General features: G+C 42.3%; 2 protein-coding genes across 2 annotated transcripts in view; both read left to right on the top strand.

Annotated features, from left to right (window-relative positions):
- slco4a1 (solute carrier organic anion transporter family, member 4A1) overlaps positions 1–3,088 on the top strand; it is a 9,355-nt gene extending 6,267 nt beyond the window's left edge. The window contains exons 7-11 of the mRNA XM_034537681.1: positions 135–297; positions 1,367–1,542; positions 1,846–1,910; positions 2,032–2,180; positions 2,918–3,088. Of these exons, the coding sequence (XP_034393572.1) occupies positions 135–297; positions 1,367–1,542; positions 1,846–1,910; positions 2,032–2,180; positions 2,918–3,088 (724 nt within the window). The remainder of the gene's footprint in view (positions 1–134; positions 298–1,366; positions 1,543–1,845; positions 1,911–2,031; positions 2,181–2,917) is intronic.
- Positions 3,089–32,817: 29,729 nt separating this feature from the next.
- ntsr1 (neurotensin receptor 1 (high affinity)) lies at positions 32,818–62,214 on the top strand. Its single transcript, XM_034537717.1, has 4 exons — positions 32,818–33,459; positions 50,215–50,416; positions 57,860–57,944; positions 61,959–62,214. The coding sequence occupies exons 1-4, from the start codon at positions 32,818–32,820 to the stop codon at positions 62,212–62,214; spliced, it is 1,185 nt and encodes a 394-aa protein (XP_034393608.1).
- The last annotated feature ends 9,875 nt before the right edge of the window (positions 62,215–72,089 follow it).

Below are 72,089 nucleotides of genomic sequence, written 5' to 3'. Positions count from 1 at the left end.
CAGTGGCGACTTAGGAGAGTACTTGTGATCAGAGAGTATGAGGTAACTAATGACTAATGACCTTTGTGACTAATGACCTCCTTCTTTGCCGTGGCCCCCCCACACACACACCTTTCCCTCCCGTCCGCTTGCAGCTCTTCTTTAGAGGAGAACCTGACGGTGGGCTGCAACGCCGGCTGCAGCTGTGTCACAGAGCTGTACAACCCGGTGTGTGGGGCAGACGGAGTGATGTACTACTCCCCCTGCCACGCCGGCTGCAGCTCCATCAACCACACGGAGCGCTCCACAGGCAAACAGGTAGTGCACCCGACGCTGCCCCCCCCCCTCAAGAGATTTGCTCTTAGTCACTTGTTCAGTAGTCGATTAGTCTTTTTTTAATGCGTTCTTCATGCTCAGTGACTTGTATCCAATAAACTTATGTGCACATCTCTGGTTATCCCGAGATTTGATTGGGTACGTCTGTAACTACATGGGACAGCATTTGAAGCCATTTACATTATCAGTGTTAGTAAAATTAACTGAAAATGCTCAATTATGCAGCAGAGGCACTCATTTTCATTACAGGCTCTAAAGCCATTCAATGAACAATAAAATGGACTTCAAACAAAGCAACTGCTTTTTCCAAATGATAAAAAGACTTTATCGTAAAAGGACAATAGCATTTTGTTACACCTACGATGTATCGCATAACAATGTCATTATTCCTTTCAATATTTATTTAAAATTATCTTAACCATTACACAGTTTACAATGCACACTTAACCTACTCAACCAAACCCAAAGCAGTTTAGTTGAACAGTTGAATAGCTCTGAATTAAGAAAATATGATTGTATATATATTCTTTTAATGTCCTTTAGAATTTCTGCATGATATTGCATATTGTTCTTGCATATAGTCAAACACTTTATGATTTTAACACTGGGTATGTAATCCTCTTAGGGCCCAAAAGGCCAAACATGAGACAATCTGGTGGAAACATAGAGTGAAAGAATATAAAAGAATACATGTAATGCAGTATCTTCAATGGTCGACATATTTAAGGGTATCTGCTCATTGGTTCTCAACCTTTTTTCAGTGATGTACCCCCCAACTAGCGCAAAGCATTTTTGGTTGAAAGAAAAGTGTAATACAATGTGTCTGATTCAATATACAATATATACAATTCAGTTTATGAATAAACACTTATATTTTATTGAATATTTATTAAATAACTATTTTTAAAGGATTTTTAAATTGATTCTAATTTTAAATATGTAAAAAAAAAAAAATCTCACGTACCCCCATTTGAGAACCACTGCTCTACACATCAATACAGATCAATACGGGAGGTCAGGTGGAACTGTTGACCACGGTGTGTGTTTCCAGGTGTACTCTGGATGCAGCTGCGTGGTGGGGAATGTGACCTGGGGCGAGGAGGGCTTCGCTCTAACGGGGAAGTGTGGCAGCTCCTGCCACCACATGCCAGCCTTCCTCTCCCTCCTCTTCGTCGTCATCTCCTTCACCTTCCTCTGTAGCATCCCGGCCCTCACTGCCACACTCAGGTGACTGACGCCCCGTGTACCTACTTGTTGCGGTGTGTTTCCATTACACCTACACAGCTGCTATAACTGCCTTGAAAAAAACAAACATTAAAGCACATATTATTTGGGGGGAGTTATGCTCATTGGCAAAGCAGCTGTATTATCTAGTACCTCCGTGGCCCACTAGATGGCCCTCTGAACAGATCACTCTCTACTGTCTGGGAAAACTGCAGATAAAACAAATGCAGCAAAGGATCCGCTTGCATCGTCATGAAGTTTGAGATCCGTTCTGCCCGCATGTCTGACCGTGTGTGTGTTGTGTAGGTGTGTGCCAGACAGCCAGAGATCCTTTGGACTCGGCATCCAGTGGATTGTGGTGCGCACACTTGGTAGGCACACGCTGTATTCTGTTCAAATTCTTTGCCTTTCAACCTGTGAATCACGATCATTCGTAGACGTCAATGTAGACGTTTGCATCTCGTCCAATCTTTGTCGGCGTTTCCCCCGCAGGAGGTATTCCAGGGCCCATCGCGTTCGGCTCGGTGATTGACATCTCCTGCTTGCTGTGGCAGGATAAGTGTGGTGAGCAGGGCTCCTGCTACCTCTATCATAACTCAGCCATGAGCCAGTACACACTGGTAGCCGGCATCATCTATAAGGTAATACTAACACAGTCTTGCTGCAGTCTCACTTTCATTCAATGTCTTTGTTGAAAACGTTTGCTTTGTGAGGTAAGACCTCTCTGCTTCACTGGAAGAGATATATATATATATATATATATATATATATATATATATATATATATATATAGACAGTTAGGGCCTATTTGATGTGCATGTTTAAATGTAATTAGTTTAGTGTTGCATAATACCAGAAAGCAGGGAGTGATGGCTAGCTTGGCTCTTACCAACACCTCAATGTCTTACAAATCAACACATTATGCTTTGTTTATTCAATATGGAAACAGAAATGTCGAAATGGCAAATTTTGGGATTAAAAATGTCTTTGAGACTAATCGCCATGAGCCGGTCACAGAACCAGACGCTCTGGTTTTCACACTTCAGTTTGTGTACAAATGACACAAATGGCACACGACGTGTTACGCTACTGAATGGGTTAACTTTGCTACAGTCGCTACGCTTTATGCTAAGCTAACGGCCTGAGGGCTCTGGCTTCAAGCACAGACATGAGACTGATATCGATCTTCTGGTCAAACTCCTGGCGAGAAAATAAATACACGTATTTCCTAAATTGTTAAATTAATCCTTTGATATGAAGAAGTGAAGAGTCCTCTGTAGGCCTTTTTGTGAAATATTTTCTCTGCACCATTTATCTGCATTTGTTTGTTTTTTTAACTCTCCCTCCTCACAACTATCACCTGTCCTCATTTCTTTAGGTGGTGGGGACAATCTTTTTCCTGTTGGCCAGCATCCTGTACCAGCCTCCTCCTGAGTCGCCTCAAAGTAGCTGTGAGAGCACCGACCACGGAGGAGTGGACGTGAGCGACCTGCCCGTCAAAGACCTGCCCGAAGACGGCGTCATCGTCAACCTGCACGCCAGGTTATGACGTCAGAGACGCCCCTGATCGCTGAGTCTCTGGTCTGACTGTGTGCGTGTGCGTGCGTGTGGTTGCTGCTTAGCGCGGCGCGTGAACGCGTGTTTTGGGTGGTGCTTCCTTTATACCGACAGCCTTCTCACAGCCATAATGACACCACCCCCAACAGACACATGCACATAGACAAGATTGATACAGACACACATACCACAAACAGGATGCCTTCATGATGCATGCACAGACACACACACACACACACACACACACACACACACACACACACACACACACACACACACACACCTTTCTATAGTACGCAACGACTTCTTACATGCTGCTCTCTGGGAAGAAAACATGTGAATGTGAACATGTGACCACGCGTGTGCGTCCCCGAGTGTGTGATTGACGGGGCGGTGCCACACAAGCTTTGCTACAGATCTCTCAATACTGTGTCCAATCAGTTTTAGAATGTAAGTCTGAGGACATTTGTTTGTTTCACATTTTATGTCATTTTCCTTTAAAAGGACAATGAAACAGCTGAGACCTTTGTGGTATAAATATATATATATATATATATATATATATATATATATATATATATATATATATGTTATGCCATCTGTATGAAGCATTTATGATGTGGAGGGGGAAAGAAAAGGTATTTATATCCATCTTCTTTTTCTGTTCTTCTGCCATTACTGGAAGATAATAACGCAGCTTTCACTTTCCACCAACGATGATGAAATGATATACTGTATCTGCAGGCCAGTAATAATGAAGCCACACCATTTCATGACATATTTCAAGCCAAGAGTATCTGAAGGCACTTATATTAATATGATGTCAATATAGTCTAATAGTCATAGTACAGCAGCACAAATCTATTTTCAATTAGAAAAGTGCACATGTATTGTTGCTGTACATGTACAAGAAGATCCGTATGACCACTAATTGTCTTGCATTTAATAGTAGAAAAGAGAAGAAATGAAATGCTGAAAATTGTATATAGAAACAGAGCGTTGATGCTTCTCTTCCACAGCAATTCGCATAGCTGCACTTTAAAAAAGATTTTTTTTAAACTCCCAAAAGATCTGAGATGCTTGGAAAGTACAAGTTGTCCCAATGAAGGCCGGGTCACATCAGCTTTTAAAGTGTCAAAAGCTGGCTACTAAATTATGAATTACCTGTGGATCACTTAGTTCACATTGAGTCCAGTTCAACTCTGACCCCTGAATTTGCGCCATGCCGCCGCAGAGCTGCCCTCTAAAGGAGGAAGCTATCGTAGCGCGTTAGCTAGCCGTAGTTTATTCATGTATTCGTACGTGCATTTTGAAGTCGTAAAGGATGTGCTAAACGGGATATCAAAACGCTTTTGTGGAATATGTTCTAATGAAGCATGGATTTAAGTCACGTGACTTATCAGCTGCTTAAGCCGTCGGCGTGCGTCAAGTCGTCTTCAGCGCCGGACAGCATGAAACATGCCGGAAACTAGCCGACATTAAAGAACATTTCAAACTTGCCCGATTGAAACTAATTCCTGAAGATCGTTTTTCTTTTTTGAAGTCGTACACGGGTTAGGTGGTCATGGCGACTTCTTTTGGTCAGTTTCGCAACCTCTTCTTCTTCTTCTTCTTCTACTACTCTGTTCACGGGTCGATCACAGCCATGCGTGAAACGTAGCCCCATGGCGCCAACTTCTGATGAAACTGCGCTTTGAGAGTTTATTCTCTCCAACCCAGTTGATGGAAGGGCGCATAATTCACTCAAAAGTAGCTCGACAATAAAACGGAAACACAACCTGTGTTGGACTCAACTTTTACAGAGAGACGACAGGTTGACGAAGACTTGAGTCCACCGATCACAGCGGTTCCATGGGGGTTTAGCGGCCATTTTTAATGCTGATGTGCCCGTGCTTTAGAGAAGGGTATTATGGGAACCAGCTTGTAAGTTGGAGCTGCCAAGGGCAACGCACAATCGGCATGCCATGCAGTATAACAAATCAGCACTTATTTGGACCTAATTATCACAGTACTGTAAGTACACAAATGTGCCAAAGCAGCCTTGCAACTCTTGCGTTTTTTTTTCTTTCTTTCTACTATTGATCTTATTTATGCAAATAATTTATTCATAATATTTCTGCACCTATACTTTGTTTTTCTTCTGTCTGTTTTGCATTCACTGTGGGGTGATGAAAGGAATGCTGCCCTGGCTCTGCTGACCATAAGAACTCCTCCTCTTGTCCTTTTTGTTCCTGTGATAGTGAAACGCGACCTCCTGTATGTTGCCTGTGTTGTTGTTGTCGTGTCCCGTCGCTGTAAGAATTGACCTCAACACCCTCCGGCTGATGTTGACGAGTTTGATCCATGTGAATGTATAAACGCAGTCCTCCTAGTTGTGCTTCTCAATCAATCCCGAGCTTTGACAAACCACTCTGTGAAGTGATTTCTATTCTTTTCTATTTTGTTTTTGGTACTGTATGTTTTCTTTCTTTCTTTTTTAAAGCAGTGTACTTGAAATCAATGATCTTTTTATGGAATGATTCAAAGATGTCAAGTGTTTTCTAAATACAATATCTGAACGGCGGATTACTTTTTGTGTGTCAAATCTTTTTTGTTGTTGTTGTTATGAGTGTGTGTGTGTGTGTGTGTGTGTGTGTGTGTGTGTGTCAGATCTTCCTGCAGAACGAAGGACAAAGAACATATACTATACTTATAACACTAACAGGGAAAAACAAACAATATAAGAAAGAAAAGAACACAGAATAAAACTGTGCTATTGTTCAAACCCGCAAAATGTTTTCACAATTTTCACTTATACCTCAAATCAAACATCCCAGCAAGCAGATCCAGAAGTATCTGAGGTAAGACAGAGAAGAGTTGAATCTCACTCAATTGTCCCTCCAGGCTCCCTTACAGTCAAGATGGTGGTGAAGATTTAAAAAAGGGAGTTATTCATATCATAAGGAGTTGTTCATAAAATATGGAATTAAATGGTAAATGGACCGTACTTGTATAGTACGGTCCATTTACAGTTTTATTCTATCGACCACTCAAAACGGGCTTTAACACAACTTCACTGATGGGAGGGGCTACCATGTAAAATGCCACCTGCCCATTGTGTTTTTACACAATCTGGTAGTCTCATAATCCCAAACTAATTTCATTTATTTGACGGTTTATTTCTTTTAAGTATTTCATATATATATATATATATATATATACACACACACACAGTCAGGAGAATAATATACTGTACATTATAAGCTTTGGGATGATAAAATTCTCTCTCTCAAAACTAAATCATTACAAATAAAGTTCTTTAAGAAGATGAATTACAGCTATAATTTAACAATGGAATTTAATGGTAGGCCTGAGAGTGAGAACCATAGGAAGTAAGAGAGAAAGATAAAATACAAAAAATAGCTCAGCTCAGTTTCATGTGTTGTTTTGCCTCCGACTGCATATATTGAGTTTTGGTCCTGTAGGGTGTGAAATTAATCTTGAATTATCTCTCTCTAGTATTTATCTCTCAGTGGCAACCCTCATACTCTAGATGGAGCCAAACCACCACGTACAGTACCTCTGATCATGGAGGAACCACACAGCCATTGTAGTGATTCATAGTACTTATATCCTTACTGATCCTAATGTAAAAAATAATGTGCCTTATTTATGAAATGTCTTCTCATTAGATTGATATTACTTAAGTCCATTCAGCCCAATTGGTGTAATTGTCCAATCCACTGGGGTGTAGTTGGTCACAATGTTTCAGCTATAGGACTATCATGTATAACAACATGTTTGCTGTACCTCTTGCCATCATCGCCACCCATTTCCCCTCAAAATAATAATAAATAATAATAAACTTCAATCTACTTCCCTAGTCTGTTCATTTTCAGAGAGCCTTGTTTGGTCTTAAAAAAGTCTACGCAGCAATTCCAGCTTTGTGTGATCTAGAAAATTGAATTCTATGTAATTCATATTTTGAGATATTATTATTATTATTATCATCACAAAATAACTTTTCAACAAAGAGTGCTTCACAAACAAAAGCAAATTAAGTAAATTATTCCCTCTGAAATGAGCAATTCCACATCTCAACAGCTCTGCTCATCATCTCCTCCAGGCGTGTGCTCCCCCCCCCCCCCCCCCCCCCCCCCCCCCCCCGTGACCTCCAGCACTGCGAGTGACCCCCACCCATCCGTCGTGCACCCTCTTCGGTCTCCTGCCATCTGTGAGAAGATACCGGAGCCTCCCAGGTCGCTCCTTTAGACTGGATAGCAACGTTATACATATTCTCTGTGACTAGCTGTGACTGGACTGTTACCGACTCATTACAAGCCTATATGCAATATTTATGTTAAAAAACTTTGTTGTGCTTGCATATAACCCGTAGTAGGAGCGAAACCGCATTGCAATCCTCTGTACGTCCTACATAAATGCAGAATTGACATTTAAATTGACTTTTTAAATTGACATTTAAAAGAAACATTCTGACGGCCGCGTAGTTCCATGGGATAATTATAGCCAGTGGGAGTGACCTTTTAGCTTACAATTAATGTGTATCATTTAGTCCAATCTGAAATATTGAATCATGAATGGGGAGTTATGAGCAGGAACAAATGGAAAGAGATCAGCACCACTCGGCTGGAAAGCGATCAGCACCACCAACAGGCGGACAGCAAACTGGATCGGCCTGTTGGCAGAATGAAAGTTAGTTAGGAATTAAAGTGAAGGACAGGCTTATGGATATTCAGCAAAGGAAAGTCTGAATCCTTTGCCATGACACTTCAGCGAAGTGTCATGGCCACTCAAATACCTGGGAGTGTAAATACTCCCCTTATATGCATCTCACACACACTCAGAACTCCATTATTCCTCTGGCATATAGTGTTTGACCTTTCATGAGCCATCCCACACACTTTAAATTAAACGTGAGCTTGTATACATTATGACCAACATAGCAGGGCCAGACCACAACACACACAGTCACAAAGTCAAAGTGCAACACACACACACACACACACACACACACACATTGCAGCATTAGTAGCAGTTTATATATAGTAGCCGAAGAGAGCACTGCAACACATTTTAAGTATGACTAATTGATATCAGTGCAAAAAATTATAAAAGCCCACATGAATGGACTCCGGCGAGCGATTGAGCAGAGTGCGGTTTACGAGTGCGTCTCCTCTCCCAGACATACAGGGCCAAACAGAGTTCTAACATTCATACTAATAATGGCCCCAGAGCTCTTTTTAGCACTGTAGACGTCTTTTGAATCCTTTAAGATGTAGTCTGTGTGAACCCATAAATGAGAAACTCAGCGAGATGCAAATAAATAAATAATGGTGGCTCCTAATTCTTTTATCAATGTCCTAAGCCCCTAACTGTGCTGTTTAATTTCAGGTTTTAGGTATCCTTGAAACACTCTGCAAGCCCCACAGATATAATGCTTCCTACATTTCTCTGAAGTACTGGATGTGACTGCCCCTCGGTCACACTCATTAAAGGACAGTTCTCTGTCCTCTGGCCGCGTCCCACAATATTTGAAGGCTGCCTGTGTGCAACTATTCATTATTAATCCTGCCTCGAGCCAACAGAATCCAGAGGCCACAGGCGCGTTGCAAAGCTTCTTGAGAAGACCGCCTCCGTACAACTCCTGGAAGTGTTGTTTCTTTCCCATTTTGTCTCAAGTGCTTAAAGAAGATCCGCTGATCACAAAGAAAACAACACCGGAGTCATTTTCAGACCAGTCATTTTCCCCACTGCTCTGGACTTTCGGGTGCCCCCACCTGGCAAATCCCACTTTAAGCCTGGAACAAGAGGAACAACTATTCTCAGAGACGTGACTGGAACAACGAACTGGCCAAGAGTGGGAGCAAAGCCTGGATTAGACTGGGGATTGATGAGATGATTGTAGCCGGGTGTGTGATGAGCTGATTGCAGGACGGTATGATTTTAGGGTCCAGGTGAGCTGAAATTACTCAATTCAAATGTTGGGATTGCATCTCTTTGTAGTGTTTCCCTTTGTGTTTGTTGTGTTCATTTCGAGTCTCTTCCCGGTTGGTATGAGGGACATCTTGGAGGTAAAGAAGGTTCCCGACTCTCCAGTCGGCAGACCGATGCACACTGGAGTGGAGAAAGGTGCCGCCCATCGTCGGGAGGTCATCAAACGGCACACAGCTGGAGCACTGAATGAGATCGGAAAAGCGTTTGCACGGCTGGCCAACAGCCCCGAGTTCTCCAGGAGTGTGGGTACCATTAATGGCCGCCATGTGCAGCACAGTGTCTCAGGCCCATCGAGGATGCCGGGGGGGACATTAGTGTTCCACCGCGTCAAGTCAGGACGGAAAGGTTTGAAAAGGAGAAGTAAAGCGTGCCATCTTGGTTGGGACTGCAAAGCAGTAACTCAACCCACACAACTTGATGACTTTATCTTGTGGATCCCAAAAAAGTGTTAGACACACACACACACACACACACACACACACACACACACACACACACACAAAGTGTTGAGCTCTGCTCCAGATCAAATGTGTGCTCCGTCAGACACTGTCCTCGGGTGTTTTTTTTGAGAGCTGCTTCCATCCATCCTCGATCCTCCACGTCGGAAGGACAAAGGAAAATATTTTCTTGTGCTTAATTTGATTAACTTTAATTTCTGAGAATATTCCTCAGCAAGTATAGCTGCAAGCGGCAGTGGCAGGATCCAGGCAGATTGCCAGCTTTCGGATCCTCATTTCTAATTGACAAGAATCAAAATGAAGTCTTTGCTAAAGAAAGGGCTGAGCTTAAAGAGGTTTTAAATAGGTGCACAATATTTTTCAACTTTGTAGAGAATGCCTCTGGATACGATTTATGATGGATAGCCTCGAGGTGAAAAGCCCTGATTTTACACATGGAAGTTGTTTACATATCTTGGGAAGTACTACTGCATATGCAAAACAACAATTTAAAAAGAAGTGCAACGCTAGATCGGTGCAGTGCTTAAACCTTTCTGAGCCACACCGGCCATCTTTGTAGTGTAGTCTCCACTTGGTTTGAGCTTTAGATGATCGGTTTATATGCAAATGTGTGTTTGCTACATGCAAGGTTGATTATCTTTGGATCACTGTTTTTTGAAAATGACACATCATTTGCAACCCAATTCACAAAAGCTCTTATTGATAAATTGTCAGAGGAACGGGGAAAAGTTCTTTATTATTCACATTATATTATTTTGAATGGGTAAAACAGCCATTTCCAAGAGATTCAGATTTGTTGAATCACAACTTTGCTTAATATGCGTTATTTTATTGAAAACAAATACATATGTCGAATACTTGATACTTAAATGTTGAAGACCAAACGGACATATTTGTGACCGGCAGTGACTCCTTTCAGGTTCGAGTTTATAGTCATCAGGAGTGCAGAAGCATGGATTACTATATTCTGAGGATCCACGGGACACAGCTTGTGACCTTTAAAATGCTCTCTCCACTCTACGTCACTGAGCTTCCTGGAATTGACTAAATGAACATCACGCTGTGTTGAAGAGGACTTGAAACTAGAGGTTGAGACCATAAACTCATGTCTACAATGTTTACTGATGGAATAAATCAATTTTCTCATATACTTCTATACAACCAGAGGAGTTGCCCCCTGGTGGTCAGTAGAGAGAATGCAAGTTTAAGGTTTTTTCGCATTGGCGGTATTGGAGATTGCCGCCCGAGAGTAACTTCCCCATGGACATTACACATATCTGATTCTTAGGGGGCCTTTAAATCCTAATCTGCAAAGCTCACCTAAAAGGCCTCAGCCTCTCTTCTTACAGAGAGACATAGAGGTGAAATCTGATTGGACAAAAGTTCTCCTTAGAGCAAGCTGCAGGCTGGAAGCAGAGCAACAGAGGAAGACAGGAGCTGTGCAATGACAAAATAAGCCAATGGAGAAAAAGTAGTATAATACATTAAATTATAAAATAGCTATAACTTTGTGATTCTGTTTAGGCCAGCAGAGAAGGCTTAGCTGGCCCTGAAGGCCCGCCACTGCTGTGACCTCATGCCCATTCTCGTTAACTCCTTAGGAATGAGTTACGGATGACAATTAGAAGGGCTGCGGCAGTCATCCCCCTCTGGAGACTTTTGCAGAATATAAGTTTCTGGGCACATTCTTAACCTGATAAACTTCTCAACACAAAGGAGATCTGCAGGGACCAGCTCACGTTGGGGTCAACAAGGTCACTGTAACAACACTTTACTGAACCTGCAAGGAGATCGTAATGACATTCTCCTTCACCTGCTGGTTCCACTCCACCAGCCTGCAGAGAGGAAACCACCTGCAGGGCACAGTCAAAGCCCGCCATAGTGTTCGAGTGGCTTCACGCACTGACCACCTCTGCCCCACACAGTGACTTGCACACAATTATGTGGACGAAATACTAAATGATTTTGTGGGTTATCGACAAATGACGATATCATTATTATTATAGGAATGCTGGATGAGACCAGCCTGAGGTTGCGTGAATCACGGTTGACCAAATACATTTTGAAAATATCACAGATCAGATCTTTAAAAGCGCAAAGAGAAAGATGCTGTCAAATTTCCGCTCACGAATAATGTGTGATCAGGCTGATACACAGACATCAGACAGGGGTCTGGAAGGGGGCGGATGGAAGACGACACGATGTTGCCATCCTCAGAAGATCTGCCAGAGAAAAGACACGCACGCGCTGCAGGACACGGCATCCTTTTTTCCCTCTAAAACTGAAAGGAAAACTTCAAAGTCACGGAAAACTTCAAAGACAGAAAAAGGTCCTTTCTTTCACGCCGCTGAAGACCACGCTGAACTGTACCTCCTCACATCCCATTCACACCTTTTCTGGGGAAGCGTTGTAGACACTGTTGGTTCTGGTCTCCACTGCAGGAATGAATGGAGGAATAAAGTCGGCCATCTTGGTTTGGCCTACAGCGCATCCGTGTTGGTTGATTTATAAAGAGAGGCGCTACTAAACCGCACACCTTGATTGGTTGATTCCTTTATTCACAGTGCAAAACGTCAGAAAATAGGACCTGGTTCTGAAAAGAAAAGTGCCGCTGAATATTCACGAAGTGTGCGACGGTCATATTTTTGCAAATTATTTTTTCTTGAGCTGGTGCTATAAACTAGAAAGCAGTTGGGTTTTGTGGTTACTGGAGGAAGAAACACAAGTATTAGTTTACAACAAATAAATGATGTAAATATCAAACATTAATATTGAATAGTATTTAGTGAACTTTTGAGAAGCGATATACAGTGCACATCAATGAGGCAGGACTGGGTCACATTACTGAATACACGTATAGTATTTTATTGTTATTTACTTTTGTATATAGTAGAACATATTCTGCTTTTAGAATTGGTCAAATCAATTCACTCTTGCCAGCATCAACCGATATTTCTAAGACGTTATCAATAATGTAATGATTAAGCAATCCTTGACAATGCAGTTGTAATCTGGGCTGCTAGCTATTTATTAGAAATCTGATTACAATGGAAACAGGTACTACCCGACCATGCTCACAATCTATATATCATATGGTCCAACAGCAACAATCTCAACAACCCAAATAAGTGTCAAATAAAAAATAAAAAAAACATTGTACGTTTCCGTGAACATAATGTGCTTCCATATTCAAATTGTGCACCTCTGTGGATATACAGCGACTGATGATAATTAAAGTGAATTCACTGGGTGAAAAGACGTTTATCGTAGTATAATTACTTTTACTTTGTGTAAGAATCTCTTGCATTACGCTTTCAGTTGTTTAATGAAGGAATGCAAATAAGCAGAAATATTAATACCGACTGAACCACAGAACAATGACCACGTAGCACCGACTCCAAAGACTCTTTTACATGTTGGTTGTTTTATCTTCCAACGAGTGCATTAGACCGTGGGATTGTTTTGGAGCTCTGTCTTTATTAAAAGATAAGACAGAATATAGAGGGTGTGGGAACATTCAGTAATCATAATTAATCAGATATCTTCATGCCTCAGAGCAATAGTTAAAGAGTTACTATTACTATTCACCTAAATTGTTTTTCCGAGCACCAGTCCTGACGTTACAAGAAAATCAAATGGCATCGAAGGGACAGTATTATATGATATTCATGCGTTTTGGATGTTGCTCAAACATAAGAAAAAAAATGAGAAAAAAAGGGGTGAATCCAAGAAATCAACGGTTTATAACAAAATGAGAGAAAAAAAAGGAAAGTTGCTTATGTATCACTTCCTGCATGAGGTCCATTATCTTATATTCAATGTTGTTTCTCAGTATTGCCTTTGCTTTTCTCAATATGTCTGATTCCCACACAGAAGGACAAACACCATCTTAAATCTTTATGTTTTGTGGAACATATTGGGGCCCATTCCTGCCGATTCCTTGAAATGAATTCATTATTTGTGTTGCTATTCATTCAACAACAATCGAGCTACCATTTCTCATTCGGACATTTTATGACACAATCAAAACAAATTCAACGTGTGTTTTTGTTTTTACTTTAATTACTATATCCTTCCAAACGTATATATCGACCGACGTCCAGGAGGTTTACTTCTGATCTCGCTTGATCCATTTCAGCTTCTGTTTTTTCCTCCCGTACCGGTGAATCTGTCTCTGCTGCATCACTGGGGCCCGCCAGCTGCAGTTCCTGAGATTACCCAATCACTAGCTCTGCGAGGGCTCTCGGTGCCTCCACCAGGCCAGCCTCGGATGGAGACGGACCTACGACACAAGGACCGCTGGAGCTGATGAAAGAATAATGACACCCCTCAAGCATCCTTTCAGTGGCCGGTTGATTGTTAGTATTGACTGTTGGCTCACGTATTTGGACTTCAGCGAGTCTCTTCTTATTTCCAGTATATAAATAAAGATTTCCATTATTCTGAGGCAGCAAAGTATTTAAATACAGAGAGGATCAATGAATACGAGGAGAATCACGGTTGTTATTTTCCGGTGTATAATTAAGTTCTCCTTTTGACTGTCAACAGTTCCCGCTGCTCGCTTAATCAGGAAGACATCATTGGCAATAAAAGAATGCTTATTTTACGAATTGACTTTATTTGTTGTGAGCGGCGTCTTGATCAACTGCAACTGTGTCCCTCGCTGAGCCTTTCAGGGATCGGTGTATGTGAGGTACATCACAACGGGGCCCATGCTTGTATTGAATCACAGGCTCGACAGACATGCATTAGTGGAGCGATGTGAGAGCGGAGGAGCTGCCACATAAACACTCTCTCAGGCCCAACTCGTCAAATGCAGATGTTTGCATATAGCGTCATCTCTGAGTAAACTTCCATACTCTCTCCGTGACGGCATGGGAGCGGGCACTTGAAGAAATACACTGTTGCTTAACCCGTCCAGAAGTCCAGGTTATTGCACAAATCCATGATATCCGTGATATTATCGATTCCTACGAAAGATGCTCAGTCACCCTGTAACCTTGCTCACGTGTTTGGTTGTGCCCAAAACTGAGTGCTGGGACAATTTATTTGACGGTTTTCTCTGATATATTAGAGCTACGGATGGAACTGTCCAAAATTGGCCAATAAGCATTTCTAAATCAAGGCAATCCTGTTTTGGTGAAACAAGCTAATTTAGTCCATAGCTCAGTGGAGAATCAATACAATTTATCAGATCAATAAAGGATCAAGTTCTCGGTGCAAGCTTCTTTTTCACTGGCAAGCTCTTATTTCCTTCTTTAGGAATGTAACTTCTCTCTCTCTCCTTTGACTAGTTGGTTAATATCACCAAGCCTAGCAATCACTTAGAGAGCGAATAGCGCTTAAGATCTTGGAACAGCAAAAAAGAAAAATGGGAGCAAATATAACTTTGAGATCCGGAGATCCATAAGATCCCTTTGTTGTTTGACTGTAGTTGCTCCATCCGTCCCACAAATAATGTAAACTGTTCTGAAGTCAGTGTAAACCATTACAAATTCTGAATGCTATTCTTGTAATTTGTTATAGTAATTTATAGGTGTTTTTTTTAGATAAAAACCTACAATTCAATTTATAAGGAAATTAAAGTTTGTATTTTTGTATATATAAAACAAATCTCGTCATTAGTAGTTTTAATGATGTACTAAGAGCTGCCAAGAGGTTGTATCAACAGGTCATAATTATCTCTAATATCTAAACATCCGAGGGCCAAGCGGCAATATTGACAAGTTGGGAGTTAGAACCGGTTTGCCACATAATGGCCACTTCAAGGGTTCAGTGCCTTGCTCAAAGGCACCTCTGAATTGCCGAGGAGGTGAACTGGCCAGTGTGGGTCCTTCGTTTCCCAAGCTGAGTCCCTACTGATTGAGCTACATGCCGTCTTATCAGTGTTACGCAACACATGAATACACCGTGGCGGTAATGAGCCTGTTGATGGATTTAATCATCTACCGCTTCTACAACACACACACACTCAACCGGAAAGGTCCATGTAATAATGCATGGCACACATTCAAATATGAGTTTTGACTCGAGCTGGTTAACGTCATTATGCTCCTCTCAGGGGAATTATGTGACAAATTTAAGCACCGAGGGAACAACTGAAACCTTAACCTCATTAACACAGACTGTGGGGAAACAAGCTGCTCCAGACATGCATGGATGGCTATAATGATGTAAAAAGGGACACGGCTCCTCACGCTGAGCCAACAGACTTAATGGCTCAATAGATATGGATGGACTGATCAAACAAACACAGGACTTTCACCCAGGACACTACGCTTGTGTCCTGTGTGAAACCAGAAGTCCACCGTTGACTTATTTACATTGACTACTACCATACATACTACTATTTGAACCAAAACCTCACCAATTGATTGTGTTGCGTTAACATAACCAAGTAAACAACGTTGACTGAGTGTTTAGAACTGCATCCATTTGACGTTTTACATTGACTACTTTAAAAAAGAACTATAACTTATGTATGGAACTTCTCCTCCTTCCAGGAAAAGGCTCTCCCACCCACGACCTGACTATTAATTTCAACAACTCAGTGCTGGTTCCGACTCCGACTGCCAGGAACCTCGGAGTGACGCTCGACAGTCAACTCTCCCTGACTGCCAACATTACCACAACAACACACTCCTGTAGGTACATGCTGTACAACATCAGGAGAATCCGACCCCTTCTCACTCAGAAGGCGGCCCAGGTTCTGGTCCAGGCTCTGGTCATCTCACGGCTAGACTACTGCAACTCCCTCCTGGCAGGTCTACCTGCTAATGCCATTCGACCTCTACAGCTCATCCAGAATGCAGCTGCTCGACTGGTCTTCAACCGACCGAAATGTACCCACACTACTCCGCTCCTCCGCGACCTTCACTGGTTACCGGTGGCCGCCCGCATCCACTTCAAAACATTGGTACTTGCGTACCGTGCTGCGAACAGATCGGGTCCGGTCTACATCCAGGACATGGTCAAACCGTACACCCCACCTCGTTCACTTCGCTCGGCTTCTGCCAATCGGCTTGTAGTTCCGTCACTACGAGCTAAACACTCGATGAAGTCACGACTGTTTGCTGTGCTGGCTCCTCATTGGTGGAACGAGCTCCCCATTGACATCAGGACAGCAGAAAGTCTCTACACCTTCCGTCGCAAACTAAAAACACATCTTTTTCGACTATACCTTGAATAGGTAGCACTTAAATGCCGTAGTAGCACTTAAATGTCCCTTACCGATAGCACTTTAGTAGCACTTAAATGGCACTTACGGATAGTACTTTGTAGTTTAACTTTATTGAAGAAATTGTACTTGCTTGATTCTTGTTGTTCTGAGTTTGGACTCATGGTTTAATGCACTTATTGTAAGTCGCTTTGGATAAAAGCGTCAGCTAAATGACATGTAATGTAATGAAATGATAGAGTCTATCTTTTTATATTTTTATATCAGATAGACGTAACCCGGATCTAACTTATTTTAGCCGGTGATCCCTATGACATACACGTGAGTGAGTGGTCTGTAGCCTGCCACATATACACAGCGACAATATCTGAGTGCACACACACACAACTAGAATAGAATGCAGAGCAAATCCGAGTGCAAGCACAAGCTATTTGAGTACAGGGTATTAAGGGAAAGAATTACACAATATGAATGTGAAATCATCGGTCATTGCTATCACATTGAAATACCACACTGTTGAATAAGAAAATAACGCATATTTGTTTAGTTTAAAAAGTTATGACGACCAATACTTATATTACACCAATGCAATTCATTTTGTCTTTAATGTTATGATAAACCATTGTTTTCACTGTTCAAATAAAGGGGTACACAGTGTTTTGCCTGCTGAGGTTTTGAATGTTGTGCTCAGTATGTGTGCTAAGCGCTGAAATAATTGTCCATTCTAATGGAAACGCATATTGCGCGGCAATAGACTCGTACATGCGAGTGTGCAAAAAAATGGTCACCCTATATTAGACGGAATGGCCATGACATTTGTACGGATGTTCATGGCGTCTCGAGGATGAATCCTAAATACTTTGGTGATCCTCTGACATTTCAACTAGCGCCACCAGCTAGTGCTAACTTTGGTTTAACCGATAGAATATGTCTACTTTGGTACAGACATTGATGATCCCAACAGGATGAATTGTAAGGCGAGGAATCCCCGAAGTGAACTCAAAAAGCCACTTCAATACTTTGGTGACCTGCAAAACTAACGAGATTCCACTCGGCTTTAGATGTGCATTCTGTTGATTGCAAATGTTAGCGCGCAAAAGATCATTTCTGCATTAAACAGTAATCTGGAAGTGAGGACACAGACAGCACTGGTGATTGACTGGTAAACATGTCTGCACCACATTACACCAGCATGGTTGTAAAGACACTGGGGCCCCGATTGTTTTCATATAAAAAGAGTGAATATAATAGAGTTTTATGATGAGTTTATAGGTGATTTCTTTCTTTCTTGCTGATGGTCATCTTCTTGTAGCTACTTATACTTTAATAGTTTCTTATTATCTCCTCTGCAGTTTAAATTATTCTTCATGAGTCAACATCACAACACATTTTGTGTTTGTTTGTTAGTTGCATAATCATTGCAAAGCCATTTTTTCTAAGTGTCTAAGTCTTATTTTTCTCAGTGTTGCGTGATACAGTAGAGAAATAAAATATAAATATGCATTGCAACCATTCAGTTAGGAGTCCTCTTACTTACCTTACTAATAAGTAAGTTATCGTAGTAAAAGGCAGAAGCTCTGAAATTGCTTGTTGTCGAGCAGAATGGGCAATATGAATGAAGTAGAGGGTCAAATTAATCTGTGGTCAGGATAAACATATGAAACCCATTTGTTGGAGGGTAAAACTAAAATGAAATTACAACAGTGAGTGCAGTGCCATTACTCACATCGTCCACTGTGTTAACCTTTAATAAGAATCACATGCAAACAACACCTCTACACATATCAATATTGATATTGTACACTTGCTTATTTGTATAGCACAAAGCAACACATATATTTAGGCAAAACCTCAGTAAGCAGACAGAGAAATAATCTTTTATGCCCTCAAACTCTAACGAAATCACATATAATAAAATACATCTATTTTAATCATAATATGAGTATCTATGGTGGTAAGATATGTATATGACAGGTTCATAAAACAAGTGTGATTCACACACTGTCCCTGTAGACATTATATGTAGATATTAACAAATCACCCTTGACTACAAACCTTCTCCAGTGCATTCGATCCCACCTTAAAAAGGTGCGAGATAAGACACCTGGAGCACTTCAATTGCCTCTCAACAGCTCTCAACATGGCGCGCTCAGGGCTTTGGGTGCTAACAGCTGAACAACGGTGGAAGTGCCGACAGAACGAACAGTGTTAACCTGAGGGCGGAACCACAGGGTGGGGCACGCTCACGTGCACTAAAAGCACAAGCGGCCGTCTCGGCGATGTCGACAAAGCAAGGTGAAGCTCAGATTACAGCAGTCAGACATTACTCCACTATACATTCACATGGCTAATAGTTATTTTTTCCGCTATGTCAATGTTCAGAATGCTAAACACGGCTCCTTTAAATCCTTACAACTGGTCCCTCTCTAACAATTTCACAGCATCCTTGAATCAATAGCCCACAACTTCGAGGTGTTTCCTGTGCACCACAAGGGCAATCTGACACACACACACACACACACACACACACACACTGAGCCGCTCCAAAGCAGCTGGGGCTCTCTCAACAGTATTTATCCTCTCTTTAGAAGAATTGACCCACCATACAGTCCCTGGTTAATCATTAATGTCGCAGTGGAACCTTTCAAAAATGTTAAAATGTCAAGTGGATGTCTCTGACGTCTTTAGTGAAGGAAAATCAGCATTCATTTCACGTAAAGAAAAAGGGCCCATGGTGCACGTGTGCTGGACTGTTCTCAGATTAATCTTGATTGAGTGACTAATAGGCGGGCCGCGGTTTGGGTCCGGTGTCTGGACCCAGACTTAAAACCGCTCCATAATTAAGAATTATTACAATTTGTCGCAGCGCTTTTTATTTTAACCGTCGCAGCTTTTCTTGCCTTTACGACGCTCATTAAGCGGTCTCGTAATCACACCGACCAATTACACGCGTTGTGAATCATCTCACGCGACTCTACTCGGCCAATCAAATGTGTGTATTCCGATAAGTATCGCCCTCGTCTGGGGTGAGAGGAACCGACAGTCGGAGAGAACGAGTGTCAGAGGTTCTTTCACACGCGCTCTCCACAAAGAGAAAAGTGGCCAGAACCTTCGACCAAGAATGGACAGACTCTTAATAAATGATCATTCTTCCCAAAGGCCGTTTAAAACCAGTGTGTCTCATGTGTTCAGAGAACGTGGGCATTATTAAAAGCGGTAGTGTGAAGCGCCGCTACGAGACAAAGCACAACTCTTTTGAGCCAATGTATCCAGTCACATCCGAAATGAAGGCGCAGAAACATAAATAAGCCCAATATGATCAGAATTACATAGATTAAGTCCCTGCACACAAAGTCCTCTTTTTAGGAAGATAAGAATATAATAAAGAAAAGAATAATGATCAGAACACATTAATTCACTGTCCAAAAATGATGTTAACAGAGAGGAGAAGAGAGCTGATACAAGACGGTTTAATAACCACAGATAAAGTCCCTGCATACAAGGTCTTCATTTTGGAAGACAAGAATATAATAAAGAAAAGAATAACACCTGAATTAACTGAATTCAAAGCTACAAGACGATTCAGTTCAGTTCATTTTCTTGAATGAAGTTCTGTATTCTTTTTTAATTTTTTAATTTATCCCGTCTCTTTTTTACTTGAAATAAGGGAAGAGAGTGCGTATTATTTATAATTCCTTCAGTTCAATTGGAAATCTGACAATAAATATTGTTGAAATATTGTTCAATTTAACTTTCTATATTCAAAATGAGTTGTTGAATATACAAACAGACGTGCTCGGCTACTTCAATGTCTATGGGACTAAATCATAGCGCAAGTTAGACCCGACTGTGATGTTTGCGTGAGGAGGAGGGCAGACATTGGCTCCCCATTGGCTGCAATGTGACGTACCTCCTCCACGACTTGCCTCCAGGACCCCGAGGAGGGCTAGAAGGATGTTGGCCCTTTCACCCAGGACACAAACTGTACTTTGAGTGCCTTCCCTCTGTCAGGACCAAAACCTCACGCTACAAAGACAGTTCCTTCCCGTCAGGCTAATAAACAAAAGCCCGGGTTCGGACGTTTCCCAGGACAATTACAATTCATGAAATTGGTCCATCATCAATTTGTTGTCCCCATTCGTCACCGGGACACCAAAAACATCGGAAAATAGTGTCCGGGTTGAAAAATACTCCAGAAAGGTATCTGTTTTAGGACATTTGAGGTCAACCTCGCTTCTCCATAGAGCGGCGCTGCTCGCGGCTTCAGTCCTCCATCAGTGGCGAAGCAGGAGGCATTCAGCAGCACTCAGAGCCACTTATGGCTTTTATACAATTACATTCTGCCTGCTACCACAATCATTTTACATTTCTGATACCGAAGAAAATAAAGAAATTTAAAGAAACTTTTTCTTCATTTTCAAATAATTGGAATTAGGAATAAGGATCAGGACTGTCTATGCTGACGTTGCGAGTTCGTGCCATGATGGACATACATTGTCATATTCATGTAATGTATTTATGTAACTTTGTAAATGCTGTTCATTCTGTACACTTGACATCTGTTGCTTCTGTCCATCCGGGGAGAGGGATCCTCCTCTGTTGCTCTCCTGAAGGTTTCTTCCCTTTTTTCCCTGTCAAAGGTTATTTTTGGGGAGTTTTTCCTGATCCGATGTGAGGTCAAAGGTCAGGGATGTCGTATGTGTACAGATTGTAAAGCCCTCTGAGGAAAATTTGTAATTTGTGATATTGGGCTATACAAAATAAACTGAATTGAATTGAATTGAATGTCCGTGGACTTGCCCTCCTCGGGTCTTTGCTGTTTCCCTCGTGTCTTTGCTGATTTTCTGTATGGAGTATTTTCTTGGATTTTTTGTATAGATTATTTTCTGTTGGACCATCAAGTGGATTACCTTTTTTCCCTTCCCCTGGAGAACAGGAGTTTTTGGTTTGTCGGGTTTGATGTTCAATCACTCGTGGATTAAGGGGACACTTTGAGTTTTTTTTGTGTTTCCTTTGTGCTCTAATAAACTACGCCGTGTGTTCGGCTAAGACTAGAACCTTCCTGTTGTCGTGCGCTTGGGGTCAGAGACAAACCGTAACACACCAGCTATTATGGGACGTGTTTTCCTGGCAGTTACAGGAGGCCTGGAGGTCTCAGACTGGAGGCATTCACCCAACTGGCTTTTGTGCAACTGTTGCATGCATAATGAATAACTAGGGTCAGATATCATCTCCATTGACCAAAACAACTTTCCCCTTTGAATGCAGAAAGGATATCACCTCCCTCCTCATTAACATAATGCAAAACAGCATATGGCTGAATCTCCATGGCACCGTAAATACTGAACCCACTACTGTGCATGGCACGCAGATTCTAATGGCATGTGAATTATGTGGTTTTTAGCAGAGTAGTCTTTATAGAAAGATGAATTCAAATCATTTAAACTCATAAGCAGCAGGTCGCTGCGGTTCAATCCGGCTCTGTAAATGCCTCCCTTCATTCGTTCTTGGACAAAAGACACTTTTTTTAAATAACTGAAAGCACACAGAAAGATGAATATGAGGAGTTGTTTTGTGGCATTACCTTTTAGGATTCGCAAAAGTAAAAGGAAAATGTTTCTCCTCGTGATCCTGGCTTATGAATAACATTAAATAAATCCTGTATGACAGAGTGAAGCTTTGTTTGTGGCTTCTAATACCTTGGGTTGGCATTAAGGTAGCACATCGTTCTAAAACCAGCAAGAGTATAGTTTGATCTAAAAATATTATAATTTGTACTGATCCAAATGAGGAGAAAAACATATGCGCTGCACCATCTTTGGTCAGACGTTTTTCTGCGGCCACTTTGAGCACTTTCCATTTGGACATCTCTGAACCTTCAGGACTGTTTTGTCACTTGTATTAAAAGGCAGCCAATCGTATACATCCTTTCATTTGGTGCGCGTGGTAAACAAAACCCTGTCAATCAATAGATAGTAGCCCAAAAAGAGCATAAAAAGCAAAAGGGCCGATGCTAGGAAGTCCCTGCAGCAGCGGTTTGGTGATATGTTGTCAAGATATTTCCACAAACACAACCCACATGCAGCGCTGCCTGGATTGTTGTCATGTTGCACATGCGCTGGCTATAATGAGCTCTCACATCACGGCCTTTGAAATTAGATGACATAATCCACGTCCTCTGGAACGACAGCATCTTATGAACCGATGCCTTCTCAAGGCAGGAGGACATTATTTGTCTGTGCCTGAAATTAAAAAAAAAAAAAACGACAAATTTAATTACGGTGAGGGAGCCTTCATTGGTTTATCTTGGTGACAATGATAACCACATGGTTATGGAACTATTGTAGTCCTACCTCCTCCTTACATGGGCTTAGTAATCTCTAATAACGTCACCTGATACGATCACGTGGATATAAACAGGCTCTCCTTGTTTGTTGGACAGTCTCTTCTATTAACGTTAAGCGTTCTGAATTATAGTTTATGGTTTCATTAAAAGTGAGTCAATATTTCAAACTAACAATAATAAAAAAAAATTTAAAAAAGGAATAGTTGACAAGTCATAAAACTCAACTCAAAAACTCCTTCCTGAATAAAAAGGTTTTTAGGCCAGTCTTAAAAGAGTCCAGTGTCTGTGTTGCCCTCAGGTGGTCAGGGAGATGTTCCATAAGCGGGGCGCTGCTGAGCAGAAGGCCGGTCGCCCATGGGGCGGAGCTTGGTGTTGGGGACCCGGAGGAGCGAGCGGTTTGTAGATCTGAGGGTGTGGGTAGAGGTTTGGGGAGTAATGAGTTCTTGTAGGCAGGGAGGTGCATGTCCATGTATGCATTTATGGGTGAGGAGTAGGACTTTGTAGTCAATCCGGGTTGAGACGGGGAGCCAGTGGAGAGACTCTCATCAGGATCCTGGCAGCGCTGTTTTGAATGTATTGTAGTTTCTGGATGTTCTTGCCAGTGATCCCAGTGAAGAGTGAATTACAGTAGTCCAGTCTAGAGGAGATGAATGCGTGGACGAGCTTCTCTGCATCTGACAGGGTTAAAGTGGGGCGGAGTTTGGAGATGTTTTTGAGATGATAAAAGGAGGTTTTGCACAGGTGTTTTATATGGTCATTAAAGGTCAGGTGAGGATCAAACCTAACTCCCAGATTAGTGACTGTGGAGGAGAGGGGTATGACCTGACCGTCGAAGGTGAGGTGACTTATGGAGGATGACTGAACCTGTGGAGTGCCAACAAGGAGGGCTTCAGTTTTGCTACTGTTTAGCTGGAGAAAGTTGTTGCTCATCCATGTCTTTATCTCCCCAAGACAGGCGGTGAGACATGAAACGGCTGCAGAGGGGCTTGGGGCAGTTTTTATGTAAAGCTGCGTGTCGTCAGCATAACAGTGGAAGGACATCCTATGTCTGCTGATGACATGACCGAGGGGGAGCATGTAAATAATGAGGAGGATGGGGCCGAGGACCGACCCTTGCAATTGTCATCCCACTTTCACAAGATTGGAATTGAAAACCAAGTGGTTATCTTTCAAAAGGCTGAAGAGCAGACAGGAACACCACCCGGCAGGTAAAAGAGGACAAAGAGAACGTTGCGTTTTCCCAAGAAGATTGGAGGTAAATGGGAAGCCGCTGTACTCAAGGAAAACATTTCATGAGGCTATGTTTTTCATCACGGAGAATCATACAGGACAACCGAGAACAGAGAAGAGAAATGAATTGAGGAACCAGCACACGGTTTTGTGTTAGTCTTCGCCGCGGAAAGATCGGCAAGACATCTCGGGCCGTTTAGTATTTTTAACATATTTATTTTCAGAACATACTTGTACTTGTACACTAAAAAGATGATAAAAAAGAAGAAGAAAATAAACACTTTTAAAAAACATTTTTTTATAGATGGTTTAACTGGTCTGGCCCAACAGAAAACCAGTTTGACCGCCCTGGTGGAGCTAGTGAGTGACGAGGGAAGTGAGAACAGGTGAGAACAGGTGGCGAGGTGAGAGCAGGACTAATGAAGCACAGGTGCAACTGATCGGGGCAGACCATCACTCACAGAAACAGGAAGTAAAAGCACACGACACATGAGGAAAGAGCGTCAAAAAACACGGACTAAACATAAGGAACTGATTTTATTTGTTGGCCACGACATGCCATGTCCCTAACCCTAACCCTACCCCCCTTTGAGATCCACAACGGCTCTTCAGAAACATTCGGTGACATCATGGAGACTCACCTGTTTGATTTCCACACAAATTGAGGAAAAGAGAAGCACCTGAACACCAAATAAAGTTTATACCTCCCCCACTTTGTTGATGGACCCGACTGCAGTTGGAAAGAAACTGTTGTGGTTAACCATCTCCACTGTCTTTAGAGCGTTGAGCTACAGGTTGTTTTGACTGCACCAGGTCACCAGATGGTCGGTCTCCCACCTGCAGGCGGACTCAGCCAAGGAACTTATCGTTTGTTACACACACATTAACTATACATATTTTGCCATAAATGCTGTTTTTAATACTATAGTATACAGAAGTGATTCCCAAAGTAAGTGTACAATGTCTTAGTTATACTGTACATTTTATTTAAACTTAAAAAATGGCAATTTTTACATTCAAGGGGAGTTTCTAAGAATGTTGATATGAAACATGTCATTCCCGTGGTCTGAAGGTCAACTCATTTCCACATTCACCCCAAAAAACTAGAGTGCTAAAACAAAAAAGATTTGACTGTGAAGAATATATGGGAAGATGTGTTTTCCACTACGAAGGTGGAGCTTTGTTAATACTTCAATAAAAGAAGCAGAACTTATACTGCGGGGAGTACGAGGAAGCACCAAAACTATCAGGGGACTCTTATTGTGAAGAATTTATGGGAAATGACATTTGGTTGTCCACCATTTTAAAGATACTCCTTTGAACACCAAATAAATCTGATCTCTATCTGATGATGCAGGTTTGCGAAGTCTCGCTGAAATGTGATTGGATGAGTGCCCACAGCCAGATGTGTGGCTGTGTTGACTGTAGGCACAGGCTGCTTTAGCTTAAGGCCTACATTCTCACAATGACAATGCTAACGTGCAAATGGATAGCAGGTTAATATTATTGTGTCAACATGCTTTAATTAAATTAGGAACAAAATCAAAGTAAAGTTGAAGCTCATAATGATTTCATTAGTTGAGATGTTTTTTCATCATAAACCAAAGTGTTGTAAAAATGAAATGTAAAATGTGAAAACCTCATGGTTGGGCTAAAAGATGAATAGGGCGATCACCAAAGTCATCATAGCCCGAGGAACAAGAATATACAAAAATGCATGGAAATCCAACTAGAAAAGGAAAAACGAGAGTTCTGTCATCGGCTGTATTAATGAAGACCTGGTCAACCAGATTTAACTTGGGTTTTCTGCAAATTATTGAACTTTTCACAATAAAATGAAGAATATGAAGAATAATATAATGTTATTTCTGAAAGGTTGACTCGGAGAGCCCTGCATAAGAGTTCCAATGTGTCTGGACTGTTGGTCCAGGCACAAATGGCAAATAAAAATCTTGAATCGTGAATCTTGAATCTTGAAAAAAGAAAGAAAAATAAGCTGAAAACGACAATATCGCAGAGGAAGAGTGTAAAAGGTGAGGTTTAAAATTACATTATTTCGGCTCATTTTAAGAATTCCAATCTGTTGATACCCTAAAAAAAAAAAAGCTTTTTGTTTGATGCCAACCAAAAAGTCCTCACGTGAAGTTGTCCGACCAGAAAAGAAGCTTCATCGGCTTTCACATGACGAGTGTGGTGTTTGATATCCTGCCTCAAGTTGAGATGTGTGTGTGTTTTTATTGTGCATGTTTGGTTTAAAGGTCAGATTACAAACCACAAACCACAAAGTAGAGCTGATTAATGTCAGAGCTTTGGCTCAGATTTAAGGGGCGTGTCGTGTGTTTGTGATGTTGTGTGACATGCTCTCTAACCTCCGGGTACTTCCTGTGCTTGAGGTACTCGTTAATGGAGGGGTGGAAGGACTTGGCGTCGCCCTCGTTGAGACTGTAGATCTTCTCTTCGGCTCGATCTTCACGTTATTCTCAGTGAGGATGAACCTTGCCGGTGGCCTGAAGAGCAAGAACAGAATTTATTGAAATGATTGGCTACCTCAGTGTTTTTTTCTTCATGTTTATTGTAATACAATTTATAAATCAGGTAGTAAATGATGTATGAACCAATCTTTCAGTAAAACACATTTAGAATATGGATAGAAATTAAACTGGAAAGTTTGGTTTTGGAGAAACTCACAAACTCTCACACAGGTGCACACACACTCACAAACACACACACACACCGACTCTCTCACTCCCTTTGTTCAGACACTTTGCATGTGAGAATGTCCACATGCTCCTGGCTCAGGCTCTTTTCTTGGAGGCCATGTTTCATTCTGCAGAAAACCGCCGCTCAGGTGGTGATGAGGTGGTGAGGACACATAGGTAAGTCTTGGCTAGCCTGGCCAACATGGGATATCTGTCATTGTTAGCCTTCCACCACAGCAATGGGTGTTCATCCTTGGCAAGGCTCTTTTCTCCAAAGTATGTGAGGACTTCGTTCCTCACTTGGGTGTGGACATCCTCAGCTTCGCCTGCTCTATCCTCTTCTTCACCATCAGAACCAAGGAGCGAGTCAAGTAGAGTGGCTAGAGGTGTTGATTCAGTAGCTGTAGTATCGGTGGAGCTGCCAACCATCTTCCTTCTCTCTTCAAGTGCCATTTTTTGCATTTTAGTTTGAACATGTAGGACTTCATCAGGTGAAAGACACTTCAGTTTCCTAAACCTTGGGTCAAGGACCATCTCAAGAATCACAGTTTCAACAGCCCCTTCACAAGTGGAGGTATGGCAGATATAGTTGCATATTTATGAACACAGGGACACATTCAAAAGGCTTGAGGACTGTTGAAAGCTCTGCCAGCAGGCTCCACTGGCCTGGTTTCAGATCCAGGTACCTTTTGCCTCTGTGTGACAGAGCTGTCGGACAGTGTTGCTGTCATAGGCCACCTCTGCTCCATGTGATATTTCAGTTTTTCTTTTTGAATAAATTTGCAAACATTTCTACATTTCAGTTTTTTCTGTCAAGATGGGGTGCTGAGTGTACATTAATGAGAAATAAAATGAACTTTTTTTGATTTTAGCAAATGGCTGCAATGAAACAAAGAGTGAAACATTTAAAGGGGTCTGAATACTTTCCGTACCCACTGTACTTGTTGTTTTAGTTAGTAGTTGTGTAAAGTTAAGTATGTCAAAGAGCAGATACAGACAAGACATACACTCAAGTTCACTTGAAGCTTATTCATTACATTATTACCATCATTGTAGTAAATGCAAGTTAAGTTCATTTATACACCACATTTAAACACAGCTTAAGATGACCAAGTGCTATAAAAGAACTTTAAAATGAAATTTAAAAAGTACAACGCACTCAAATATATTTGTCAACAATAACCGATATGGCACAAAGCACAGAATATATACATAACAGATTGAAAAGTTAATTGGCCAAAAAAAGGTGAGTGAATAAACACGTGCCTTTAGTCTTGCAAACTATACCACACCTGCTTTACTTCTGTTATTAACGAGCCAACGCTAACTTGTCAAGCTGGATAGCGTTGCTCTGCGCTCAACTTTTTTTATACTCTAATATCTCCGCGACTTATTGAATGGCGTAATAGTCGCGCGACACGAACAAATTGTTGCAGCCCTAATTAGCATATTAAATAGTTGTGTAGATATATTGAAGAAATTCACCGTAACATTCGGTACATACCATCAGTCTGATCTTCCATCCCTTGGACGACAGATGCAACATCACCCTTCTTCCTGGCAGCAACAGCTTTCAGCTTTGGCATGATGCTGATCCTCCCACCGCCATAAGTGCAGGTACCCCCTTCCTTCATACATGTTACTGAACTCTCCCCTTCCTTTATACATGTTACTGAACTACCTTCATACAAGGCAAGGTAAGGCAAGGCAAGTTTATTTATAGCACAATTCGTACACAAGGCAATTCAAAGTGCTTTATAGCTACATAAAATTACAAAAAGACAAATAAAATCATTCCATAAAAACATTTAAATAATCATTAATTAATTGTATTAAATGGACGAGTGCAGATAAAATACTTTCAGTTGTCAAATAGAACTGTTTTCAGCCTGGATTTAAACATTATCAGAGGCCTGTCTCACATCTTCTGGAAGACTGTTCCAGATTTTAGCATAAAAGTGAAACGCCGCCTCCCCGTGTTTAGTCCTGACTCTGGACCAGCAGGAGACCACTTCCTGAGCTTCTCAGAGCCCGAGATGGTTCATATGGCTCTAACATGTCACACATGTACGTTGGTGCTAGACCATGAAGACATTTGTACACAAGCAGAGCTGTTTTAAAGTCTATTCTCTGAGCAACAGGAAGCCAGTGCAAAGACCTGAGCACTGGACTAATATGGTGGTATTTCCTGGTTCTAGTCAGGACTCGAGCAGCAGCGTTCTGGATGTTCTGCAGCTGTCTTACAGCTCGTTTAGAGCCCAGTGAGCAGGCCGTTACAGGGGTCTAACCTGCTGGAGACAAACGCATGGATTAGTCTCTCCAAGTCTGGTTTGGACACTATTCCTTTGATTTTGGCAATGTTTTTTAGATGGTAAAAAGCTGTTGATGTTATTGATTTAATGTGGCTGTTAAAGTTAATTTCTGAGTCCAATATTACGCCTAGATTTCTAACCTGATTTTTAGGTTTTAGAGAGAGTCTCAAGGTGACTGATAACACTTTCTCTTTGTTTCTGTGGGCCACAGACAATGATTTCAGTTTCGTCTGAGTTTAGCTGGAGAAAATTGTTTTGCATCCACACACTGATGTGTTCGATGCAGTGACAAAGTTAATCTACAGGCCCATATTCACCTGCCGTCAGTGACACGTATACCTGAGTGTCATCTGCATAGTTGTGGTAGGACACATTATAGCTGCTTATTAGCTGGCCTAATGGAAGCATGTACAGATTGAATAATAGGGGTCCTAGGATTGACCCCTGGGGAACCCCACAGGTCAAAGCCATTTGGTCTGAGACACAGTTACCAATTTCAACAAAATACGTCCTGTCCTCGAGATAGGACTTGAACCAGTTTAGAGCAGTACCAGAGATTCCCACCCAGTTTTCTAACCTCTGTAATAAGATCCCACGGCCAACTGTGTCAAAGGCAGCGCTCAGGTCCAGCAGAACTAAGACTGAGACTTTGCCTGCGTCTGTGTTCAGGCGGATATCAATTGTCACCTTGATCAGAGCTGTCTCAGTGCTGTGGTGGGGCCTAAAACCTGATTGGAAAGTATCAAAAGCATTGTTAGACAAACATATTACTGAACTCTCCCCTTCCTTCATACATGCTACTGAACTCTCCCTTTCCTTCATACATGTTACTGAACTCTCCCTGTATTACTCCAATAGCGAGCTTATTGCCATATTACCCCACTAGAGTTTATAGTGACATATTACCCAATATTACTCCACTAGAGAGCTTAGAGTACCATATTACCCCATCTTACTCCACTAGAGAGCTTATAGTACTATATTACCCCACGAGAGCGTATAGTACTATATTAGAGCTTATAGTTCTGACTGAATCAGGTTTAGGATGCACTGAGCGCTTCTCTCCTCTTCTCTCTCTCCTTCTGGATGCATTCACATCTCTTTATTGCACATCACTAATTCTACTTCTTCCCCAGAGTCTTTGTGCCTTCTCGCCTCTCAGGTTTCCATTGGTCGTGGCTGTGTCTGGAGCCGGTCCTGGCTCCTGGGCCCTGCCCCATGTCTCCTTGCCCCTGCTTCCTGCCTCCTGCCTCCTGCCCTTGGCCCTGGCCGAGCCTCCTGTTTCATGGGTCGAGCCGCCTTCCTCCTGGGCCCTGCCTCCTGCCTCCTTGGCCCTGCCCCCTGCCATGGCCCTGCTGATGCCCCGCCTCTCTACCGCTAAATCTTTTTTGAACATTTTACACAAACATACAACCACATTCAGTATTTAGCATGTAAGCCATTTTGTTGTTTTTGTTGTATCTAGGTGAGACCTATTTAGGACATGGACAACATAAGGGAAACCATTAGTAAAAAAAACTAACTAAAGATACAGTATGTTCTATACGTCCACTTATTCCTATTGCTACTGACCGGCCCAACGTTGACCATGTGACAGTAGTTAGAAGCAGTGCTAAGTGTTGTATTCCTCTGTGACATGCTGTCAGCAGAACACATTGAACACAGACAGAAACATTCGGCCCCGGCGGCGGAAACATGGAGATATTTCCTATTGAAGAAGAAGAAAGGGCATCACCTCACAGTCGGAAGAATATCACCAGCAGGTTGTTGATGCCGAGCAGAAGAAAAAAAACAACAACAGTATGATACTGCAGCACAACAACACACCAATGCTTTAATGTGTTACAGTAGGCGTGTGCGGCATGCAACGCACGTGATTAATAACGAGCTCCACGTGCCCACTACAAGAGTTGAAAGCATGAAAGAACATTAACTTTCATTGTGAGCGTGTGTGTGTGTCTGTGTTCTTGCTCGGCTATCTATGTCAGAACCCAAGTTTTAGTCCTTCAGAGTGAGGCCATTATTTTGGCTGGTCCTCACTTTGGGACAGACCTTCAAACGACACTTTGTGGTTCTAAGGTTCAGGATGAAAGCAGGTTTAGATGAGGGTTGGGCCTTTTGTTGTGATGGTTGAGGTTAGATTAAGGAAATGCATTGTGTCGTCCTCACGAAGACACAAGTACAAGATGGCACGATCTTAACTGCAGCCTCCAACACAATGACACTAAACAGTGGGAACTCTCCAGCTGTTGCCTTAAATTATTTCCTTCTACTTCCTCGGGGACAGCTGCTCCGACGCCACCGCCCTCGACATCGCCAGCCAGAGCGTGGAGTGCTACATGGCCATGTGCCACCCGTTCAAAGCCAAAAAGCTCATCAGCGCCATGTGGCCGGCGTCCTTTGCGCTCGCCGCACCGATCATCACGGGCCATGTGAGAACATATGCACCGCACACACCGCGAGAACATATACACCGCACACACCGCGAGAACATATGCACCGCCATCGTCTCTCCGGTCACCAATAAGACCGGGCAACAGGTGGGTGTCTTGTTGCTGGTCTGTTTTTCTTCAATTCAAGCTTCAATTACATGACGCCTATTTCTGTTAAATAAAAAATTATGAAATGATCAGTTCTTCATATTTAAATGGTAAAAAGGTTCACGGAGCAGCGGATGGGTGTCCTGTTGGCTGACAGAAGGTTAACCTGTAACTATTTGGATCGTTGATCAATCATTGAAGACGTTTTTTTTTTTAAGCAGAATGCATTGTGTCTGGTGGGTGTCCTCACAAAGGCTTAAGCACAAGGTTATGTGGTTGTGTGTGTGTGTGTGTGTGTGTGTGTGTGTGTGTGTGTGTGTGTGTGTGTGTGTCAGTGGAGGATCTGCTTTGCTACATTGGTCTCAGCAGTGGGAGCATGCGAAGTAACCATCAGAGTACCATTTCCTCTGTTCCCCGTACAGTGATGACATTTCTCCCCACTGAGACTGGTTCATTAGCACTGAAGAAGACACGCTCTTACGTGACCCTCCCACACGATGACACTGAACAGTGGGAACTCTCACATTGTTTCTTTGGGTCTGAGTGAGAGCGGAGAAACGGTAGAAACCCTGACGCACACACGCAGAGAGACAGAGACACACACACACACACACACACACACACACACACACACACACACACACACACACACACACACACACACACAAGTCTGTCAGAATATATATGCAGTGAGTTTAATTTGTTGGTCTTCGTGCGTTATGGTTGGCGTCCAAGGTGAAACATGAACAAACACAATATTAACAGCGGCCCTCTGAATGGATGTGCGTCATCGGAGCGCATCCAATAGCGAGCGCGCCTCCGCGTCGTGCCTCATATAAAAAGCTGCTCTCCTCCGACTCAGAGGAACCGGTGTTACTCCGGCTTGAAGTGAAAGTCCAAACAGATGTCCGCTCAGTTCAAACATTCATACTCTGTGATTCAATGTTTCCACACATAGAGCTGTTATGGATTTAAACCTCACGCTCGTGAGCGCGCTGGCGTGGAGGCTCTTTGGGAACAACTCGCTGTTTCCATTTGAAAACACCACTTCCAAGACGGAGGAGGAAGACTTGGAGGTCAACACTGATGTTTACTCCAGGGTGATAGTCACCGTGATCTACGCTGCTCTGTTCGCCGTGGGCTCTCTGGGGAACTCCATCACCTTGTACACCCTGCTGACCAAAAAGACGCTGCAGAACCTCCAGAGCACCGTGCATTACCACCTGGCCAGCCTCGCCGTCTCCGACCTGCTGATCCTCGTGCTGTCCATGCCCATCGAGCTCTACAACTTCATCTGGTTCCACCACCCGTGGGTGTTCGGCGACGCCGTGTGCAGGGGCTACTACTTCCTCCGGGACAGCTGCTCCTACGCCACCGCGCTCAACATCGCCAGCCTGAGCGTGGAGCGCTACATGGCCATCTGCCACCCGTTCAAAGCCAAGAGCATCATGTCCCGCAGCCGCACCAAGAAGCTCATCAGCGCCATGTGGCTCGCGTCCTTCGCGCTCGCCGCGCCGATGCTCTTCGTCATGGGCCAGGTGATGCGCAAAGGCGAGAAGATATGCACCAGCATCGTCTCTCCTGTCACCATTAAGACCGTGCTGCAGGTGGGTGTCTTGTTGCTGGTTTGTGTGTCGGTTCTGCGCGCACATGTCTCCACACACCGGGCCGTTACGGCCGTTACATGTCTGCGGTAACGTTTGACAAGCGGCGCGGTTTTACGCCCGAATGTGTCTCCAAATCCCGGTTTGTGCGCGTGGACACCCACATATGTTCATGGAAACGACACCGAATAAACTACATGGTAGCCTTCGCAGAAAGAAGGTGAATGTTGTTTAGATATTTGGGCTTTCATCGAATATATTAACTAATTTAGCCACATCAATTCCTCCTCACTGCATCAATTACATGATGCTTATTTCTGCAAAATGAAGAAATGTACATTGCAAAACTATCAAATGATCGGTTCTTCATATTTGAATGGAACATGATTTATTGAGCAGCATAAAATCAGGCACTAAAAAAGATGAGCAAACTTCGAGCAGCTCCTGGGCTGCTACAGGTGAGATGTTTCCTCCAGTGGATGAGTGTCCTGTTGCAGATTCATTCAATTAGTCGACTGACAGAACATAACCTGTAACTGTTTGGATCCTCAATTAATTATTGAAGACTTTTTTCCAAGCAAAAATTCCAAATGTCAGCTTCTAAAAAGCGGATGTGTTGCATTTATTCTTCTTGCAGTGGTAGTAAACCAGATATATTTCGTGATGATGACATTTTTACAACATATTTTAACAACATAATAATAACAGGCTTTCATTGGGGGGAAAAAACGAGACGACTTGTTCCAAACAAAGATGGTGGCCGGAAATTACATAACACCTCACCTCACTTACACAATATGAAGCAATATGAGTCTTATATTGGTTTGTATCAACGTTACTTTCCAATTTTCTGCCGAGTTAAAAATTCACCTCTTTAAAATGTTTTATAGCTGATGTTGTCGTTGGCATTGCCTTTTTATTGTATTTATTATTTGATTGCATTTATCTGGTTTCACTTTTTCATGTATCCTTACATCCTTACGTATCTGTGTTTATTGAAGCACTTTGCAACTCGGTTACAAAAAGGAAGAATAAAGTCATCATTCGCATCATTATAAAAAGCAGGGCGTTTCATTTCTGGCTGCCTGGAGTAGGGGGAAAAAAACAGTTGCAACTCGAGAAACGTGTTTTAAACGCTTTAATTTTGTAGCAACATGTTTTTAATCCACGTGGGCACAAGAGTCGGCATTCTTGGAAATTCCTTTGAAAGCTGGCATTTCTTTTTTTTAATTAGATGCTTTCATCTCTGTGACTCGAATATAATGGTAAAAAAGCTTTAAGACAGAACCTTGTCTGAACATTTAATTGTTCTAGCAATTTGCAAGGCCAAATCAGGCCAGGGGCGTAAAGTAAAGGGGCCCCTTTCTCACTTCCTATACTTCTGCATTCCTTGCTGAGACTCCACCCACCCGCCCTCATTTTGATCTCAACCACACACCTATAACCTTTTCACAACGTCATCTTGCACATTTGCGACGCTATTGCCGTGACAAAACCGGTCCGGTCCGGTCTGAACCAGCTGATACTCGAGCCCTGAGCAAAGACACGCCGTGGACACGGACCAGAGATGTCCCCCGGGACCAGTCTATTATAGTTTATAATAAGGCCGGGGTCCCTGCAGACCCCCGCGAGCTTCAAGTGCGTCATAGGTATTGAATGAGGGATTATTCCTGTGTGAGCCTCCAGATCGCTTCCTGGTCATTGTCCCTCAAATGTAAAGAGCCTGTGAGTCATCAGCAAGCGTGGCGAGAGCGACACCTGTGCGCACGCACTCCTTCCACATTCGGGAGCACGCCGGCCCCCCATCCTTCCCCGAGATGAATGCCTTTGCCGGGCAGGTCGTAAGGTCCCGTAAACGATAAGGCCATTCTGCCCGGCTGCGTTCGCCAAGCACGTACTTGGCATTGCCTCAGACTGATGTGATTTTGGTCGTGGGAGAATTGGAAACGATTGGGTGAGGTGTTTCGTGGATGCTCTGTCACTCCGGCGCAGCTTTACTCGGCATGAGACCAAAGGGAAAAGGAAGCGGGCCGTCAGCTGGTGCGTCTGTCTTCACCTCCTGTGTAATCAGTCCGATCCCCATCGTCTCTGTCATCTGCTGTGATAGAGTGTCGATTGAGTCTGGCTTTCCTCTCCTCATCACTGATATCTCTTCTTCTTGTCTCTCCAGGTCTTGTCTTTTGATTCTTCTTCTTCTTTTGTTTTTTTGCCTCTCTCATCCATCACGCCTGTAGGACAGTAACTAACTGAAACAGTGCCACGGCCACAAGTCCGATGCTTTCATTGAGGCTACTGGCATTCCTGAGCCAGGCTCCAACAGACATCTTACCCTAGAAATCACATGTGACTTTGTGTAATGGAACGCCTGGGGACCCCATGTGACGTGCACCGACACAGTGTAACATTGTTTAAATGTGCGTGTTGGCCTGTGAACATATTGCATATGTATATGGATGATGCAGCACAAAATGGTTCAGTCGGCGTCCTGCTGCTGTGGACGTTCCCCAAACACTCCGCTTGTTTTGACAACAGTGTGGGACACTGAAGGGAGAGAAGGTGTGTGTGTGTGTGTGTGTGAGAGAAAACTGACGTGAAATGCAAAGATGAGGAGGTCAGTGGGGACAAGAAGGGGGGGTGGGGCAGATTAAGAGGAGTAGCGTGCACAGCCGGGGTTAGGATTTCACTTCCCCCTGGCAGTTAGCCTGCAGACTAATTCCCCCGCGGTGCTGGGAGTGAGACTGCACTGTGGGTGGCAGAGATAGTTAATGCAGAACTTCTGAAAACGACAAATGTTGCCAATCTAAACCATTTTACGGGGTTCTTTCATTTTCAAGTCCTAACGCTTAGAGGTGGGGGTCGGTGACATTGGTGAAACCAGCAAGAGTACAATAAAAACACGGCCCAGTGTTCTCTTTTCCAAGGAAAGTAGCGAGCAGCACTAGCTCCAAAAGACTTGGCGACTCGTGTCCCTTTAGGCTTCCTCCAAAGCCAATTCCCCGAATTTACCATTGCGAGTGTAAACAACAAACATGGCTATTGTTAGCACTCTTAGCAGTGAAGCTAGCAGCTTGTGGAAGACCCCGGTCACAAGCAATGAGTGCACTGGCAGCAGTGTCAGTCAGATGAAGAAAGGATACATGTTTATTGTTAACAGATGAAATGATGAAGTCTCAGAGTCTTTGGTGCTTGGACTCTACGGGGAGATTAGTAATGGAGGGCCGACTGCCCCGATCAGCAACCAGATAGACCCCCCCCCCCATGGAGTCCAGACCTGGTGGTGAAGATGAGGCTGATAGAATGAAGAGTTGGATCTTATGAAGACTGGGCGGAGATGAGGAGGAGGAGGGGTGCGTATCAGCAACATGAATGAACTGAAGGGAGAGAGACAGTCATATTTAAATGAGACAGCAGCAAGATGATAACAATGTTATTGCCTCCTTCTGCTTATTGGATAGAGGGGACCGTGTCATGATTGACGCCGAGTAAACAATGAGCGAGCATGTGTGAGAAATGATTGGCAGACGTTTGAGGAATAAATGGCAGGCTTGCGAGGGGTCTTCCGACTGAACTTGCGCTGTAGCTTCACATGAGTTATCTAATTTGAAGGGAAATTAACATACTCAAGTCATTACCACAGGAACAAATATTGGTAAATGTATAATTTGACAAAACACATATTTAAACCACGTTTTGACACTGCTTCGAATCTACCCGCGTTTTATTGTTGTTACATTTTTCCAAAGCAAGCTGACTGTGTCATGTTGAAGAGGGTGTAAGTCCATCAGTTTGACATTTCTTGTAATAGCCTACTATTACAAAAATGATTCATACGACAGCATTTCATATTCTGCATGAAAATGGTTCAGAGCATAATTACATAAATGATTGTTTAGCATTCGAGCTCACGAGTCAGGTTCACCAACATCGTAGCCCACATCGAGCATTGAGTGGTCACTTTAGAAGAGACGTGTACACACTGATGAAGAGGAAATGGTACTAAAACCATGTAAGCGTTTGTTTGTTATGGACAGTTTTATTCACCGGTAGAGGGAGATAATTTCACGGGTTTCAAGAATCTTTGTGTCATTTTTCTTAATGCTGGAGCACTGAGCTCTTCTTTCAAAATGTATTTCTGGAAAGCTCTTGATCTATTGCCCTTCTTCCAGCACAGATGAAAACAAAAGTCATGAAGTTAACTGGCTGCAGTTTGACAGTAAGCTCAGATATTTCCGGTACACGCATATACTTTACATGCAGTGCGTTCAGCCTGGTGCTGGTGTGTGCACTTACCTGGGCCGGTGTGACTGTGGACCTGTCTGCTGAGTGGTCTCCTGCTGTTCAGGAGTCTGTGCCGTGGATGTACGAGGTCATGTTGTTTGTGTAGCAGGATAAGTTAGAAGTGCAAAGCTCGCTGGTTCATCAGAGAGGAACTTATAGAAGTGTCCCTCTATACTGTTGTCTGCTAGAAGCCATTTTTGGGGCGACTGTGAATCAGTGGAGAGCAGGGTCGTCCTTCAATCAGAGGATCGGCGGTTCGATCCCCGGCTCCGCTAGTCCATGTCGATGTATCCTTGGGCAAGAAACTTAACCCCAAAAATATCTCCCGTATCTGTGCCTACGGGGTATGAATGTGTGTGAATGTTAGTTAGTCCTGATGGGCAGGTGGAACCTTAGCTCCTCCCATCAGTGTATGAATGGGTGTGAATGGGTGAATGATGTCATGTAGTGTTGAAGCACTTTGAGTGGTCGGAAGACTAGAAAAGCGCTACACAAGTACAGGTCCATTTATTGGGTTCATTTATTGGACTGAATTGACACATGGCGTGATGACTATCATGGATCGACCGAGCTTTCTGTAAAAGCATGACGTCCTTGTCCAGTATTGAGGGAGAACCAGAGACTGTGTAAGAAGTAGATGTCGTCGCTGTGACGTCACCCATCGGTTTGTGGAATGCTGTTTTGAGGCCTTGAGGTAAGCAAGTCGATATATTTGGACTGCGGATGAGTGAAGAAGAGGCACAGTATACGTCTCTGGTAGGGTAGCGACCTGTCAATCACAAGGCATCTCCGCCCTAAAGCATACCCTGCTTTATGGTCTGTTTGACTCTAAATGGGCCATACTTTACTAAATGAACATCACACTGCATTGAGGAACACTGAGATTGAGACCATAAACTCATGTTTACTCAGGGAATAAATCAAGAGAAAAGTAGTCATTTTCTCAGACTTCCATACGATTTGACTTGTTTGTGCAACCAGGAGTCGCCCCCTGCTGGTCAGCAGAGAGAATGCATGTTAAGGCACTTAAGTGTGTTTGATGCATATTTGGAAACAAATATAATAACTGAATGGACAAATAATCGAATAATCAGGTCCAGCCGCATTCTCTCTCAATACTGGACCAGTTGAAATGTTTCGTCCCCATTAGTCACTTAGACAAGTTGTTATGTGTATGGCATTCTGGTCTTTGTGAGTTGTAACTGGGATGTTACGCTGCAAATAGAGGGGCATCGTTGTTTATGGTTAAGCGGTCCTGCGAGATGCTTCATATGGATGGAAACTCGGTTCTAAAACGAGAATCGGCTCAAAATACCAACAATTTATTAAAACATTTGACGAAGAAGCAGATCATAAATCTGCAGAAGTTTTCGCCTGTTTGTCCGCGTCCACTGCAGCTAATGTTAGCGTTGCCATGCAGAGTTTGATAATAGGAATAGGTTAATGAACTGCAAATGTATTTTCAAGATTTGGGAATTCCCTGTATTTCTGCTAAAGAAAGACTATTTGTATACTTACAACAATAATAAAGCAATGTCAATCATTTCAAAGAAAAGACTGAGAAAGTATTCACCTCCTTTGCTGTGACACATTCTTCTTGATCTTCCTTGAGACGTTGCTACACTTTGATTGGAGTCCACCTGTGGTAAATCTAAATGGATTGGACATGATTTGGAAAGGCACACACACACACCTCATTTCTCCTGTTTATTAGATTTACATTCAGAGACAGTGATGAGTTCCTGGATGGTTGACCCAAAATAATCCTTCTTTACCATAATTCTCATGGTTCAACTATTTGCATTTTATTCGGACAAAGTCCGAAGTGTTAATCAGAATTGATTGAGTGTAATTCTAACTCTTATTTAGTAATTCAACATGCATGCCACAAAAAGTACCACTCCTTTCATGCATTGGAGAACACGTTGGAGGCGATTTCCCTGCATAACCGACCCGTGACTCATTTCCCTACCTGCCATTACCAGCAATTCTGGGAACATTTCAAATTGAACTGGAATAGCGGCACAACCGTCTCGATTTGTGCCAAAACCAAACCTTCTTTTCTTTTCAAACGCAGCACATTTCACCAGGACGTTCAGTCCGGTGGCCCACGCCGCTCACACTAATCACACAGCTCCACGATGGCCATGAAATGAGCACGGTTTTGAGTCATTGCACACGTTTTATGAAATATTGCCTGCGCCATCTGCTTTCGGGGGACTAAACTGAACCTGAAGGAAACGCGTCGGACTGTTGATGGTTTGACTCTGATAACTGTCTATCATGAGTAGACGGCCTGTAAACCTTGGACTAAAACACAACGTAGTCTGATACGGGACATTCTTGTAAACTTCCTTCTTGGCTACGGTACATCGGGGAACCTTCCGGGTTTGTTTCCCCTCTTCAAAAGTAATTGTCCAGATCTCGTTGGACCAGTTGCAGAACCGAGCTTCTGTTATGTATACATCCTCTCAGCCGCACTAACTGAACTCAAAAGTGACAAATGGAGCTTTGCCCTTGCAGAACAAATCTCTCCCACTGCATCCACTCAAGTAATGTGCCGCCTTCCAACGTCTGCATATATTAGATTTGTGACGCCTCTTTATTTCCTGCTGCTCCAAATACGAGGACATGTTATGAAAACTGTTCCAAAAGACCTCACACCGGACTGTAATCGACAAAGAGGTAATAGATAATAACTGAAATGTAAACCAAATACATGATGTGCCCTTTGGTATGCTGTTAACGTTATTCAGCATATGTTTACATGGAATAAATCTCTATACATGATCATAACGGTATCCAGATTCCTTACCATCTGTGCTCCGTCCCCAACATCGCGGCCTCAACATTTGTATTTATAACACTTTTCAAATAAAGATATTCACATTTCTAACAAAATGATTTACATTTCTTACCATCATATTCACATATTTGAACAACAGTATTTACATTTCAACATTTTTTAACCCTTACACAGTGTGTTTTCAGTTCATTAAAGTTAATTGAAAACCCTTTGGTACCGTGTCACTTCTGGTTGCAAGAAAAACAAACCAAGATGGTGACGGACAACATGCGGAACTCCAGGCTTCAAAACCGTATTCCTCAAACCAACTTCTTATATACAGTCTATGATCAGAGTCAAAGCTCTGAGTACTCAATAGGGAATTCATTCCTGGTTAATGGGATTGTGATGGCCCTTCGTTTGATGGTGTCGCAAAGGCAGCTCCATGTGATTGGTAGATGGGGCCGGACTGGGAGCCCCGATCAATACTTAAGTCGATGATGCTGATGAAGTGCTGACTTACAGTGAGGATGTTTACAGACACTTCATGAGCAGTTGGGGTTTCACAGAATAGTCGACTTTCAAACCCACTCGTGGATACTACTGAGCTTTGCATTGGAGACCATGTGTACGTCTGTGGCTTGTTACTACAGTCAAACTCAGACTTCAAGGGGATTAGCCAATCAGATTGCAGCTCATTCGTAAACTGCCTCTGAGCCAATCAAGGACTTTCACCTCCCCCCAGACTGGTCCTTCCTACATTAATTAACCCTATATACTTGTTGTATTTGGGACATTTTTGACCAGAATTGATCATTGAACAAAAATGATATCTCCCGTGATTGACTACTTTTTTTGGGAGTCGTTAAAGACGACTAACATGCAGCAGTCCTGAATGCCCTATAGTGAGCAGTAGCGCTGGGTATCCCTGTCTGCCTCCACAGTACATTTAAAGCAACAGTTCCAAGGACTCGCCTCCACCCCCACCTTCAAACAGTAAATCACTTTAATACCACAGCATGAATGCGTAGTCTGCCATTTGTTTAGTCAGCGCAGATGAAATATCTTCACAGGAGATGACACCAGAGTAGAGCCAGATGTGAGCGTTTTTTGCGTGTGATTATAAAACCCCACGAGGCACGTGGCATGTATCCTAGGCAGAGACTTTTAGTCTAAACAATGTCCCCATGATGCAAATATTTGGATTAGACCCCGCTGAAAGTGGGATGGATGCTTATTTAGATATGAGGATATGAACATGCCATGCATGGCAATTAGGAGTGTGCTGGAGGGAAAGATAATTAGTCTGTCTATGCAAACACTCACGAAACGGAAGTCAGTTATTTGAGGGTAATAAATGTTTTCTGAAAGAGCAGTAGAACTTCTTCCTACTTCATATGGAAAGGGATTTAAAAACAAGGACAGGCAATCTATTAAACATACATGTTTCATATTATATTGATATATTACCGGGGTCTTTATAAGTGAATAAACAGGACACCACTGTTTTTAAAACCCGCAAAACTATTCATTGAAAAATATTCATTAAACTTGTAAATTTGTAATTATATCAAATATGAAAACAACAACATTTGAACACTTATTAAATGTGAAAAAAGGTGGAACCATTTTTAGAGAGGCCGTAATATTAAACTGGAGTTGTATTTGTCGTGGTATTAAACATTGGCATTGTGGAGGTGCCATGTCAAAGCAGCCCGAACGACCGCAACATCGCAAACGTCTGGTTCAGACTTTTGTTTTGGCAAAACCAGATTGTATCCGGATGGATTTTTTTTAATAACATCAACAACAACTTGAAAACAATGTAAAATGTGCACATTAGAGCCAAAAAGGTTAGGCTTTGCAGCGGGTTTCCAAACGGACTACTACACTTTATCAAATCTAATTTCAAAATGTGGACGTGCTGAGCAGAATCCATGACGAGGGAGAAGAACAGTCAGTGGACAGACGGCGAAATAAAGCGTGTGCTGGCACTTTCCCTCTGCTTTCAATAAAAATCATGTACCACTTAAAATGACCACTTCAAAATAACGACAAATTCAGATTGTTTTTTTTGTTTTATTTTGGTCCAAAATAGTACCTGCACATTCTGAAATTGTACACATCACAAATAATCCTCTCGACAAAACACTTCTGAGGAAGAAATTGGTGCAATTTCAAGAACACAATGCCTCAGTGATTGGAACTTAGACTTTGTCTGATTGTATCTACAAAGCCATTACACTTTAAGTCACAGCCTATCTGGGTTTGAACAAAATAAATAATAAATAAAACTCTTCAAGCTATCAAATACCTCATTTGTCATTTCCACATATTAATCCTGTGCTAACTCAACAAGCCATATACAAACTGAGGTAGAAGCTCTTCAAGAGGGTTGAGTTGGGCCTTGTAGGCTACATTATTTATTGATAGAAAAATAAAAGCTGTGCAATGCATGAACAATTTCAACACACCAAACTTATGAACTGAAGTGACTGACATTATTACAGTAAATCACACACTGTTCACTTTCTTTAAATTTCCACAGAAGACAATCATTTTCACAGAACTATATCAGGGTGCAGTGTCTCCTGCACCATTGTTTATTTCACTCCTGAAACCTGGCATCGTTTAGCTTTCACAAGTGCATCAATAACAGGCGTCACATCCTGAGTGGCAGCCAATGTCAGGATGTTATTCAAGCGCAGCTTTGTTTTATTGATGCTCATTACAGAGAAAAACTTGCTCACAAAGACATGTGGTTCCAAACACGCACAACACTTTTGCAGCAAGGACTGTCAAGTTGGGGTAACGTGGCAAGAGATCCTGATCAAATGTGTCCAAGCCAGCTGCGGCAAATTTGCCCTTCAAATCTGAGTCACACCGCAAGTCTATTATTTCAAGTTGGATGTTGACGGGCAGATCAGAGGCATTCGCCGTGAATGGCGAGCAAACAACTTTGAAGTATTTCTCCAGTTCACCAAAAAATCTGAACGCGTTGCTCAAACCGCCGCCATAGTCCCGTTATTTTATCTTTGAACCGCTTCCTGTCTGCGGCCTGTTGGGGCGCGCACACCTCTTTCAGACAAGGAAAGTGAGCTGCATCACCACCTGCGAGTTGCGCCGCCGCAAGAAATCAGAAATCCTGTCAGGCTGATATTTGCAAAAGCCGGGCGCTTTTCAGGGCGAACAATCTCCGCAGCCTTCAGCATGCAATGTTTCACAAATTCCCTCTCACTAAATGACTTTGAAGCCACCGCTATTTCATTAGCAAGCCCCGCCAACAATTCATTCACCTTCTCTCTTCTCTGTTGTCCTTGAAACTTGAAACTTGTTGTATTTGTCGGCATGAAGAGTCTCATAGTGGCGACCAATGTTATATTCTTTCAGCACTGAAACATGCTGTGAGCACACCATAACACACGGCTTTCCTATTCACTTTGAATATATAGGAGGATGACCATTTGTCAAGGGTCAGTCTGCACTCTGCGCCCACCTTTGACATTTTGGGGCAATGAGGGTGCCAAAGCACGTAATGTTCACATCGTGCAGGCAGAATGACAAGTTAGCTCCGGACTAGCTGTGGCCTACTAGCTTGGCCCCGGTATGAACAGTTTGCTCGCTTAACAGAATTGCTATTGCGACATCCAGTGGACACATTTAGAACAGCAGTTTCTTTCATTGAAAAGTTGCAGCTCATTCTTTTTTTGTGCTTTGCAAAATCATCTCGCGGGCCGGATTAAACCCGTTCGCGGCCCTTATCCGGCCCGCGGGCCGTACGTTGGACACCCCTGGTTTAAAAGGGCTAATGCTTCGTCGTCACAACGCTGCGTCATCAGCGCAGCAATTTATTCGTTAATATCTGTAAATACATGGAGGCGGCGGGACAAAATTGTGGCTTTGAAAGCGTTCTGGTTTCATTTGAAGTCGGGTTGAGTCGTGTTGGCCAATCACGTTTGAACAGGCTCCGCTTGAATTCAGGTAAACGGTTCCGTGTGGAGAGCTGGAGAGGCATTGGCCGATATGCAATCTTGGAACCCACCAGATATAATCTGACGAAGATTAGGATTTTTGTTTTATTTCTTTTAAATGTAGCTTGTATACCGTCTACTTGTAAGCAATGAGCAGGCCACGGGAAAGGAAGGCGTGGCCCCAGAGATCCAGCCCCCTTCTCCCGGAGACCGTGCCTACGTCTTTACCACAGCAGCCCACGTAGACTGGTTGGGGACGTCTGGACACGCAAATCCAATCTGATGACTTGTAAATAACAGCGCTTTTTTTTTTTTTGACATATTGAATTCGGAAGATTATACATTCTGTAGAGAAACAGACTCAAGAAACTGAGGCTCCCGATATGAACTATTGTCATGATAATTACTTTTCCTATAATTGGTGTAGAAACGATGTGAACTCAGCGGACTTTGTGAGGAAGACGGTGTGAGGAAGGTTTTAGTGAACGTGACAGCTGTACTGTAATTTTGTTCCTCAGACATTTGGGGGTCAATTGGCTTTGTGTTCTCCTTCCTTTGTTTCTGTTTGTGTCGTGAGGAGGGCAGCGGTTTCATTGCGTGGCAAACGGCCATTCTAGCAATTGAATGTGTGCAAGGAAGAAAGAAGGATGGCAGACAAACAGTAAATGCTAGATGTTATGTTACCAAGGAGATATTGTATAATAGTGGTCACACACTAGGATGTAAGCAAGGCAATACGACATTAGCAGAATGTACGGGCATGCTCTTCCAGTAAAATGACAGCCATCACTGAAATGATATTATTGTTCAATGGCAATAAGTACAAAAACCCATGTGACAGAATGACTAAATATGTGGTTACAGACGTAACGACACCGTCTGAGGTTCTGGTAAACATCAGGGGTTTACAAGACACTTTAATTGAACATGACAGGGGAGGTAGGAAACTGAATTATTCTTTTGGATTGACTTTTCTGTGACATTTTACTACGGCAATTACAGGCAGAGCTTGTGTGTCAGAAAAAGTCTCATTTGTACATCCAGATAATGAACAACGCTGCCACTGAGAACAGGAACCCAGTGAGGAATGGACTTACTCAAGTATCCAGAGTACTTCCAGTAGGATATTCTTTATACATGTGCATTATTGTGAGCACTACAAATACATTTCTAATTATTATTATTTCTTTTACATTGTCATTTCCTCTATAATTGCACCTACCATGCTCTTTATGTGGAACCATGGCATTAAGCTGTGGAAATATGAACATTCAAATTTTAAGAATAAGACATGGAAGAGTATAAAAGTTGACTAGGATAACTTATTGATGTATCACTCTGTGAATTGATATTTTTGTGCAATAAGGAAATGAGAAAGATTAAAAGTCCGGAGAGGTCCAAGAAGGCGCAGACGGCTGGCAAAGAGGGAAGTAGTTTTTAATAGACAGATGAACGAGATATGAACAAATAGAAATAGTAAGAGATGAATATGAGCCACAGGTTTTTGGAGAAGTAACCGGGACCTCGTCAAGTGCTGGGGGACACTATCTTTCTCTTTCAGCCTTGTCCTTCATAATAATCTTCATATAATTTATGTTGCGAGTATAACAGCAATAGGAAATGTAAAAGCTACTTAAAAAAAGTTGAATTAATTCTGAATTGATTACGTTCATAACAGCTGATTGACGTCACTCTTGTTCCTGGAAGGCTCTGCATTTCTGAAAAATAATCTGTGTTAAATGAGATGTTTCTTTGTATTCATTATAAATAGAGTAAAACGGGTTTCATTAAGGTGTCCCTCCGCCTCTCCACAGTGGTGAGGAAACACAGATTGTGTGGCAAAGCCAGGTTCACAGACCAAAGCTCTAAGTCTGATCTCTATCACCCATATGTGTGGGCTGGTCTGAACTCTTTGAGTTTGAGTTTCAGGGTAACAGCATAAATAATAACACTACCGTATCCAAACGGACAGCTCACAGGCACAGACGCAAGTCTGTTAACACCGAATAAATATCCACCCGCGCCTCTCATGAGGGGTGTCAAAGCGATAGAAACGGAAACCTGAGCCGGGCAGAAAAAAAACAACCCAAAAGGTGTGAAGCACAGTGATCAAAACACACCGTGCGGGGGCATATATATATATATATATATATATACAATAACAATTGAGTGAGTCAGCCAGACTTAACAACAAAAGCAAGGCGTACACAGGCAAACGGGCTCGTCTGTCTTCCTCCTCCAAGCTAACAACACTGGAACGATTCCCAACGGCGAAAGTTTAACAGCGATTAAAAAAATAAATAATAAAAGTCTCCCATGCATGAAGGCTGAGGAGACAAATGCTTTGCCCCCCCTCTCCAGTAACTCCGTCTGCGTCCGGGTTGCGAAGGTCGCGGTGATGGAAACAGAACCGAGACACGAGGATCATTTTATTGATTCCCGTCTTTCAATTTGTGTCACACGGTGCTTTTTGTACGGGTAACCGAGCGGAGAGCCGGATTTGAGTTCCAGGTACCTGCTGCTCGTGGATTTCCAGGTGGACCTTGTTGGTTTCTTCCCCCCCGAAGGTAGACGATGTAAGCTGCTCAACATGTGGGCCGTCTTGTTGGTTACGATGTTCGACTCGCTCCCCTTGTTCCGCAGGCCAATCACGTTTCAGCCTCTCGGGGTTTACGTCCACGCGAAGAAACATGAGCTCCTGCTGTGAGGATAACGCGGAATAATACACGTCATTCTTTGGGGTCGCATCGGCTTTTATAACGGCATTGAGCGAGCTTTCTAACGGCTAGCATAATTAGTGAGCATCCTTTATCATTGAGGACATATTTTGTTTGATATAGAGCCACATATGCTTATCCAATTTTGTTTGACATTTTTTTAAATACATACAACATCTGCCATCTTCCGCTCCTCGCTCCATCGCGCTCCTTTAGACCCTCTCTCTCTTCACTGCTGCTCATCAGTCCAATCACCAGCTTCACCCAATCCATGTTGTGGTCGTCTTTTCGCAGCATTGAATTATATTTCCTCTATTACTAATCCAACACTGGAAAACATCTCACAATCTTCTAATATTATTGCTGAGAGACATGCCCATTATAAAAAAAACTAGAATTAAAATGACAGACACAGTCCTTGGCTCTCCCCACAACTGGACCTTGATTTATTTATTTATTTTTAACAATGGGAGCCTATGGTGATAATACAATATGAATGATATACTGGGAGTTGTCTCTGGAATACAAATTCCAAGCAATGCTAAGCAGTGGCACCGAATCCAGTTCTTATTGTACATCCGGGTTGCATTGGTTTAGTATTGATTCAGCTCTATTGGGTACAAATGAATAAATATAACGTATAACATTGATCAATGTGTTCAACATTGATCAAATAATTTTTTGGGCCAGCTACTTTGATCTTCCGGGATCATAAATAAATTAGCTTACAGTAATAAAGGAATGTATGTTGAAGTACATGGGAGTTATTATTTGAGAATTGTGGAATTTCACTGGTATATTGTAACAATCTAAGAGAGAGATCTTTTCTTTTCATGATTTCCTTCCCTGAACGCCACCAATCCAGATGGGAAAATGAAACAAAGATGGCCAACAAACAAACACACCCCTATAGAAACGGGTGCTTACCTGCACAACAGCTCGTTGTTATCAAGGTGGGGAGCCTGCCGGCTTATCTCAGTCACATCCCAGAGGAACGACAAGTGCAGCAACCGCTCGTCGTAAATCTCTGGTGACGGGCCGGTGAATGAGAAAAATGTGTTCTTCAAGACTCGATAAGAGTTATATATTGCACACAGTTGATGCTCTGGCAGCGGTTAGCGAAGAGGACGTCAAGGTCCTGCTGTCTTGGTGGCCCTCCATCATTCCACCTCCTTTGCATTTTCCTTCTGTATGCATCAAAATGTACACACCGACACAATTTCCCCTCTGACATCATAATATCTCAATTTCCTTGCACTTCAGTCCCAATTATCCTCAAAAGCTCTGACAGTTCTCGTGTTTCTTATTTCTTTATTTCCACCCAAGCAGAGGTTTCTCCTCACTCCAAAGCCGGGGGTTTGTCTTGCTGCGTCTCCTCTGCTTTCTCCTTTTCAGCTTTATTGAGTCAACAATGTCGAGAGGGGAGGGTGGGGGGGCGGGGGGGTCCTCAGGAGTCAGCTAGCCTCTTCGTTAAAGCCATTAGCATTTCTCATCCGTGATTATCCCTTGGAAAAACGTCTGTGTGTGTGTGTGTGTGTGTGTGTGTGTGTGTGTGTGTGTGTGTGTGTGTGTGAGGAGAGGGAACGCTGCGGGGAAGAACTGATGGAAGAGCTGTTAGTTACATCGATTAAGCAAATATCTACACAACTTAACAGCCCGCACCTCCACCACATCCTCTCACACGGTAGCTCCGCTGAGGAGTCGGCTGTCATAACGGATGTGTAGCAGCACCTCTCCTCTCCTTCTCTCCTCTCCTCTTCTCTTCTCCTCTCCTCACCTCACCTCTCCTCTCCTCTCCTCTCCTCTCCTCTCCTCTCCTCTCCTCTCCTCTCCTCTCTCCCCTCTCCTCTCCTCTCCTCTCCTCTCCTCTCCTCTCCTCTCCTCTCCTCTCCTCTCCTCTCCTCTCCTCTCCTCTCCTCTCCTCCTTTTCTTCCCCCCCTCCCGGCTCTCGACTCCATTCTTCTCTCTCATTAATCTCCGCCGCTCTCCTCCCTCTGTTGTGTTCCAGCGGCGATGCAGCCGAGTGTGACAGAAATTGTTTGAGCAAAAGTTTCCATTACGGCATTTCACGACAGCGCTCGTGAAATGTGATTTTCCGCCAGTGTTTGTTCTGTTTCTCGACGGAACTCTTGAATTGCTTGAAACACGAGTGGGAAGTGAAACTGTTGTCATCGTTCCTTTGCCGGGGGAAACAAAGCGACGCCACTATTGATGTGTTCATATGTCTGCTGAATTGCTGTGATCAAAGGAGGACCACAGTGGCTGCAAAAAGGTTTTGAGAAGCACAGAAAGTGGCCAACTAAATTGGCTTTTGCTGCACCTCTGATCTTTTGCATTTCAGAATTTTGAAGTGATTCGCCCGACTGTCACCAAGTTCCTTCACCTCTCGTGCCCTTTCGACCCCAAATGTTGTCCTCCACCACTCTTTGAACATTTTCCAATAGATTTTTCATAATTGGACAAATCAGTCGCTTTCAAGTAATATTCAGCAGTATTTGCCTAAAAATAAATGTTTTATTTTTTAAGTGACAATACTCAATATGGCAAGATGGCAAGATGGCGCTGTGCTAGTCTCCTCTGTTTTTTCTTTCTTAGGTAATGGGGGAGGAGGAGTACCGGGCAAGAGTGGATGACTTGCTATAACTGCTATAACACTTTATAATAAATCCCCTCAATCAATCACTCAACTATAACACTGTTGCCCTGTTGTTTGTTTGGATACATCTTTGCACCATTGTTTTGTTAGTTAATTTAATTTAATTTGATTCTATTTTTTTTAATATATTGTGCATTTTTATATTTAATATTACTTTACTTGTATGTATAAATACTGCTGTAACAAAACAATGTCCCCTGGCGGGATTAATAAATCTAATCTATCCATCTATCCATCTATCCATCTATCTATCTATCTATCCATCTATCCATCTATCTATCTATATGTTGTAAAATATAAACAAATCTTAGGACATATCGTTTGACCTTCTTCTATCTTTCCTCCCTGAAGGTAAACGCGTTTCTGTCCTTTGTGGTGCCCATGGTGGCCATATCTGCACTGAACGGGGTCATAGCCAATCAGCTGCTGCGGATGTACCGTGAGGCGGAGCAGGAGAACCGCGTCTGTGTCATCGGGGGAAATCCCACCACGCTGAATGTCACCGTGGAGCCCAACCGGGCGCAGTCGCTCCGCCACGGGGTTCTTGTTCTCCGTAAGTGTTCCCACTGTACACACATATACCTCCATCCTTCCGTATACAGAAGGAGATATGGCTACTTTATATTTCTCTATATAACATAATGCACCAACAACCGGAAATATTCTTCAACGTAATATTTTGGAAGCACAAATTGTGTGTTCACACTGAAAAGGTGACAAACGGAATGCATAAAAGACGCACTTGATTTCATTCTTCTTCTTTTCTGCGCTGTTGATGGATCTCCCACAACACAAGGACACGGACGAGTTCTGCAAAAAACATGAAAAATAAACAGAAAGAAGAAGAAGAAAGAAATCTCAATTTGATAGAACGTTGCACCGTGTTAGCGTTACGTTGATTTTGTTTTTTAACTAACTGCTAAAACAATATACTGCATATAATGTATGGAATTAGTAAGTAGTACGGCTATGAGACAGCTAACCTGAGTAATCAGCTTGCACAGCTGGTATTAATTGGCTGTTTTCCTTATGAACGGTTTAAAGTTAACCAACAGCTTGACAGTGCACTACCTTATGGACAATAACTCTATTTTTAGTGTGTATATGACGTGAATAGCGTCTACTGAGTCTCTGTATTGCAGCTCTAGGTTAATAATCAGAGTGATGACATCTCTGGCGTTTCATTAGGGGCTCGTAATGAAACGCGTCTTCCCATAATGGTCCATTGTCGTGAACCCTGTCCAGCATATCACATTGATTGAATTGAAAGCTCAAATGGGCCAAAAGAGTCGTCTCTGATACTCGCGCCGATCGGATGAGATTGATATTGCCGTGACATTTCAATTACGGGAAGAGGATTCTTGAAATGATTTCTCATACTCTCACTGTGTCACACAGATGTAATGTAGAGACTGACTGATCCTCACTGGCATGTGCTCCACGTTCCGTACTCATCAATTACCAAAGCTGACTGAGACGTTGACGTCCCGACAGGCCGGCTCGCTCTTCCCCTGCCCTTCTCTAACTGAGTTAGGCCTGCTCTTTAAGAGTGTGTGTGTGTGTGTGTGTGTGTGTCTCTGAACTGGTGCACCTATCCATCAGACCAGAAGACATTTGGAGGTCCACATTTTAATATAAAGTAGTAAAGCCTGAACTTTAATGAATGTCCTTCAGAGGTTTAAACTTCACATTGAAGTTAAATGAAGAGACATGAGAATGTAGAACATTTACAAATCTATGCAAGTAAGGATCAGACTACACCTTTTAAAATCTTAATGCAAAAAAAGTCCTTGAATCAATTTTCACGAGCACAGGACTTCAATAATTATAAAAATCAGAAAAACAAAACAAAGCGGTCCATGGTTCCATGACTCGTATGTAAGAATATTTTTTAAAAGGGTTGATTGACAGGGTTTCAGAATGTGTGTGTGTGTGTGTGTGTGTGTGTGTGTGTGTAATGCATTAATGGAGCTGGCTCCGACCTCCCCCACTGCTTTCACAGCTGCAGTGTGTCTGAATATTTAAGCGTTCCTCTACTGCACCTGTACATGTTCTTAAAAAGGAAACCTTGAGAGGTAACTGAAATGAAAAAAACAATCAGTGCGCGAGAGTCGCTCTTTGCTGCGCCCCACTTAAGACTCTATAATGTCTTAACGGAGCCTTGAGAGACAAGAAGAAGAAGCGTGCATCAGAATCAGATGTAGTCTTTCTTCACAGGCACAGTGAAGAGTATATTTGAGTATATTTGTGTATACTTGTGTATATTTGTGTATATTTGTGTCCCTTTCGAAGTTGTAACGGATAAGTTTCCCGCAATGTTTAAGATTTTGGACACTGGCCCCCGAAATAGTAACACCCAAGTGAAGTAAGATGACATTTTCCTATTTGTTGGTTTTCTACAGTGCAAAAGGAAAAAGGCCCTTATAACGTGGAGTTTGTTTGCTTTGTATTCTGGGGATGACAAGCACGGTTCAATTAAGAGAAATTACAGCAGCAGCCTTTTCCATCATGGACGTCCAACGTGTATCCAAAGCCGCTGTGACCGAGGCGCTGCGCTACAAGGGTGTGCAGCTCGACGAATGGAACCTGTGCACAACACAAAATGTACATCATTTTAAATAAGCCTCGCCCCAGTTTTAAAATAAATAACCGTACAGACTGGCACGGGCGAAACGTAACTATGTTTTAAAATGTTCCATTCGGGACCATAACTAGTCGACTTCCAGCCTGGAGGGGCGGGACATTGGAAAGAGGTCGAGGTGCTCCAGCGAGTCTTTTTCATGCTCAAGGATTTCATGAAGGAGCAAAAATTACAAACGTCAGTGTTATAGTATTAGTGGTATATAAACATGTTATATCAAATTGTATAAATATACTATATGCTATATGGTTAATATAAATATAACACTATTATATTAATATTAACATCATACATCCCATTTGATCATGATGTTGTACAAGTAAAGGGCTGGTTCCATCCAAACTAGATTAAACATATCTCAGGGTTTTAACGACATTGCAGATTGCCTTTGGATATTTCCTGGGTCATGTTTTTAAACTCTGGCCAGGAAGCAGTTTATTTATTTAGAGCCTCTGTCTTCATTAAACTTGGGCCTGCGGCAGTGGAGTTGACTGGTCCAAGTTTGTGTGTTTGCTGAATAAATCAATACAGATGTTAATCTCGGAGTCGAGAAGTTGGTCTTAACAGCTTTATTTAGAAAAGGATGTAAAGGCACAGTCTCTCCCATTGGAGAGTCATTTTATAACACCAGGGGGTTGAGCTCAGACAGTAACATTAGTGTTTATTAAAACAACAAAACAACTTTAAGTTATGATCCACCTTAAAGTTTGAGTTACGGTTTCCTTAAATAAAATAAAATCATATGCACAGAACACACTTAAGGTTTCCTTAAGATGTTCACCTAAGTATTTAAGGTGTTCTCTTTGTCTTGGTCTTACATGTAAGGAATCACTTAAAGTTAGTTAACATGGTTAGCGGGATCATTTTGCGGATGAGATTACACAAGTCAGGGTTTTCGGTTCCTCGAAGCAAGTTTGGAAAAATCAATTCAATTCAATTCAATTCAATTCAGTTTATTTTGTATAGCCCAATATCACAAATTACAAATTAGCCTCAGAGGGCTTTACAATCTGTACACATACGACATCCCTGTCCCAGGACCTCACATCGAATCAGGAAAAACTCCCCAAAAATAACCTTTCACAGGGAAAAAAGGGAAGAAACCTTCAGGAGAGCAACAGAGGAGGATCCCTCTCCCCGGATGGACAGAAGCAATAGATGTCATGTGTACAGAATGAACAGCATTTACAAAGTTACATAAACACATTACATGAATATGACAATGTATGAATGGAACTCCAATCCATGAAACAGAAGGAGGTAGAGAGGAGGGGGCGGGGCATCAGCAGGGCCAACGCGGGAGGCCGGCTCACCAGGCATCAGACACCTCCAGGTCCAATGGACCCTATGAGACGTGAAGTCACAACGACTCCGGGGAGGAAGCAGAGTTAATAAGGTGCAATGGAGAGATGTAAATGTATCCATAAGGAGAGATAGAAGAGGAGAGAGGTGCTCAGTGTATCCTAAAACATCCCCCAGCAGCCTATAAGCCTATAGCAGCATATCAAGGGGCTCGACCAGGGCAAACCTGATTCAGCCCTAACTATAAGCACAATCAAACAGGAAAGTCTTAAGTCTATTCTTGAATGAGGTGACTGTGTCTGCCTCCCGGACTGAAAGTGGAAGCTGGTTCCATAAAAGAGGAGCTTGATAACTGAAGGCTCTTGCTCCCATCCTACTTTTTAGGACTCTAGGAACCACAAGTAGCCCCGCATTTAGTGAGCGCAGCTCTCTAGTGGGGCAATATGGTACTACAAGCTCCTTAAGATATGATGGTGCATCACCAATCAAGGCTTTGTAGGTGAGGAGAAGAATTTTAAATGTGATTCTTGATTTTACAGGGAGCCAGTGCAGCGCAGCTAATACAGGAGTAATGTGATCTCTTTTCTTAGTTTTTGTAAGTACACGAGCTGCAGCATTCTGGATCAACTGGAGGGATTTAAGAGACTTATTAGGGCAGCCTGATAATAAGGAGTTGCAGTAATCTAGTCTGGAAGTAACAAACGCGTGAACCAGCTTTTCTGCATCTTTTTGAGACAAGATGTGCCTGATTTTTGAAATGTTACGTAGATGAAAAAATGCAATCCTTGAGATTTGCTTAACGTGGGAGTTAAAGGACAAGTCTCGGTCAAAGATAACGCCTAGATTCTTTACAGTGGTGTTGGATGCGAGGGAAATGCCATCTACAGAAACCACATCACCAGATAATTGATCTCTGAGGTGTTCAGGGCCCAGTAAAATAACTTCAGTTTTGTCTGAGTTTAACATCAGGAAGTTGCAGGTCATCCATGTTTTTATGTCTTTAAGACATTCTTGAATTTTAGCAAGCTGGTTGGTCTCCTCTGGTTTGATCGATAGATATAATTGAGTATCGTCTGCATAGCAATGAAAGTTTATGCAGTGTTTCCTGATAATATTGCCCAAAGGAAGCATATATAAGGTAAATAAAATTGGTCCAAGCACAGAACCTTGTGGAACTCCGTGATTAACGTTGGTGGTCATTGAGGCTTCATCGTTTACAAATACAAATTGAGATCGATCTGATAAATAGGATTTAAACCAACTTAGTGCGGTACCTGAAATGCCAATCGACTGATGCAGTCTCTGTAATAGGATGTCATGATCAATGGTGTCGAACACAGCACTACGGTCTAATAATACCAGTACGGAGATGAGTCCTTTATCTGATGCAATTAGGAGGTCATTTGTAATTTTCACCAGTGCTGTCTCTGTGCTGTGGTGTTTTCTAAATCCTGACTGAAACTCCTCAAATAAACTATTCTGATGTAGGAAGTCGCACAACTGATTTGCGACTACTTTCTCAAGGATCTTAGAGAGGAAGGGAAGGTTAGAGATTGGTCTGTAGTTAGCCAACACCTCTGGATTAAGAGTGGGCTTTTTCAGGAGAGGTTTAATTACAGCTACTTTGAAGGAATGTGTTACATGGCCTGTTAGCAAAGACACATTAACAATATCCAGCAGAGAGGTGCCAATTAAAGGCAACACGTCTTTAAGCAGCATCGTTGGGATGGGGTCTAAGAGACAGGTAGACGGTTTAGAAGTAGAAACCACCATAGCAACACATCCAAAAGTTTGAACCTGCTCCAGCCAGGCTCATTTAGTCTAGCTGGATAATCTGGCCACGCCCCCTGAAGAAAGTGGCAGCTCCCTTCCTCATTGATGAAGGAGCGATATTAGTTAGATTAACGTTTTATAGGGAGAGAGTTCTTATGACGTGATGATGACTTCCTATACGAGCGCTATCCATTCTGCCCTCAAGGAATCATTTATTACAGACCTTCTGGAGCCTACATTGAACACCACACGCCGCAGCATTGACTGTCTCACAGACTGTATGCAGAGCGTTGTGGTACATTGTTGTACATTGTTGTACATTGTGGTACATTGTTTTACATTGTTGTACATTGTGGTACAGTGTGGTACAGTGTGGTACATTGTGGTACATTGTGGTACAGTGTGGTACATTGTGGTACATTGTGGTACATTGTTGTACAGTGTGGTACATTGTTGTATATTGTGGTACATTGTGGTACAGTGTGGTACAGTGTGGTACATTGTAGTACATTGTGGTACATTGTGGTACAGTGTGGTACAGTGTGGTACATTGTTGTACAGTGTGGTACAGTGTGGTACAGTGTGGTACAGTGTGGTACATTGTAGTACATTGTGGTACAGTGTGGTACAGTGTGGTACATTGTGGTACATTGTTGTGCATGGTGGTACATTGTGGTACATTGTGGTACAGTGTGGTACAGTGTGGTACATTGTGGTACATTGTGGTACAGTGTGGTACATTGTTGTATATTGTGGTACATTGTGGTACAGTGTGGTACAGTATGGTACATTGTAGTACATTGTGGTACATTGTGGTACAGTGTGGTACAGTGTGGTACATTGTTGTATATTGTGGTACATTGTGGTACATTGTGGTACAGTGTGGTACAGTGTGGTACATTGTGGTACATTGTGGTACATTGTTGTGCATGGTGGTACATTGTGGTACAGTGTGGTACATTGTTGTATATTGTGGTATATTGTGGTACATTGTGGTACAGTGTGGTACATTGTGGTACATTGTGGTATATTGTTGTGCATGGTGGTACATTGTGGTACAGTGTGGTACGTTGTTGTATATTGTGGTACATTGTGGTACATTGTGGTACAGTGTGGTACATTGTTGTATATTGTGGTATATTGTGGTACATTGTGGTATATTGTGGTACATTGTGGTACATTGTGGTACAGTGTGGTACAGTGTGGTACATTGTGGTACATTGTGGTACATTGTTGTGCATGGTGGTACATTGTGGTACAGTGTGGTACATTGTTGTATATTGTGGTATATTGTGGTACATTGTGGTACAGTGTGGTACATTGTGGTACATTGTGGTATATTGTTGTGCATGGTGGTACATTGTGGTACAGTGTGGTACGTTGTTGTATATTGTGGTACATTGTGGTACATTGTGGTACAGTGTGGTACAGTGTGGTACATTGTGGTACATTGTGGTACATTGTTGTGCATGGTGGTACATTGTGGTACAGTGTGGTACATTGTTGTATATTGTGGTATATTGTGGTACATTGTGGTACAGTGTGGTACATTGTGGTACATTGTGGTACATTGTTGTGCATGGTGGTACATTGTGGTACAGTGTGGTACATTGTGGTACATTGTGGTACATTGTTGTATATTGTGGTACATTGTGGTACAGTGTGGTACATTGTTGTGCATTGTGGTACATTGTTGTACAGTTTGGTACATTGTTGTATATTGTGGTACAGTGTGGTACATTGTGGTACATTGTAGTACATTGTGGTACATTGTGGTACAGTGTGGTACATTGTTGTGCATTGTGGTACATTGGTGTACAGTGTGGTACATTGTTGTATATTGTGGTACAGTGTGGTACAGTGTGGTACATTGTGGTACATTGTTGTATATTGTGGTACATTGTTGTCCATTGTGGTACATTGTTGTACATTGTTGTACATTGTTGTGCATTCTGGTACATTGTTGTACATTGTGGTACATTGTTGTCCATTGTGGTACATTGTTGTATATTGTGGTACATTGTTGTGCATTCTGGTACATTGTTGTACATTGTGGTACAGTGTGGTACATTGTGGTACATTGTGGTACATTGTTGTACAGTGTGGTACATTGTTGTATATTGTGGTACATTGTTGTGCATTCTGGTACATTGTTGTACATTGTGGTACATTGTTGTACAATTTAGCAAATGTTGACTTTCTGTATGTTTCCGTGTGTGTTTTTCTCCCTGCTCCGTATCAGATCTACATCCTGTCTCTCTCTCTCCCTTGTGTGTTCAGGAGCGGTGGTCATAGCCTTCGTGGTCTGCTGGCTGCCCTATCACGCTCGCCGCCTCATGTTCTGCTACGTCTCCGACTGGTCCGAGTGAGTAACGAGTCCTGCTCCGCCTCTGACACTAAGGGGACCCCCGGTGGGGTGTTTTTTTGTGGGGAGTTGCTCTGTGCAGAAAACATACCGAAGCTGTGCACACAGTGCACGTAGAGCCACACATAGAACCTTCACGTGCGCGCACATTTCTTTCACATATGCAGAGACCCTATGCACGCGCTAATGGTGGCTATAGCCGCCGTTTAGAAGGTCATCCGTCAAGAGCATCTGACAAAGAGGAGCAGGACAGATACGTCTTCCTGATTAGATTGCCTTCATTAGATGTCTCTCTCTGTCTCTCTCTCTCTCTCTCTCTCTCTCTCTCTTTTCTGTTTTTCCTGAAACGCTTAGTCCTTCCAAACCACATATTGTTGTCCATAATTAAATCCAACACACTGTTTCAGTAAATGAACGTTAGTGCTGGCAAAGCCTCGTATTTCTGTCGTTTCTGGGCAGAAACATTTTACGTAAAGTCTACCTCTTCCTCTCCTAAGTCGAGCTTTATTAAAAGTTTGGTCATTTTAGTTGTTTCTTCAGAGTGTTTAAAACATTGTGTCACCTGCCTTCTTTCTCACAGGCCATTCTTTGTCATCGTAAGTTTCTCTTAGTCTGATTGTGCTGACTAGGCGTGTTGCAGCACAGGAAACTGAGCTTCTCTATCCAAACAAGAAAAGTATTTTATTGGTTTAAACTACATTCTGGTCTTGTTCTTTTGCATCAACAATATTACATGTTGATATAGTCAACATGACGTCATTAAACACTAACGGTTTACTAAAATTGTTCTTTGCTTTATCGCTGAGTAATATTCACAACAGTTTTTTTTTTTTAAAAAGGCATTGATGTGCAAATTAAATTCTGGAAAATTAAAACAAAACGCCCCCGACGTGAAAGACCCTTTAGATGTGGAAATAAGGCATTGTTTGTTTGTCGTCGAACATTTTTCAATTATGTCTCGAAAGCCTCACAAGCATTGTGTCATGCATAATAATAACAATAATAATAATAATAGACATAATAAACATAATAATATTCTGATTTACCTGTGAGGCAACCAAACTGTAATATAATTCAAATTAATGACTTATTAATAAGGAAATGGTATAATTGCTGTTTCCCCTCATTAAGCAAGTTGCCATCCACTGGTAGTCAAACATGAGCAACCGTTTGTCTCAAGTAAGAGCAGATTATGGTAATAATGTGTTGGGTGTGTTTTATGCATTATGCCTGCAGTGGAGGCAATATTTAGAGGCAAGCAATGTTTTTATTTAGGGACCCAATAAAACACAGTGGACAACATCAGCCCTCTTTAAAATGGCATGAGTCAACTCTGCAGCTGTATAAAAAGACTTCAGTCATTGGGTGTTATTACCAGCCACGACTGCAACGCTGCTATTGTTCTCATAATGTGGTCCTGGAGACGCCGACCGTAGCGGTTTGAAGTACTTTGCCAGGTGTGTATATGTCTGACTCTGTGTGTCCATCACAAAACGTAAATTGGGATCAAAATTGAGGGCGAGTTTGAAGATGGGCGTGATGCGAGCATGTCGGCTGGAGTGAACCCATCGGAAGAGGGTCGCTAGTTTTAGAAGAAGAAGAAAACATCTGCCTGGGGAGAAGCAGCAGGAAAAAGCCAGATTATTGTGCTCGCCTGTATGAAAAGTCTTTAGTTCTGAAATCAGTTCGACACTCTTGGAGACTGAAGACAGGCAGAGACGGCGAAGGACTAGACATTGACATTAACGATTAAAAAGTCCTTCAATGTCAACACATGAATGTGGATTGGGAGTATCGGAGGCATCAGTAAGCCTTGAAGCCACTGGAAGCTCCTGGAAGTAGTCAACGACCAGTGAACATATTGGTATTTTCCTTCCTGGTAATCGCAGTGCTCTTTGATAAATCGGTCCTTAGTGGAGCTGCCACAAGAGGAAATTAACTTGTGTGCAGGAAGCACAAAATTATTATGTAAAAATGCGGCCCTTGTCCCACGCATTGTAATGACAAATGCAGGATTTCCTATCAAAATAGAAATTGTACTAGTCATTCATCCACCATGAGCGGAGCCCACAGCATTACCTCACTGCATGTGATGAAAAGGTCAACTACCTTTCAATGCTACCCCTCATCTTTAATGGTGTCCCTATATGCAGACAGACACGCACATCCTTGACTTTCCACACACCTCAGAGACCTTTGGCCACTGCATAGCACAGCAGATCGATACACCAGATTCCAGTTTGTGACTCATAACCTTTCAAGGAGCCACAGTATCAATTCACCCTTTTTTCAATACAATTTGACTTTTGGACTTCACCACACTGGAGGTATAGGAAGTGTTTGGACAGAAACAGTCCTCCACAGTCACCACTGGAATCTAATTATTATGTTAATAATAGTAGTGTAGTCCTGTCTTTATCAGCAACTGTGCAGACATGTGATTGTTTAAACAGAATTTAAAAAGCAGACGCTGCTCAGCATTCAAAACTTAAATTTAGAATTATGAATGAAGTTTCAAAGCACTAGGGAGGTGTTGAATTCATGTTGCCGTGACATATTGGGAAGGGAAGGGACAGGCATGCGGTCCTTGCCTGTGTGTGTGTGTACGTGTGTGTGTGTGTGTGTGTAACAAGATTATGTAGGTGCATCCTGTCTGAATAATCTGCCCTTTAAATACCCGAAAAAAACTCCACCATTGACTGTAGACCAGGTTTTTAATGGTCAATGGTGCAATGGCTGCCTGCTGCCGAAGACGGCAATGTTCCAGCAATGCTCTTGACCATTTTAAGATCAATGAGCCTTTGGGCACGCAGACGGGCCCGAGCGCGTTTACCACTTGGACAATTGTGTTGCTTTGAAACGAGCAATGAGAGTTGCACTGCGCTGCTTTGCGTTGGCTGTGAGCTCGGCCCGGCCTGTTTCTGTCATTGTGACAACTTGTGGTCCTGGATACACCTTCTGCAGCGGAAACTACCACCGAATATGACGAGCTCCAGGTAGCAGGCGCGGAGGTGGACAGCATGACGACCGTTGCCAGTGGAGAAACGCACACTGAGGCTTGAAGCTGAGCTTTTCAAGAGCATGTGTTTTAATCCAGTCCTTACTTTATTTGAAAGGAGAGAAGAACATGTATTGAGTATTAGATTATGTATTATCCAGTTTAATTAAACAAATAATGTTAAGATATTATTCAATTGAACTTTGTATTTACAACTATAAATGTATTTACAACTGTATTTAAGCTACTTAAATAAATATATATGTCTATATATCTATATATAATTACATTACGCCTTAAAACCATGACTATCCAGCATAGTGTAACAAAAATAGGATTTAAGATTAGTAATGCTGTTGATGCCAAAATCCTACCCCATGTTTGTATGTAATTAAAATAAATAATAACATCAGACAATGTTTGCTTCGTTTAGGCGGCAGGAGGGAGAATTGGTTATTTTCAAGATTTGTTGTATTATGGTTTCAAAATGAAACAGCATAACATAAGTTATGGGATCTATCGAAGGACTTTATTCCTTGGCAACTGTCATGTTTCTGCCAATTAATGTACAGATCTTTAGGCATTATATTATCTTAAATGTCTTGGAAAAATAGTTAATATAGCCACCTCCCGGAGCCCCCTAGGTTTGGAGCTGAGCCCTGAATGTTTACATTGTCTGGCTCCGCCCCTGAATCCACAGAACAAGTGATGAATTACTGCCGTAATAATGGGTCTAAGGCAGCCATTGACGTCGATCTTTTTAGTTCACGTTCCAAGCTGAGCCCGAAAGTCCTGCTCCTGAGAGGCTTATTGGGACAGGTCCACCATGACATCCCTATATACATCCGTTATTTAGGCTGCATATAAGCTTTAATAATGGATATATTGGCAGTTTTTCCCACGAGTAGAAAGCTGAAAGATATGTCTAATATATGTGATAGATGATATCTTTAATACATCTATTTAACTCATCAATATGTCGTAACAACGGCTCCCTGTCTCCTGTTTCCTCACAGTGACTTGTACGACTTCTACCACTATTTCTACATGCTGACCAACGTCCTGTTCTACGTCAGCTCCGCCATCAACCCCATCCTCTACAACCTGGTGTCGGCCACCTACCGACAGATCTTCTTCTGCACGCTGCGCTACTTCTGCTTGCCCTGCCGCCGTGCACCCAGGAGGCACCCCCACCCCTTTACCCGCCAGTCCATCAGCATATCCAGCAACCACACCCTGTCCACCAACATCATCAAAGAGACTGCGTACTGATTGGGCTGCAATGGAATACGTGCGCTCTCATGCTACGAGCCCGTCTGTGCCACATTGTAAATACCGCTCCGCCTTCATCAAGGCCACTGTGGAACTGGTTTGGAGTCTGTTGGTACAGGCTGATCCGGTGCGGACGTCGCCATCGGTTTGACACGTGCTCGCTGTGAGATTTCATTTCAGATGCACATGTATTATTATGCGTGATCGTTTGTTGTCGTTTGTTGTTCATTCAGTTTGAGTTTGTGAAATGAACACCAAAAAAATACATATGACAATGGAAGGATGAAAAGGGGAAGGAAGTTTGGACATAAACGGGCGAAAGAGCATCTTTGAAATGGATACTGATATGTAAATGTGTTATACAGTATATACATGTTTTTAATGGTACCAATGATTCACACTGGCTTGTTGCTGTACAGTGCACTTGACTCATTGTTTTCAAGAATCAACTTAAAAAACACTTACAAGTACTTTCTCTAACAATGGCCTCTGGTAATACTTTCACCACTACTAAAGTGCTGATGCAACCCTCCTTTGTGATTCATTGTGTGAGCATCTGTGGATAAACTCAGCTTTGATGTTGGGGGGGAAGGTTCAAAGAGTTGGTGTTTCTCTTTCTTGCATTGACAGCTGTGGTGGACGAATCCCTTCCGTCATTACCACTAACCTGCCTCTCTTGGGTGAGTTCAGATAGCTGATCCTTAGACTCTGATTTTATGAATGTACATGGAATTTGTAAATAGTGCATACAAATAATATTATTATTTCTGGTTAGTTTAAGTGTGTGGACAGAAGAGTAGGGATGTTGCGTTACCAGCCGTATACGCATCAATACCGTTACATGTGAAATCATACCATTTTCAATATCCAATTTGATAAAATGGTACAAAAAAATATTTTACATTAATTGAACCACTTTCTGCCCAAACATATGACAATGTTATGATTTAATTGTGCCCAAACTCATTGTAACTGAATAGATCAACTCCATATTCGTTAACATTAGCCACATTAGCCCAGTGAACTTGAGCTAGCTTTCCTTCTGCCGATTTCAACATCTTCTTGTTGTTCACAGTGTAGCCAATGGACTGCAGGCTGAAGGCCCACCCATAGTGAGTTTAATGCCCCCATTTGGATTTTGGACTGTAGAAAAACTCATAATTCTGCCATCGACTGGACCGATTGGATCGGTTCTCGTGAAATCGCGACAGACGAGAAGTTGCTGTGATTTGTTATTTGTAGTATTTGTACATGATTTATCAAGTGGAGCAAATGTCAAACGTAAATGATGCAAGTCGAAGTTTGAAATGCCAAGAGAATGGAGCTTTTGCGCAATGTACAATGTTGGAAAGTTACAACAGCTGTTACTAAATAACAGAAATGTGTCGGGGCTGGGGTTTCATTCATTTTACAACAAGAACCTCAGTTCAATAACTATACGTTCGCCTTTGCATTTTAACTCAACCATGTTCATCTCAACTAATTACCCCAGAATGTTGAAAACATGAGCAATGGACATAAAACATTGTTGCTGAATGTAATCAGGGGTTTGCACATATGTCCCATATTGACATTCCTGTAAGGTGACGCTGTAACTATACACACAAAATGACACTGAGAACAGGAAACATAATTGTTCCTATCCAGGTAAAACAAATATGAATTCAGCCCCAACAGTGAGAGGGGTCATTGTAATCATATTAGTTGACCTGTGGCTCGTTGCTTGTGTGTATTCTGAGTGTGAAGGGGGGGTATGTTCCCCAAAGTGTAACCTAGAATGTACGATACTTGTTTATGTGCTTTTGAACAAATCACTCGGTCTCTGAGAAAATCCAGCCCGGTATATAAGAGAAGCCTATAAACACTGATTGAAGTTTATTACAAATGGAAAATGAATGGAATTCATTATAAGAGGCTGTAGTCATTATCAGGGTCACAGCAGCCGAGTCATTCAATGTTTTTGCCAGGTTGAAAACCAAATGAGGTGATGCACAAAGTCCCAAGTCTTTCTAGTGTCTCTGTGAGGCTGTAGTTAATAATAATAATAATACTTCAATTGTATATAGCGCTTTGAGTACATAGTTGGCTTTGAGCTCTGAATGCTAACGTCAGCATGGTGACAATGCTAACATGTTGATGCAGAGCAGGTCCAGTTTAACATTGCCACCACCTTCGCTTGCCAACACTAAGCAGTTGTTAATTCGTAATAAACACACAGCACAACTGAGGCTGATGAAAAAAAATGTATTTAGTCATAAACCAAAGTAAAAATTGAAATCTTGACCTGAAAATGGCACAAAATGGAAAAAGTCAGAAGATCAGCAAAGTGATTGTGATTCCTCATGAGGGGTATACAAATCGATCCAATACCTGGTAAAAATAAAATAAAAAAGTGAGCGGCCACCAAATACATTAAGATACATCATCTGGAAACTAAGATTATCTGTCCAAAGGTTCATGGCAATCCGTCCATCAGATGCTTGCCTTGTCATCCATAGAGCCGTGTCGCTAGAGTGGCTGAAAAATGCAAACGAAAATATGTAATACAATACAAAAGAATTCTGCAGCAATTTCACTATTTACCACTTTGATGCATTTAAGTGCTTTATGTAATTGTTGTTAATGAGAGTGAAGCATTTTGCGCTCTGTGCACCTCACATTTTTGCAGATAGAATTAGAGCGTAAGAGCGGCCAACGTCTTTGTGTTTTATTTGTTAAGCTGACATGCAAACAATGTCATTGTTTGGTGGTTGCCTACATTTTTTTATTAAAGCATCAACTTTTGACCATTAAACCCACAACGTGCCCCAGCACTGCTACCACTTACTCAAAGCATATCACAGCATTACATTGACAACAATATAAATAAAGGCTCAACCTCTCTCTACTATTTTTATTACGCCATGGCTGGTCGTTTTAATATAATGTGCTTTCTTATTGTAGGTGACAGTCACAGTGTTGTATACACTTTGACTTTACTGTATAAATTCCATCACACCTTAATTCAGCCAAACATCAGATTCCCTCACCCAAAGATCCAGACAATGAAATATATGAAAAAGATACTGTATATCCCTTTAATTTAGCAAACCATACACATGCAGTTAGAAACCTGTACATGGATTTGACCAAATGTTCATTGTAATTAAATTGAATAAATTGTTTGCTTATTTTAACTGATGATTCCAATCAGCCAACTGTATATGACACATTTCTCGGACAGAATGTTATTTCATTTCATATTGAAAACAAAAAATAAAGGAATGGAGATATATAGTATGCTGATGTACTGACTTTGCTGTTATGCCTCTCCTCTTCCATCAATCATGGCAATAAACAGCTCTCGGCTTGGACAAAGAAATATCGCTCACAAAGCACATTAATGTAGATCAAGAATGATGTCGCCCTAATAAATAACAAAAATAAAGCCATAAGTCTAAAGATGTTAACTGAGGAATGACACTAACCCTAACCCACTTGACCATGTTTATCCACAATAGGACTATCCAAGTGCACTTTATCATCTGCATAATTATGACAATGATCTTGTGGAAGCGTGAAGATGGAGCCCAGGATTGAACCCTGAACCCCATGTGAAGTCAGGATTTATACTCTTTAGACCTGAACATACATTTCCAATTGACACAAAAGGTTTCTGTTTCTGTGAATATGATTTAAACCAGTTTAGGACTGGTGTGCCAGGCTCTCTTTATACTTGGTTGCCGGTTAGCTTTTCTGCCATGCTTTTCCAGCCAATTTCACACAGGTTGCTACATTTCGCAGATCCATGATGTAGATATAAATTCTTTATTTACATTTATGCTGAATTAGATTGTTCACCCTTTCGATAGGTGAGTTAACTAAACCAAAATGACAATATATTTGCCGGTCTGACAGCTGAATTGGGCTTACATTTAAGCATTGTTTCACAATTTTACTAAATTCTAAAAGGAGCATGTGCCATTAGTTCAAATGGTATCAAATTTATATTTAATATTTCATTCCATTCCATTGTATTTTGCCAAATGTATATTTAAGCACATGGTCGAACATAACTAACCAGTAGACACATTTCACTCCTGGGTGGGAGAAGGCTCTCCTTAATGACCAGCTGTGAAGTACAAGTGGAAAACATTTGAATTGGTTCTCCACAGCCGGCTGACATTCATGCACACACACTTAACTTGATGCTTTGAGAAAGCCGGGGAAGAGTTTTCTATTACGGCCATCGAAACGGGGGTACTTATCAAACCATTTCAATCAGGAGAGACGAGTCAGGTGAAGAAAAGATAATTATTTATGACTGACAGATGACATGTGATGATAAAGTCTTGACAGTCTTTGGCGCTTGGACTCTACAGGGAGATCTGCAATGGGGGGGGCGTGTGCCCCGAGCAGCAAGATAAATCCCCCCCGTGGAGTCCAGACACTGCTGGTGGCTGATGAGGTTGATGAAGCTGATGATGCTGATGGATCTGCAAATGGGGGGAGATGGGGAGGGGGAGGGACGCGTAACAGCATGAACGTACTGAAGGTAGAGAGACAGTCATATTTAAAACAGTCATATTTAGCAGACAGGCTAACAATGTAATTGTGTCGCTGTGCTATTGGAGAGAGAACAGCTGATCTAAACAGCTGATACCAGGGCCTTATTCTTCGTACCTGGCTAACTGAGTTATTGGATAAGATTACACAAGACAGGCTTTTTGGTTCCATAAAGCAAGTTTGGCTAAATCACCATAGCAAGACATCGAAAAACTCCAGTGCAAGCTAACTTAAGTTAGCTGGATAAGCTTGCAGCTCCCTTCCTCAGAGATCCCATTGATGAAGGAGCGATATTAGTTAGATTAGCGTTTTATAGGAAGAGAGTTCTTCGAGATCGCCAAGATCCGTTATCACGTGATGATGACGATCTGCCCACAAGGAATCATATATTTACAGACCTTCTCGAGCCATCAAATCGCCCAAACTAGGCAGATTTTGTCAATCGAAAAGGCTTTCACAGCATTAATGTGCAGCATTAATTTCTTGTATTTCGAATTCGCTCGTTCACACTCTCGCTCAATGGAGACAGTTTCTAACTTCCCTTTCATTTGCCTCAATTAAACCTGAATGTAAGCAGGTAACACTCGTTAACAACTACAGACAGACACATTCTGTAACTACCTGGACTTATAGGTAAACCTGAATGTAAGCAGGTAACACTCGTTAACTACCGACAGCTACATTCGGTAACTACCTGGACTTACAGGTAAACCTGAATGTAAGCAGGTAACACTCGTTAACAACTACAGACAGACACATTCTGTAACTACCTGGATTTACAGGTAAACCTGAATGTAAGCAGGTAACACTCGTTAACAACTACAGACAGCCACATTCGGTAACTACCTGGACTTACAGGTCAATCTGAATGTAAGCAGGTAACACTCGTTAACAACTACAGACAGACACATTCGGTAACTACCTGGACTTACAGGTAAACCTGAATGTAAGCAGGTAACACTCGTTAACAACTACAGACAGACACATTCTGTAACTACCTGGACTTACAGGTAAACCTGAATGTAAGCATGACACCTGTTAACAACTACAGACAGACACATTCGGTAACTACCTGGACTTACAGGTTCACTCTGTGCATCATTGACTTTGAGCTAAACTCCTGGATGTCATTGACGACAGACGTTACTTGGCAGAGTGAGAGAGTCAGCGCAGCAGCCTCCCCGAGGATCCTAGTGCCTAGTGGGATTATATCGTTAATTATGATGATGTGCTATTGGATTGTAATTTGAAGGGGGAGAAAACATACAAACCAGAACGCACGCACATATGTAGCATGTTAGAGTTATAAATAACGTGTCCATGTCAGAAACAATAGTTTCATTTAATGACATCACAAAAATAAAAAAATAAAAACAAACAACTTAGTTATTTTAGGGGGGCTTAATTGATTGCATTTCTGATTATGAATAATACATACATACACACTGATCGGCCCATACACAGATTCTCACACACATATTCAAACTGATAGTTCTATATGGTCATCTCCACATACATACACAGATACATAAGCGCATACGGTACATATATCCTCATAAGTATCTATTAATTTGTATCAATTAGATACTCTTTGGGCTTTTTATCTACTTATTCTGAAAGAGTTGAGATAATTATTTTAGATCTCATTGGATGATGCATGCCATTAAGACAAGGCACATTTAAAGAAATATAATCGGATTGATTGGGGTGATGAGAACACTTAAAATTAGCCGATACATTTTCCCAACACTTGTGCTGCGTTCACACTAAAAGTGTTGCGAATTCAATGCACAGACGTGAATGGATGCGAATAAAGAGGCTCTTCCTTTGAGTTTATTTGACTTTGTGCTGTTAGTAAATCATGGTTTCTGTGATCGACGCTTCCCCCTTTTGAAGTCTGACGGGCACGAACAACTATCCTGTGGACTGACGTCTGGCTCAAATTAACGAGATGGTTTGAGTGAGGATCAGCCTTTGAGAAACCGGGATAGCCTGGGATATCTTGTTAATTTAAGCTGGCTAATGGGTCATATGATCGACTTAGTTGAGCCACGTACGAGGAATAGAAACGTACCTGGAATGACGGCCCCGAACAATGACAGCAAGGACATTATGAGTGAGCGTGCGAGAGGAGTGATTGGCAGATGTTTAAGAAATATTCTTCCTGACAGAACTTACATCAGAACTACATTTGGTCCGTATGAAAAACAGCTTCTCACTCTTTGTTTTTGTTTTTTTGGTCATCCTCTGGTCTCAAACTCAGATTGTATATATCATTAAATGTGCCCTGTGGAAACCACGTTTGGTTTACATTCAACGTGCCCATGTGTACGTGTGCCTACTTGAGGGCATGCTGGTAGAAGATATGAGAAGATATGCTACTGCAAAAACCTATTATCTAGAATTTCGTTGAAATCAATGGCTGACTTCTACCCTTCGGTTATATGTTTTGCCTGAGAAGAGAAGAAGAGAAGAGAGGAAGAGGAGGGTCCACTGCTTCCTGCATTAACCAGCTATTCTCACATCTGACCTTCACGATACATTTTCCACACCTTTGGGGTGCTGAGAAGAGCCGCTTTTAAGTTAAAGAGAAGGAAGCAAAATCCCTCTATTCGTATCACTTGCATGGTTAGTCCTACTCCTATAGCTCTGGGGAACATCTCAACCCGTTTCTACAGGGGCTACGTTACTGTAGAGACCAGTGTTAGGAGGGTTGGCCACAATAACAATAACAGTAACAGTCATAACTTTATTTCCCCTTTCAAAACAGAGTTTACAAAGTGCTCTACAAAGGAAGGTGAACACAACAAAACCAACAAAAAGAGCAAAAGAAATAGAAAACAAACAAATAAAGAAATAAAACAAAAAAAGAGGAACAAAAGAAGTGCATGAAAAGACATAAAAGGACGGCATCACGCAAAAGAAATTCTTTACAAATGGGTTTTACGAAGTGATTTAAAAGTAGTCCCTGATCCTGCGATTGATTCTATAATTAATGGCATGCTGGTTTATGAAGCAGCCAGTGATCAGTGACGCGCTGCCATCTGTAGCCGGCCGACACTCGTGATGATCCATTGCAGCCCGCTAGTGTTCTCACGCAGAGATAATAATCACCACGAACCACAGTGAATTCACATTAACTAAAAGAGAACTGTAGCACACGCTTTTATTTTCTTCTCCATCATTATTCAGAAAATGTTCTTGTACTCAGCACTTCATTTTTATAGGGATAGAGGGATAAGGGGACGAGGGGTGAGGGATAAAAGGATGAGGGAGGAGAACAATGTTGCACTGGTGTCAGCTGGAGGCCGGAGAGGGAGTTGAAACTCAGAGCGGGAGAGCTTCCTATTATGATTATGAATGAGTAAGAGTACAAAAGAAAGATGGGGGGGATGTAGGCATGGGGGTTGAGGGGCGAAGGGATGAAGGAATGATGTATGAAGGGTTGTGGGTAGAGGGATGGAATTATAAGGGTAAGAGGGTTGAGGGATGAAGTGGCGAGGGAAGGAATCAGGTTCGGGGACAGTTGGATGGAGGAGAGCAATGTTGGAGGTAACTGTGGACTCAAGACTCGTGAGTGCGTGTGGCCGTTTATTGGGTTCAGATTATTCGCTGCCTAGAAATGTTGAGGGTGGTTTCGCTGCTGAATGGATGTCCAGATTGTAGCTCAGGAGAAATTTGGGATCCGGAGAAGATTTTGCAGAAGTGTTGGTGACACCAGAAACGTGTGGCCACTTTGCCTGTCTCTGAGACCAACAGAAGGTCTTGAACTTATAGGTACTGAGGTGCAAAGCGGAGGGTGCATGTTGTGGCCAGATGGGCTGGTGAGACGCACAATTTTTCAAGTCAGCGAATCAGCGAGCTTTGAAAACGTGGCAATTCAGCTCAGGATCTATTAAGTCTATTTTAGTTTATTTTGAAAAGACAAGATGCATCATGTAACGAGTGGAAACTGACATGCCGTCCCTGACAAACTGTCGCTTGAGGGGTGCCGAGAGCGGCATTGTATTAAGTTCAGGGCCACCGTGGCCACCAAGTGTTGCTATTTGACGAGTTGGGAGTGAAAATGTTTTGAAAAAGTGAGTGAGGACGGATCAGGTGTGTTTAAATATGTGGGATGTGTTTGAGGCACGGTTGTTGTTCACAAAACTTAAATGTAGTTGTCTTCAAGGGGGATTTTAGAAAACTTCAACCTTGAGCGAGACACATTGAAAGTGTGCAGAATTGCGTAAGAGAATACATTGCAGCCAGTTTCACGACTGCCGGATGCGGCACTCTCATTTTAATAGTGGACCACTTTGAAAAAATTGTTGTCCCCACAAAGAAAATAGGAAAATAGGGTCCAGCCCAGCAGGAAAATGCCTCTATACACCCAGACAAAAAGATGAATTAATGCAGAAAAAACTGACAAAAAATGTGTGACGGTATCAGGGAAATACAAGGAGGCATGAAGTAGGTTGTAGAGAGAGAGAGAAACAGGGCGATTCTGGGAAAAGGGAAAGAGAGATTCGGTCAAGCGTATGAACAGCACGGTACTGCCCAGTCACTGGAAGTAGGTAAACCAACACAGGAGGGATCTGAATCCAACCTCTGGGAATTTGTACAACAAATAGTTTTTGGAGCCAACACAGGAGCTTAGAGATGTTTTTCCCACAGGTTGTCAAGAGGGAGCCGTCGCTCTCATTAGCTGCAGTCGACAGAGGAGGGAAAGCAGTCAGATAGAACGTCTGGGTCACGGACAAGAAACTCCATTCAACATTCCTCACTTAGTCACTTTCTGACTTGCTTGCTTTCATTTATTTTTAATGATTAATTTAAAATCTCCCGATTGATATTTCCCTGTATGATGGGGTTATTCATAGCCCAGAGTCAAAGAGTGTCACAGCAAGACAGTTTCATAAGACGGACCTTTCGGCAAACCATTATATGTCATGTTCCCTAAATTCCACATTATTTTAGGTTGAATGGTTGTAAAGAATTTCCCTCCTCAAAAAACATTCACAAAATTGTGTTGAGCAGATATAAAGAAAATACTTTGATAAAGCAAGAAGATTACAAGACAGGAGTCCAAAAGGCAGACAAGAACAAATGTCCAGTGGCTAGTGGCCTGGGGGCTGGACAGGGGCGGAGCAAGAGACCTCAGCCAGGCGGCCTGGGGGCTGGACAGGGGCGGAGCAAGAGACCTCAGCCAGGCGGCCTGGGGGCTGGACAGGGGCGGAGCAAGAGACCTCAGCCAGGCGGCCTGGGGGCTGGACAGGGGCGGAGCAAGAGACCTCAGCCAGGCGGCCTGGGGGCTGGACAGGGGCGGAGCAAGAGACCTCAGCCAGGCG

Source organism: Cyclopterus lumpus, chromosome 7 (genome assembly GCF_009769545.1).
Source record: "Cyclopterus lumpus isolate fCycLum1 chromosome 7, fCycLum1.pri, whole genome shotgun sequence".
Taxonomy (NCBI): Eukaryota; Metazoa; Chordata; class Actinopteri; order Perciformes; family Cyclopteridae; genus Cyclopterus; species Cyclopterus lumpus.
This window is presented reverse-complemented; position numbering and strand designations above follow the sequence as displayed.

Bases quoted from the DNA above. Each gene is read 5' to 3' on its own strand.
- ntsr1 (XM_034537717.1), top strand. From the start codon at position 32,818: ATGGATTTAAACCTCACGCTCGTGAGCGCGCTGGCGTGGAGGCTCTTT. The intron at 50,417-57,859 runs GTAAGTGTTCCC...TTGTGTGTTCAG, and splicing joins CCACGGGGTTCTTGTTCTCC to GAGCGGTGGTCATAGCCTTC. The intron at 57,945-61,958 runs GTGAGTAACGAG...GTTTCCTCACAG, and splicing joins TACGTCTCCGACTGGTCCGA to TGACTTGTACGACTTCTACC.